Genomic DNA, 72,089 nt, shown 5'->3' with positions numbered 1-72,089 from the left:
GCCTCTTTTGCAGCCTCCGAAGCGGCCACATATTCGGCTTCCATGGTAGAGTCTGCAATGCATTTCTGCTTTACACTCTTCCAAATTACGGCTCCACCTACTAAGGTAAACACATAACCAGAAGTAGATTTTCTCGAGTTTTGATCAGCTTGAAAGTCTGAATCAGTATATCCCAAAGGACACAGCTTGCCTGCTTTGTAAACTAGAACATAGTCCTTAGTCCGTTTAAGGTACTTGAGTATGTTCTTTACTGCAGTCCAATGTCCTTGGCCCGGATTTGACTGATATCTTGCTACCATGCCAACAGCAAAGCAAATATCAGGCCTTGTACAAAGCATAGCATACATGAGACTACCAACTGCCGAAGCGTATGGTATCTGATAAGGCTAATTTCATGCATCGGTTATATGGTGAAAAGCGTTACAATTTGCTGGGTCTAACATGTTTCCTAAGCCAGATGTGTGATAAAATCGCTAGATCGAGGGAATGCTGAAGGGAGCAGTCTAGCGAAAGAATGAAGTGAAGTGAGCAGAATTCAAAGAAAAAGAAGGCGTGACGGAGGGAGTCAGTAGCTGAGGGCAACAAAGTCTATCTATACCTCGCTGGGCCCCACTCCAACACCTATAAATAGAAGAGCATGCAACGCACAAATCATCACCTTTTCACTCTCTTTAGCTCACACACATAACACACACTTGGAAATGGGAGATCTGGGGTAGTTTGGGTCACGAAGGGGTTCATTTCTTTAGAAAGTTTCAGTGCAATACCGTCCGCATGTGGGCGAAGATACAATCTCTTTAAATTTCAGTTTGTTTTTGCACTTTTGCGGTCGAACTTCACTTTTGGGAGTCGACTTGGCTGTAGATGCTACTTATTATCATTTCGCTTCTGTCAGTTTGCGTTTATTTGTGATATTTCAAGTTGATTTACGTAGATCTTGCTGCTGAGAGTTTATTTTAACAAGTTTTATGTCGATCTCTGTTTTATTTTGATGCTGTGGTACTCGATCTGGGAATTTGGTGATAGATCTGTGGTTTGTTGACTGATTGGAGGTTGTTGTTTAAATCTGAAGTGATGAAGTGTTTCTGTTGTTTGGAGTTTGTGTCGGACGCTTGGATCCGGAGTGGATTTAGCGTCTGAGGTTGGATCCAAAGTGAGAAAGGGGAGTTGTTGGATGGATTTGAGTTTTCCACTTGTTTCCTATTTTACTTCGTCTAGCATCTGTAGATCCGTTTAGTTCTTCGTTGTTATGCATCAAATTGATTTAGATTTAGTTTGTTCTGATCTGATTTCGTTCATGTTGTTTTTCTTATGAGTTTTACGCAATTTGGTTGAAGAAGATGATGTCGCTGTTAGTTAGTACCCGAGTTAGTTATTCTGTCAGCTTTTCGTTCGTACTCTGCTTTTTCAGTCATGGTCCCCACAGTCAGTTTGTTTCCCAGGTCTAGGCAATTAGAGTTGTTGGCTAACAATCAAGTAAAACTATGGATTGAGAAAGGAATTCACGAAGAAAATGTAGAACTCTTTTATTGAAATCAGATTCTTGATGAACAAACACAATCCCTAAATTTTGGGGATCTCAGCTCGATTCTAAAACTCTCTCTCTTTCTGTAAAACAACTAACACCTTTTAAACCAGCTGACTAGTCCAAGTGAATGGACGGTTGAGATTACATCATCTAATTACTCTACATCATACGGCTATTATTAATTCAGCCAAAAGTTGAATTAATATTTTCTCTTTGCTGAATCAGTAGGCACACTTCAACAATCCTCCACCTTGCCTGCTTGATTCAACTCATGTATTCCTTTTGCATAAGCCCACAAGTCTGCAGCAGAGGTCGAACTTCTCCTTAGGCAATGCCTTCGTTAGCATATCTGCAGGGTTCACTGCAGTATCAACTTTGAACACAATTACCTTCCCTTTCTCCACCTCTTCTCTCACAAAATGAAGCCGCACATCGATGTGCTTGCTTCTCTCATGAAATACCTGGTGTTTAGCTAGATGAATGGCGCTGTTATTATCACATCCAATGGCTACAGCCTCCTGCATAACACCAAAATCAGCCACCATACCTCTCAACCAAAAACTTTCCTTAACCGCAGCTGTTAGAGCCATATACTCAGCCTCGGTTGTGGACAAACCTACCACATCTTGCAGACTCGATTTCCAACTGACTGCTGCTCCATACATTGTGAATACGTATCCAGATTGTGACCTTCTACTATCCACATTTCCAGCATAGTCACTATCACAGAAACCCATCAATGCTTCCCCATTGCACTCCTTGCCTCCATCAAACAATATGCCATAATCTCCACTTCCCTTTAGGTATCTGAGAATCCATTTCAACGCTGCCCAGTGTTCCTTGCCAAAGTCTGTCATGAATCGGCTTGTTGCACTCATGGCCTGAGCCACATCTGGCCTTGTACTAATCATTGAGTACATTATGCTCCCCACAGTGTTTGCATAAGGTATTGACTGCATTTCCGTCCTTTCTGCCTCAGTGCTAGGCCTTTGTGTTACAGAAAGTTTAAAATGTTGGGCTAGAGGGGTTGATGTCACCTTTGAGTCCTGCATCTTAAACCTCTTAACAACTCTGGAGATATAATCAGTTTGGTTCAACCATATCTGCTTCCTTTTTCTATCCCTGGTTATGTTCATTCCCAATATCCTTGTTGCTCTTCCCAAATCCTTCATGTAAAAAACTGATCTCAGATCATCCTTGACTATCTGTATTTCCCTCTTGCAAGCTCCTGCCAACAAAATATCATCGACATATAGTAGTAAGTAGGCAACAGTGATTCCATTTCTTCTCTTTATATACACACACTCATCATATTTTGACCTCTTGAAACCACTGCTCAATATGTGATCATCAAATTTCTTCTGCCATTGCCTGCTTGCTTGCTTGAGTCCATACAAACTTTTTTTCAGTAAACACACTTTGCCTTCCTGCCCGACCTTGACAAAACCTTCGGGCTGTTGCATATATATCGTTTCCACCAAGTCTCCATGTAAGAAAGCGGTTTTTACATCTAGTTGATCCAATTCCCAATCCATTCTAGCAACCACTGCTAACAGTATTCTTATTGAAATATGTTTGACCACCGGAGAAAAAACTTCATTGAAATCCACTCCTTGTTCTTGAGTGAACCCCCTTGCCACCAACCTAGCTTTATATCTTATTTTCTCCCCATCTGCAGATTCTATCTTTCTCTTGTACAACCATTTACAACTGATCACTTTTCTGCCTTCAACTTTGTCAACTAAAATCCAAATTCCATTCTTGATGAGGGACTCAATCTCATCAATCATGGCCTTCATCCAGTAATCTCTTTCACTACACTCCATTGCTGCTTTATATGAACTAGGCTCAGTGTAGAAAATTTGCTCAGCCACACACAGAGCAAAATACAACATTTCTGAATCCATGTACCTGTCTGGGGGTCTGACATCTTTCCTTCTGACTCTATCCCGAGCCAGCTTGTAATCTCAAAGATCATTGTGGTTGTTAGTATCACCTCCAGGGGTATCACTACTCTCAGCTCCACCTTGAACTTCATCATTACTGATCAAGTCATCATCAGTTTCAGCACCATCCCCACTCTGGATTTCTGGTCCCAGCTCCACCTCAACTTCTGGACCAGAGTTGCCACCAGCATTGAAGCTTATATCCAGCTCCTTTTCAGATTTCTTAAAAGGCATCTCATTCTCAATGAACACAACATCTCGGCTTAACATCACCTTTTGTCTCCCTTGCTCTATACACCAGAGCCTATACCCTTTAACACCTGACTGATAGCCTAACATCACACATCTCACAGCTCTAGCATCAAGCTTGCTTTGCTTCAAATGAGCAAAGGCTTTACATCCAAAAGTTCTTAAATGAGAATAATCCCCATATCTGCCATACCACCTGTAGTTTGGAGTATCCCCATTTATGCTAGAAGATGGACACATATTGATCAACTTCACAGTAGTTGCAGCAGCTTGTGCCCAGAATTTTTTCTCCATTCCAGAGGCCAACAACATGCACCTAACTCTTTCAAGTATAGTTCTATTTGCTCTCTCTGCTACCCCATTTTGCTGTGGGTTGAGGGGAACTGTCCTATGCCTTTTTATGCCTCTCTCCGCACAAAAATTTTCAAACTCCTTGGACAAGAACTCAAGTCCATTGTCTGTTCTCAGACACTTTAACACACATCCCTTCTCCATTTCAGTCAACTTACACCATTCTCTAAATTTAGCAAATGCTTCAGACTTTTCCCTCAAAACATACAACCAAATCTTTCTAGAGAAATCATCTATAATAGTCATGTAGTATCTCCCACCCCCAACAGAGTTCACTGGGGCAGGACCCCATAAGTCACTATGTGCGTAATCTAAAGGGGCTGTGGATGTGTGTTTACCTCGTGGATAAGGCAATTTCTTTGATTTTGCCAATATGCACTCTTCACATGGCTCAAGACTTCCATCCTCTGACTTTGGAATTACTTCCTTTCTGATTAATTCTTTCACACTGCCATTTGCTGAGTGTGTCAGCCTCATATGCCATACTCTGAGGGAATTATCTCTGACATTATGTAGTTCACCTTTGCTTCTCAGAACCGAAGCACTTAGGTAGTACAAACTGCCCTTCCTCTCTGCTGTCAACATCACATTCGCACCCCTTCTCACCTTCATACTTCCCCCAGATGATTCGAACGAGCACCCTTTCTGTTCTAGCAGACCAAATGATAAAAGGATCCTCTTCACTTCAGGAATAAGCCTCACATCATTAAGGACTTTTACTGACCCATCAGATAAACGCAGCCTCACACTTCCAATTCCTTGAATATTGCAGACCTGGTTGTTGCCAAGAACCACAGACCCTGCTGACTCGGTTAAGGATTCAAACCATTCCACATTCGGACACATGTGGAAGCTACATCCCGAGTCTAGAATCCAAGAAACTGACTCGATTACTTCCATCACATTCAAAGCTTCAGCAACCTCATTTTCTTGCACACAATCTGAGTTGTTCTTTCCCTGTGCAGCACCTTCAGCTTGCTTCCTTTTCCAAGCGAAGCAGTCCCGTTTCAAATGACCGGGCTTCTTGCACCAATGGCACGATCGAGTCTCCTTCTGATCGGTTGTTGAATTCTTTGAATAATCAGCCTTCTTGAAATTCTTTTTTCCTTTGAATTTCTTGATATTCAAGCTCTCGGGCGCTTGATCTTGGACCTTAATCACACCCTTCTGCAACTCCTTCGCCCTAAGAGCTGACTGCACCTCCAGCAGTGTGATTGTGCCCTCTCTGCCATACATAATCGCATCCTTCAGATGATCATAAGATCTTGGCAAAGCATTCAAAAGAAGTATGGCTTTATCTTCGTCCTCCATTGTGACGTTGATGTTTTCGAGATCATCGATCACCTTATTGAAGTCCTCAAGTTGTTCAATGATCCCCTTTTCTTCCAAGAACCTGTACGAATACAATCGCTGCTTCATCCACAGCCTATTTGCAAGCGATTTGGCCATATACAGACCTTCAAGTTTTTCAAGAATCCCCGCTGCCGTTGTTTCCTTCGCTATCTCTCTGAGTACCTTATCTCCAAGGCATAGAACAACAACGCTGTGCGCTTTAGCCATAACGTCGGCCTTCTTTGCTGTAGCCTTCTCATCAAGAGCTTCTTTCTGAGTTCCATCATTCTTCCCAGTAGGTAGCGCGTCCGCCAACCCCTGTTGAATCAGCATCGCACGAATCTTCATGCGCCAAAGTCCGAAATCGTTCTTACCTGTGAATTTCTCCGCCTCTAACCTGGGCGCCATAGATCTGCCTGAATCAGCTCCTCGATTGCTCCCAACGATTGACAAATTGCTTCCCACAGACGGCGCCACTTGTTGGCTAACAATCAAGTAAAACTATGGATTGAGAAAGGAATTCACGAAGAAAATGTAGAACTCTTTTATTGAAATCAGATTCTTGATGAACAAACACAATCCCTAAATTTTGGGGATCTCAGCTCGATTCCGAAACTCTCTCTCTTTCTGTAAAACAACTAACACCTTTTAAACCAGCTGACTAGTCCAAGTGAATGGACGGTTGAGATTACATCATCTAATTACTCTACATCATACGGCTATTATTAATTCAGCCAAAAGTTGAATTAATATTTTCTCTTTGCTGAATCAGTAGGCACACTTCAACAAGAGTAGTTTCTTAGATCTGGCAATTGAGCGGTTAATTTTCTTTGCAACGTTCTCTTTGTTATTTCGCCTAGGTCTAGCTGTTAGCGTAGTAGTTTTAAAATTCCCAAGTTAAGTTTATTTTTTCTTTTCCTCAACCCCAAAAAAATGCGTGGCAGCAGCCAACCCCAAAACAAGTCCAAATCCTTGAACATGATTATTACGCATCCTTCTCTGTGGGATCGATCCCTACTTCCCTATACTAGGTTTAGTAAAGTGGTTGAGGGTTTTTGAAAGAGTGCTCTGTGTGTCCGACGACCAGGATTTCCTACGACCAAGGAGTTCCTAGACCGCGTGATCTAGTGGATTTGCTGGACCAAGGGAACCTGTTTATTTCCTTCTGTGCGCACCGAGATAACACACGACAAACGTAACTTTCAGTATCCTTCTCATCTCTGCTATCTCAGATGTTGTCTTGGGACACATCTCTTGAGATAAATGGATGTCATGTCTAAAAGGTAAGAAACCTTTCTTGGCATCTTGCATGCTAAAACAACTAAGTACAGTGTCGATGTAGGGTTCTTGGGATAAGCACAACATCCTTTTCTCACGATCCCTAAGGACCTTGATACCTAGGATGTGTCCCGCATCTCCCATATCCTTCATCTCGAACTGGTTTGACAACCAAGTTCGAACTGATGACAACATCTTTTTATTGTTTCCAATTAGAAGAATGTCATCTACATATAAAACTAAAAAAACCACATTCCCTTTTTCTACCTTCTTGTACACGCAGCTCTCGTTAGGGCATTTTTCGAATCCAAACTTATGAACAGTTTGATCGAAGCACTGATTCCATGATCTAGACGCTTGCTTGAGGCCATAAATGGCCTTCTTAAGCTTCCAAACCATGTGCTCTTTGCCCTTCACGGCATAACCCTCGGGTTGTTCCATGTAGATGGTCTCCTCAAGACTACCGTTCAAGAACGTAGTCTTAACGTCCATCTGCCATACATCCCAATCCATATAAGCTGCTATAGACAACAGTATCCGGATCGATTTGAGCATGGCTACCGGGGAGAAGGTCTCGTCGTAGTCGACACCTTACTTTTGGGTATACCCCTTAGCCACTAGTCTTGCCTTAAAGACTTTAACTCGTCCATCGGGTCCACGTTTACGTTTGTATATCCACTTACTCCCAATGGTAGTACAGCCTTCGGGTAGGACGGACAAATCGTAGACGTCTTTGTCTATCATAGATTGTAGTTCCGAATCCATTGCTTTCACCCATTCGCAATGATCGAAATCCGCCTGCGCCTCTGCAAAATTCCAGGGATCTAGTACATTGCTGTCCGAGGAGTGATCCATAGATTCTCCCAAACCAATGTACCTTTCGGGCTCATGAGAGACCCTCCCACTGCGGCGCGGCACTACAATATTAGGTGTAGAAGTTGAAGGTTCGGGAATTGGTTGTACTATAGGTACTTGTTCTTGGTTAATGGAACTTGCGACTGAAGTAAGCTCTTCAAGAGCTACCTCACTGCTGGGTTTATGATTCATAACAAAGTCTTCCTCTAAGAATGTCGCGTGAGTACTCACAATGACTTTCATGTCTCGGAGGCTATAGAATTCATAAGCTTTCGAACCTTTGGGGTACCCTATAAACAAACATACATCTGTCCTTGAGCCCAGCTTAGTTGGATCCTTTTCCAAAACATGAGCTGGACACCCCTATATCTTGAGATGTTCTAGATTGGGCTTACGCCCAGTCCACAACTCATATGGAGTAGCAGGAACAGATTTCGACGGTAAATTGTCTAAAATATGACTCGCGGAAAGCAAGGCATGTCCCCAAAACGAAATAGGCAGTCGTGCATAACTCATCATCGATCGGACCATGTTTAACAAGGTCCTATTCCTTCTTTCATCTACACCATTCTGCTGGGGTGTGCCCGGCGCAGTCGTTTGGGATTCAATTCCCTCTACTAATAAGTAGTCCAAAAACTCGGCACTGAGGTACTCGCCTCCGCGATCAGATCGCAGGCTCTTGATACGTTTTCCATGATGCGTCTCCGCATAAGCCTTAAACTCCTTGAACTTGTCAAAAGCTTCAGACTTAAAGATATCAAATAAACATATCCGACTTTCGAGTAATCATCAATGAAAGTGTTGAAATAGCGAAAGCCGCCTCTTGCCTCGGTTTACATTGGTCCACACACATCAGTATGAACGAGTTCTAGTGCTTCCTTGGCCCTATTACCTTTCACCCTAAAAGGTCTCTTAGTCATCTTGCCTTCCAAACAGGATTCACACGTGGAAAATGATTCGGTATCTAGGCCTTTAAGAAGGTCTTGATCCACGAGAGTTTGAATCCTTTTATGGTTGGCATGACCAAGTCTAAGGTGCCATAAGTACGTTTCGTTCATTGAACTTGAAGGTTCTTTTCTTTTATTTGAAATTTTCGATGCATTATTAAGTTCTAATTTGCGATTATTAAATTGTGTAGATATGATTGTGTACAGATTGTTTTCCATGATACCACGACAGATATAAGAACCATCTTTCTTAATAACACAACTGTCATTAAAAGAAATCGAATATCCATCAAAAACCAATTTAGAAACTGAAATTAAATTTCTTCTAAAAGAAGGTATCAAGAAAACATTCTTCATAACCAAAAATCTATCACTACTAAAACGCAAATAAACGTCTCCCACTGCTACGGCCGCTACTTTAGTAGCGTCACCCAGCTGGACTTCGATCTCTCCATCATATAGCCGTCTTGTCACTTGCATTAAGTCAGGATCAAAACAAATATGATCAGTAGCTCCAGTGTCAATAACCCAAGTATGAGATGAAGTCGAAGCCAAACATGACTCAACAACTAGAGCTTGGTGCATACCTGTAGCCTTGCTCCTTTTAGGGCAATCTGGCTTCCAATGCCCCTTCTCTCCACACTTGAAACACTTTTCGGTTTGCTTCTTTCCCGACCACCTCTTTTTCTTTCCCTTAGCTTCCTTAGGTGCGACCTGGTTCGTCACTTTCTTCTTTCCTGCGCCAAGCCTAGGGCCAGAGGAATGATGTGACGAACTAACCATCGCAGCCTTAGCTTGGTTCATGAGATCCTCTGCCGACTGAAGTTCAGTCAACAACTCTGCCAAGGTGTAATTCCTTTTGTTCATCTCAAAGTTGAGCTTGAACTGCTGGAAGCTAGGAGGCAAACTCTGAAGGATAATAGTAACTTGGGACTCGGCATCAATGACGCCTCCCAAAACCTCAATTTGATTGAGATGGCTCATCATCTCGAGGACATGGTTCCTCACAGACGAGCCTTCCTTCATAGACTTGCACATGATACTCCGAAAAGCTTGAGACTTAGCTGTTCGATTCTGAATACCAAAAATATTTGTGAGATTTTCCATAATCTCGGTGGCAGTAGCCATGGCGGCATGCTGATGTCTAAGCACTGTTGACATGGAGGCCAACATATAACACTTAGGCATCTCATTCGCCTTGTGCCACCGTCTATGGGCATCTCGCGCTGCCTGCGCGGCGTTAGCCGTCGGCACTGGGGGCCGTGGAGTAGTGAGCACAAACTTATACTCATCAGCCGTGAGAACGATGTCCAAATTTTGTTTCCATTCTATGTAATTTTGGCCCTCGAGTTTGTTTTCTTTAAGAATTGTAGAAAGAGGATTGAGTGACATGTTGACGATTTAGGTTGCACTACAAAACAGAATATTTACTATTTGTCATAAACTTATGTGAAGAAATTGAGTAGATTAAACCATAAAACTTTTCAAATTCTCACAACTGTAAAATTAAAATTTTATACCCTCAAGCAGAGGTCAATACGCATTAAAATTTTAACATTTTTACTGGTCACAACACCAACGAATAGTCCAGAGACCGCAGCACGACATGGCCGCCTAATGTTGCCTAAGCACGACCATCAGATTTAGCATTACAATATCTCGTTTCTACAACACACTCCCATAACAATGCTCATGCGTTGATAACAAGACCAAGCTATCTCGTAAATTCTGTTTAGACTTCTGAAACTTGTAATTTCTTAGGATTATTGTCCCCACAGCATGGGTGGCGATAATATTGGAAACTACTTTCTAGTCCATACTATTTACTATTGAGAAGTCCACCTATATGAACTCGCTATTTCTTAGGATTATTGTCCCCACAGCATGGGTGGCGATAAGATTCAGAAATTAGCTTCATAAGTTGTGGGCCAATCGATGGAGACCATATACAAACTTAGTTCGTAATTATCACTTAGATATTTAAGTTATGATTTTTCATTAATTATCCTTAGCCTTAGTGCAGATTAAAGGCTTAATTAAATTCTGTTGGTATTTAATTGACTGGATAATTAAATCTTTTATTATCTTTTATACATCTTATTAAAGGAAAATATATTAATTACTAAAGTTTAATCTATATTCATGTCTTCTATAAGATTTATCTAAAATAATTAATTATTTATATCTTTGACGGACATGAATAAATAAACTTAAATTAATTCCTTATTAAGATTGGGAAGAGAATAATATATTTTATTATTTAATGAAATCCTACATATCTATCCTTATAAAGATTCTAGATATATAATATAATTATAATTAGGAAACTATTAAATTATTCTTGTCCACATCATCTAGGATTAGAAGATATCCCTAGATATGGTCAATAATCTAAATATTCCTAAAATCTAGGAAAATCTTCCCAAAATATTTTATTTCAATTTAATAATAATATTTTAATGATATCTTTTAATTTAGGAATCAAATAATCATTAAAATAATATTTCATCGTTATCTCATCGTACGAGGTTCGCACGTACGACGAACGATAAAATACACCGGGGTTCATCCGCCGGAACGACGATTTTGCCGCCCAGAAACCGCCGGCAGTCCGCGCAACGGCGCGGCTGCTTCCGTTCTCCCACTCCGACGCGAATGCGCCGATAACTCCCTCCGTCGACGTCGCTTAGCCGCGCAGCCACCGCCACGCAGCTCCGGTGACTATCCTTCCGCCCCGGCGGTCTTGCGGGACGCAGCAGCCGCCGTGTAGGGCGTAGCTGCTCTCGGTCTCGCATCGCTAGGGTTAGATCCGACTAGGGTTAGGGTTTAGGCTAGGGTTAGGGTTACTTGGCGGTGGAACCGCCACTGCTCTCGGACGAGCAGCGGCTCCTGTCGACCGCCGCCATTGTCGATCGCCGTCTCAACCAGGGAGAAGGACCCGCGGTCTAGCCGGCGGCGCGGACGAGCCCACGCTCGTATTTGCGTCGCCGCTCGATCGCGCCCTAGCTCCCACTCGATCGGCACGTTTGACTGGAGTTCGCCGGTTCCGGTGGTCACGGCGGCGACGCACGGATCTCCAAAGAATCGAAGATAGCTAGCGCCTTCTCCACGTGAAGAATTTTAGTACAAAACCACGGATCTTCTGACCGGTTCCCGGACTGTGAACTGATATCAGGGTGGGCTGATCTCACCAGCGCACTAGGACTTAAATAGAGAAGACAGAAGTCATTTCCCACGGAGGAGAAAAATTCGACCTCTACTAAGAGTAGGGGGGGCCGAAAATTTTGAGAGAAAAACAAGTGTATTTTCTGTCTCCTTTATTCTCCTATTTATAATAAGTCACATATTGGGCCCAGTCAGGGATCTATGGAAGGCTTTGGATATGAGCTCCTCCAATTAGCTTTTTACTAATTAAATTAAACCCTAATTTAATATAAGCTTAAAATTGGAATATTACGAGCAGCCACTACAGAAGTAATACTGCACTCCCCATCCAAATCCGAAATTATAAGTACTTCGGGTTTCCAATACTTTATATTTATTTCCCGCGCTTAAGATAGAAACATCCATTAATTAATTATTGTCTGCTATGGACTTAATTAATTAATATCTTATTTATTCCAAGAGAGGACTCAACAAGAAAATCTTATTTATTATTCATAGAGTAATTAAACTCCAACTAGCTAGGTTCCGAATAATAAAACCTTATTTCAAGCTTCTCTTGAGTATGTTATCAAACGAGACTCACCTCGCGCACGATTCAACATAATAGCAATCCTAGCACCGCTAGATATTAATCACCACTACCCAATATACCAGGCTTATTGGGTTGCGAAAAACCCACACCATTTGGTAAGTCAAAGTAGTGCATAATCAATACCGTATGCTCAATGCTAACGTACATTGATTGAGAAATAATTTACGAGACCTCGTTTTTCAGTAGATAGCATAAAGACTGTCTCGCTGTTAGATCCATTCAGTGCTATACCACACCAACGTCATCTTATTTCAGTAAGACTTAGAAATAATCGGACTGGCATTGCAACCTTTCACGATAGGTAGTCTAAGCCTATCTAGGTTGTGAAATTATTCTTTTTCTTTGTTTAGAACTGACCGTGTTACCTTAAAGTGAACGACGCCCACAACCGGTCTACTAAAACAAAGACTTAGACTTTGTTAAGTTACTTATACATTTAAATATGCAATAAACATCCATTAAATGTAAAACATAATAACATTATGACAAAAATAATTTGTTTATTCATTTGAAAAATAAAATAAGAGTTTTAACAGTATTCAATCACTCGAAAGGTGATTTCTAGTATACAAACTCTAACACATCTTCCCCTGCTTCCAAATTCCCATCAATATCATTCTTCTCGGTAGAATCATCTAATCTTTCCTCAACTCGATCACAATTAACCATAAAATTCTCTTTCTGGGTACTCTCTAAAACACCCCAAGATGAATTCTTGCGCAACACATGAGAAGATGAAGCATAGGTAGATCGCGTCGTACAACGATGGTTCAAAGGCAGCATTGGGCAATGCTGGACTTGACTGTTGTGGCAGGCGATCTGATCGCGACATCGGTGGCGGCGGCTGGTAGCTTTGGTAGGGCTGATTTGCAGCGACGATTGTTGTTAAAGGAGGTTCCCAACAGGAAAGCTGGTGAGCCAGGGGCTGATCGTATTGCTGAAATCCAACTGGTTGTCGCTGAGTAGGCTGATCTCGGCAAGTGAGTTGTCTAAGCGTGGTGTGGAGTGGCCAGGCTGTTGTAGGTTCCTGATCATATGCTAAAAATTCGCACTGAATGTGTTGTTCAGGCAGATTGTGCAGCGGCTGAGGAGCACCAGGGAGCGAAAACGTCGAAGTCCCCCATTGCGGAGGTCCTAGAGGGTGGATTACAGGCTGATTCAGCGATTGACTTCCAAGAGGTGACGCCGGGTCAAGTTGCGGTTGTCCGGATGTTGAGGTTGCCAGATTTTGGTTGTGATACAACTGCTGGTTGTGATACATCTGCTGCCATACCAATGGATCAGGAGGTTGAGTGTGCGGCGGATGAAATCCCGTGTTCACTACGGGTGGGTCAGGCTCAGGAGGGGGCTGTGCTGGTGGTCGAATTGCTGCTGCCCAGCGGTCGCGTTCATCCAATCTGGCCTCGAATCATGTTAGCCTTACGCGGATGTGCTCTAGGGTTGCGGCGAACTGGTTCAACGGATTCCCTTCAAGCGGTTGCGAAATTGTTGGAACGCGCGCAGAAACCATCGTTGTCATGAGTTCCAATGAAAACGCTAATTGTTAAGAATGAAATTCCTTAACTCGGATAATTTGCGTCGAACGTCACGGGAGCTGTTGTCCGACGATCACTCCGGCATCAATTTTAAGGATAAAAGGTAGTCGCCGGAGCTTTGCCGGTCGATCAAACCAGGAATGATACGATATAAGCGTAAAGATAAAATAAAAGGATAACTGATATTTCTCAATGAAATAGAAGAATACAATATCTCTTATTTATAAGACTATTCTGACTTAGGGAACAAGAAATAAAGATACTAAGAATATATAGAAAGATATGCTAAATAATACTAAACTAAATAATAGAGATATGAGATATTTGTAGAGATATTCTCATATCAAAAGACTTATCTCACCGTTAGATCCGTCCTGTTGTTATACCACACTAGTGTCATTTATCTCCTCAAGGTAACAGAAACATGTTGACTGACACTGCAACTTATAAGTAAGGAATTTGACTCTGACTCGTGTGTGCATACTTCAGCTCGCTAGGAGGGTACCTAGATAGATGATCATTAGGTCTGTGTCTATCTTCCATATCAAAAACCTCAACCCACTTCTACTGGCTAGTATAGCAGAGTAAATGATCGATCTCACAGAGATGGATGTATACACTTGCAATGACATTCTAAAAGGGTTGGTTTGCTACACACTTTGGGGTTGAATTTTAACTAGGCGTAAAATAAAATGGGACCTATACCTACCTGGCCAGTAAGTAACTATCTGGATGCTTCATGTTCCGAGATATGCACGTGAAAGTGGATGCTGGACTACTAGTGTGCATGTGAAAAGTGAGGAACTTACTAAAAATGGATAGGCAAAAGCAAAAAGGAATATCAGACTGTCCTGGCTAACCACTTGCCTAAAATTGCATAAAGCTGAAAAGGGTGAAGGACAAAGTAGAAAAATAACAAAAAGCAACAAGGTGGTCCCAAACATAGATAGATGATCATATGTAGCAATCCCTTCCATCTTGTGCTCAAGCTCTAAGGCATGCATCCTTATCAGTATTGCACCCTTCATGCGTTCATTTCACCTGAATTTCTCCCGACCCTGTCCTTCCGACTTGTATCTTACCTTGCATACTTTAGCAACTTATTTTGCACACATTATCCAGTTAAGCATGTAATCCTGACCATTAACCAATGCCTAGAATGAGATTTATCAGCAACCTTTCGATAGGTAGCCAAGGCCTATCTAGGTTGTGAAAATCACGCTGTTAGGCTTGTAGTTCCTCTCATGATCTTCGTACGAGAATTTAGTGTTTGTGTAAACAAACACTTTCTATCTTTGAAGATTACAAAAATTGTAACCTTTTATCATTTGGGATAACCTTAAGACATACCTCAATACTCAACTCCAATTACTTGGATACCTTTCCAACAAGTGTTGGAACAACCCCATACATTGAGATATGCTAGACTAGACTCACTCTAGTCCACAACTTGTGTGTTGTAGAAGGTACTGATGTTGGTAGTTTCCTTAAAGTATATCTCATTGTTTCTAATGTGTATCCCATCAATGATAAGAAGTTAATGAATATAACTCATCACTAACCAAACTTGTCTTAGAAAGACTTTAATTCCTTATTTTATAATGATCCCATTCTTGAGTAGAATGCTTGGATTAGTCAATTGATATTTGACTCTCACTGCTAATCATAATCCATTGCTCGTCTTTTATGGTGTAAACCATTGAGACTCGCTCGTCTTCTTAAGTTGCACTTTTATAAGTATTTTGAAACTCTTGAACTGTCAAATTATTCTAACTTATAGTGCATCAAACAAACATTCATGACTTTCAAACTATTTAACAAACTACTCCCTCGGTCCGTCATTAGAGTCCCATTTATGGGCGGCACGGGTTTTAAGAAATGTTAAGAAAAGTGGATGGAAAAAAGTTAGTGGAATAAGGGTCCACTTGTACATATTAGTTTTAAATGAAATGTGAGTTGAATGAGTTAGTGGAAGGTGGGATCCTATTAACATTTACGGTAAAAGTGAACCGGGACTCCTATTCGCGGACGCACTAAAATGAAAAAACGGAACTCCTATTCGCGGATGGAGGGAGTATTTGTTAAAATCTTGATAGTTTAGCTCAGTTAGAATGATTGCTAAGTATTTTCTTGGCATTACGATTAAGAGTCATAAATAATTTATCATTCATTGTTTAAGAAATTGACTTGTTGCTCAATCCCCAATCTTGTTGCATTTATATTGTTTTGATACTATGATATATAACTTATTTTTTCTATGGTACATGAAAAATATGGTATCACTAAAACAAAGTCCTAAACATCAACCATAAAACAATAATTGAGCATGCTCCCACTACTACAAATTCCAAATTAGATTAAGATCTCTTAGTTAAAAGTTGCATTGTCATGTAAGTCATTGTCCTTCTTTAGAAGAGGTCAATCCAGCTTACAAAGCATCTTCACTTCGCTTTTATCTTATGTTGATGACAATTCAGGATCTCGCGAGTTTTATATCTAGTCTTTTGTCCAGATGAACTAGGATGTAGGAAAAGTGTTGCCCTTATAAATTCGTCATCTATCATATTATTATCCTCTAATAGTAAAATAACGACTATTATAGTGAAGGTTTTTTTACTTTCCAGTTAAATCTTCTTGTAGTCATTTCTTATTACTTTAGGCGATGAATTGAGTCAGAGACTCTTTGAGTGATCAAAGATTCCTCAAAACATTTTGTCTCTCTAGGATGTTCAATCGAATCATCTTGACAGATTCTATTGATATCCATCTTTCATCGTCATTAACCAAGACTTGTCTTGCTACTTTAAAGAAAATAGTTTGTCCTTATTCCTCAAAGAACTTGTTAAGTACATGCATAATGATTATCGAACATTCTTCGTGGAATTATGTCGAGGAAATAGAGGACATGAATCGGTGAGTTCAAACTCTAAGTTTTCATCGATGAGAATCTTATCCAATTACGTTTCCAGTCTACATAATTTTGGCTTTAGAGTTTATTTTCTTAAGGATCACAGACAAAATATTAAATGATATTTTGAAGATTTGGCTAATAAATTAGTTATCACATACTATGCTTAATGCATAATTGCAAATAACCACAAAAAAGTTATGTATCTTGCAACTGTAAAAATTGAAAATAGGTACCCTCCATAAGAGATTAATACTTATTTACAACTTAACATTTTTACTAGTTACAACATCGACGAATAGTCTAGAGACCACATAATAGTATGTCCGCCTAGTGTTGCCTAAGCACAACCATCAAATTTAAATATAATTAGAATCGGAATTAGGATAAGAATAAAGATTATCTTTCTAATTACTCCATTCATCTCATTTAAGTGAAATATTTGTGAGATATCAACTTAAAATATACTCCCTCCGTCCCAAGGAAGATGACCCCTTCCTTGGGTGTCATGAGATTTTATGCAACTTTATTTTATGTGCTAAGTGAAGATAATAAAGTAAGAGAGAGGGAATAAAGTAGACATAAAAGTGATTCCATTTTTAGTAAAAGGTCATTTTGGTTAGGATAAACCAAAAAAGAAAGTAGATCATCGTTAATGGGACGGGGGGAGTAGTTAAAATTAGAATTAGCATAAGAGGATTAGGATTTATTTTTGATCTATTAATACACGGTTGTTTTTGGTGTAGAAACTAGGAAGGCCCAAATTCCCAACTTAAAAAGATAAATGGTTACTCCGATACTAGATTAAAACTACGTCGTTTTACTTCTGCCGTTTTAGTGATGCATTATTTTTATTTACTTGAATCTTAAAAGATTTTTATTTTTTCTCCACTATTTTGTCAACACACCATATCTCCTTCTCATTTTCTTTCCCCAACTCAATTTAGCACAATGCAAAAGGTAAACATTTATCCTGTTAATTTCCTCTTGAATTCCAAGATAGGTATTAATCAAATCCAAATCCTAGCTGTTTCTATACTTGAATTGGTTGGAATAACTAAATGGACCGAGAATTTATCTATTTTGAGTTTTTGCCGGAATTGTTGTTTATATTTATTTATTATTGATACTTGGAATTATGAATGCATTTCGGAGAATAATGACTATGTTTCCCGTTTTTGTAATTTTTAGAAAACTCTAAATTTCAAAGATTTTTTGGCAGATTTATAGAAACCTAGGCCAACTGGCCAACCTATATGAGGGGCATTGGAAAAAACTAGGCAAAGGTAATATTACCTCAGTAAAAAAAATATAGACAAAGTTGTAAATGACACGAATTTTAATATGCATGCAATGGCTAAAATAAGAGAGTGACGGAGAGGGAAAATGTGGTGGAACTAATGCTAGTGTATTGTAGAGTCCACGTTTAGAATGATATGTAAAGTTAGTGTTAGTTTGAAATTTTTCATTTTTAGAATTAGTCTAATTTTAGTTGATAGGCTAATATAGTAGAATTAGTCTAACTTTTTTTGGATTGAGAGAGAAGATGTGCTGCACAACTTATTTAGGCGTGACGTGAGCGCCTACCGTCCAAGTCACCATTTCCCTTAATTATAGTGATTCATACATTAGCCCTTTAATTTCTCTTAATTTATCTTCTATTAATTTATTATATGTCAGCACTCTTATTATTTATTGATTTTATTCCATTTTACTTCTCTGTCTACAAATTTCCACCGCCCAATTTTGCAATTAATTCCCATTATGTTCTTGGTTATTTCTCTGCAGATCCCCATTGTCATGTCTAAAGCTCTTCCCAAATCGATTCTCTTTGCAATGCTTTTCCAACATTAATTTCTGTGTCATGTTTCTCAATTCTGGCAGACCCTTGTTTTTTAATCTTCTTTAAGTAGAAACTCCAATAATGACTACATATAATGTCGTGTACTCAGAAAAAAAAATTGTAGCAATCACTATCACTATATTTATCGAGTTTATGTTATCAGCAATAAATATTTTCATTAGCAACATTCTTATTAATTATCAAAATCACAAATTTTGTTATCTACTCCCTCCGTCCCACTCAAGATGGCCACATTCTTGAGTGGCACGGGATTTTAGGAGGTGTTGTTAGGTGAAATTTAATGAGAAGAGATGAGAGAGGAGGTTATATCCAAAATTGGAAAGCGGTCATCTTAATTGGGACAAACAAAAAAGGAAATGTGGTCATCTTGAAGGGGACGGAGGGAGTAGAACGCTTATATGGCAATGTGAAGAGTGAAATAAGTATTAGCTATCAACGGGTTACAAAGTTTTGACCATAAAAGAAACGAACAGATGCAGACATAAATATAGAGAGATCGAGAAAGATGACCAAATAACCTTTAATTAATTTATAAGAGAAAAGTTCTTGATGCAAACAGAGGCGGTTATATTGCCTATTGTAATTGTTACACAATATTTAGGTTATTGTATAGAAAAAGAAGATAAATTAAAAGATTGGCCCATAAAAATAGAGAGACGAGAATGAAAATTAATAATACCTAACGTGAATCACTATATTTAAAGGAAATGGTGACTTGGATTGTTGGCGCTCACATAACGCCTAAATAAGTTGTGCAGCAGATCTTCTCTCTGTATATTGAATCTTTAGATTAAGATGAATTCATTCCTCCACTCAATACATCTTTGATTAAGATTTAAGGATATTAAGAGCATCTCCAACTATTCCACTACACTCAAACTCATTTTAGTGTAAATCTCACACTAAATATTAATTTTACTCTAATCATTTAGACTAAAATCAAACTTAAAAGAATATTCTCTATATTATGCCTTTTTTACTCACAAAATTTGAAAAACTTTTAGGTTTTGGTTTAGTGTAAACCTAAAGATAGTATTTTTTTCTCAAAAACCAAAAATAAGATTGGTTTTTTAGTACTATTACACCATCTCCAACAGTACTGCAAAACCTAAAATGCAGTAGAATATTACCTACAACAGTACTGCAAAACCAATCTCATTATAGGTTTTTGAAGAAAAAATACCTATCTTTAGGTTTGCTCTCAAAGTATACCAAAAACACTTTTTATATTTTGAGTTATTGCATTCAAATCCAAATCAATTCATATTTATCAAAATAGAAGAAGTGGAGGAAGAGAAATTAAAATTCAGAGAATGAAAAACTTACAGAGAGAAGCAGCGGCGGCATGGAGAAGATGATATGATAATAACCTAATTTAATCTTATTAATATTTGATAGTTATTAAATAGTGGGCTGACCCATATTAGTATTATATTATTCAACATAATTGGAAAAAAAATAATTTATTACGGAGTTAACAAAGAGCCGTTCCAATATAGAGAAACAAAAAATAGTTACTTTATTCAAATTTATTCAAAATAGCCGTTACTTTATGCTATCAAATATAACAAAAAATAGTTAAACATTAGTAATTAATATGTGTACATAATATGGAAAGTCTAAAATAGGGAAACATAATTTTATGTGGGAACAATATGTGAAATTCGAACATTGAGTTTTAGTTATTTTATGTGTACGTCGTAGTATGTTTTATGTACTTGTGGTATTTTTCAATGAATTTTAATTTTGAGTTTTAGTTATTTTATTTGTATATTGTAATATTTTTTTATAATATTTTTATTGTATTTAAATTTTCTAAATTTTTAATTTATTATTTAATAAATAATAGAATTCATATTTAGTTATATTAATTAATAAAACTTATACTATATTATTTAATTTAATTTAATTTAAGATATTGACAAAGTGTCATGGGGTTGGTGTGTAATTTAGATAAAATATATAGGTATGATTGAAAAGTATAAAAAGTTAGTGGATGAAGAATATTCTTTTGCGTTTGAGTTTAATGTAAATGGTTGGAGCAAAATCAATATTTAGTGTGACATTTACACTAAAATGGGTTTGAGTATAGTGTAATGATTGGAGATGCCCTTAGAGCTAAATACTTATCCCATTTTAAGTTTTAATGTACTCTTGGAGATGGTCTAAGCTGTCATACCCGATCGATTAGTTAGACTACATGCATAAATAATTTCTAATTGGACATGCATTCATATCCATCCTCTTTTGAATCTCACCTCTCGCTTTTGATCCTTTGTTCTAAAATGCTCTATCCCTTTGCTTTTGATTTTTGTTATTATTGGTAAACAAAATTTGTCCATTGATATGCCTTAAGTGACTTAATATTATTGTAGATAGTGTAGCATAAGAGTCTCCAAATGGGTAGCGGGTAATAATGTGATACGTTTGTTCCTCCGGTCCGGGCAGAGCAACAACGTGCAGCAATGGAGGAAGAGGAGATAGAGGAGCAGCACGCTGAGGAGGTGAATTATGAAACGGTGGAACGTGGAAGACCTTCTCCAAGAGCGGCGATCAAGCAAGGGAAGCCGAGGAGAAGGACGAGGCCGCCGGTGAGATTTGGTGACTTTGTCTCCAAATAAGGTGGCAAGGAGAAGAGAATATTTTAGTATTATTTTTGGTTTACTTGTTTTGATTTTATTAATTATCATTTTGCTTTTATTATTATTTATGAACTTTTGAGTCGAGCAATTTATAAGCTCCGTTCCGGGTTTTCTTTGTTGGTTCTTTCCCGGTCCGTAAGTCGAACCAACCCTAGGGTCCTTAGATTATAAATAGGCGCTTAAATCAATAATAAGATCATCTGAGATTTCGCCTACTTTGTTTTTTTTACGTTTTCTTGCAAACCCTAGTTGTCGACGGGATTTCGCCTCCCGGGACTTCTACTTTACCAACTCCGGCATCACGTTGAGAGGAACACTCTTAACAAACTGGTGCTTTCACTGAACTCATGGAGGTTATCGCTGCTAATGTCGGACGTTCGGGTGGGTTGCCAGTGATTAGGTCAACCGTGGCGCCAAGTACTGGTGGCGTTTTGTCGACCTCTACTGTTCCATGTTCGAACTCTGTGGAAGCGATGTTTGAACATATTCTGGCTTCCATGGCACGCTTTGAGACTCGGATGGATGATTTTGATCGGCGGTTGGTACCACCACGATCGGCGGCGGCGTAGAGCTTGGGTCTACCGTCGCACTGGTTCACCGACGCGTTTCCCAATTCGCGGCCAACTCCGATTCCTACTCAATCGGTGTTGACAAGTATCCCTAATCTGCCCGGCTTTGGATCATTGACCGGGATGAGCGGGGGAAATAACGGCACGGGTACTACTTCGCCTCCGTTCTCCATACCAGGGCAGTTCGCTGGTTTTGGGAGTAGTTCGCAGGCTGCCTCTAGTGCGATGAATTCGTGGGAGCCGCCAGGGAACCGTCAAGGATTAGTTTTACCGCTGAATCGCCAACCAACATCGTGGGATAACCCGGCATGGCATAATTCAGGAGGCCAGCGGGCGTGGGAACAACCGCAGGATATGAAGATGAAGCCACCGCGTTTCAATGGTTCGGATGCAGTGAATTGGATTGCTCGGGTTCAATATTACTTTGATCATCTGCAGATGCCCGATGCTTGTCGCCTACATTATGTGGTCATGCTTTTTGAGCACCAAGCTGCAGAGTGGGTGTTTAATTATCGTGCCAGCAATCCAGTAGTGCTTTGGAATGATTTTTTGGAGGGCGTGCGTCGCGGTTTCGACCCGCAATGTTTTGAGGATTATCTGGGCTTGATAGCAAAATTGGTGCAAACTGGGTCTTTGTCTGAATACAACGCCTCTTTTGAGTCAATGCGGAACCGGATCCCAAACATTCCGGAATCCACATTCTTACCTATCTACGTGGCGGGTATCCAGCAACCGGTGAGGAGCCAAGTTAAACACCAACATCCGAGATCGGTGGCTGCTGCAATGGCTCTCGCGATCGAATTTGACAGCAACACTGAGATTACAGTCGCCCAATCGGGTTCCCAGAGGCAGAATTGGACACCCAGAGAGCAGCGGGGCCAACCGGCAGCTTCATCCCAAGAGAATCAACACTCCCAGCCGGCGACCAGACCAGTCTATGCCCGGGGTCCCGAGTATTCTAAGCTGCCAGTAATCCGTCTGACAGCAGCGCAGCGGGCTGATCGTACCCGATGTGGCGTGTGTTGCTACTGTGAGGAGAAGTGGGTGCAGGGTCATGCCTGCAAGCGTCCGTTTTTAGCTTATATGGGAGGCGTTGAAGATTCTGAATTGGAGGAGATGGATGCCACAGAGGAGCAGCCACAATCGGATTTAATCATAGCTGACCTCTCCCACATCTATGCGTTGGAGGGTAAACAGCGGCCGAAGGCAGTGGAGTTGATGGGTACAATCGGAGCGGATCCCGTGGTTATTTTGGTGGACACGGGCAGCTCCCATGACTTCCTGCATCCACGAGTCGCGCAGAAGTTGTCACTGCCGTTAACAACAGTTAAGCCGTTTCGAGTTTATGTGGGTAATGGTGCGTCGCTGGTGTGTTCGCACGCTAGCCTGCAGACGAGGGTGGTGATCCAATCTCATGTATTCTTAATTGATCTTCATATACTACAGATTCATGGGCCGGATGTGATTCTCGGCTTGGCTTGGCTGAAATCGTCGAAGCGTGTCACGAGTGATTTCGTGGAGGGGACGTTGGAGTTTGTGCGCAATGGGGTGCCGGTTTGTTTGAGAGTTTCCCCCTAGATCGCTCAGGAGGTTTCCCTCAAGACTGTCGCGAGTTTGATGTCATTGCGAGGGGAGGCGGAGATGTTTGAATTGGTCGCGGTTCCTAAGGATGACGGCCAGAGCGGCACCTTTGACCCACCTCAGTTTCCGACCGACCTTGACCCGATGGTGTTGGCGATTCTGGGTTCTCATGAGGCGGTGTTTCGCAACCCTACTGGTATGCCGCCGATCCGCCCCTTTGATTACCGCATTCAACTACTCCCGAATTCCAAACCGGTCAACGTCCGGCCGTACCGCTATCCCTACTTTCAGAAGAATGAGATTGAGCGGCAGGTGAAGGAGATGCTCGCTTCTGGCGTAATCCGGCCTAGCCAGAGCCCGTTCTCGTCGCCGGTCTTGCTCATTAGAAAGAAGGATGGCACGTTTCGGTTCTGCATCGACTATAGAGCCTTAAATACAGCCACGGTGCCCGATCAATTCCCTATACCCACGGCGGATGAATTGTTTGATGAATTGGGTTCGGCACGTTTTTTCACAAAGCTCGATTTGCGCTCCGAATACCATCAGATTCGGATGCACGCGGATGACGTCTTCAAGACGGCCTTTCGGACTCACGACGGCCATTTTGAGTTCTTAGTCATGCCGTTTGGATTAACAAATGCGCTTTCAACGTTCCAGGCAGCCATGAACACCATCTTTAGGCCTTTACTGCGGCTCTTTGTTATCGTCTTTTTTGATGATATTCTGGTTTACAGCCCAACACTGGAGTCCCATGTGCGTCACCTGCATGAGGTACTTACGATCCTTAAGGCTAATCAGTTTTTTGTAAAGATGTCCAAATGCGTTTTCTGCAGTACATCGGTGGAGTATTTGAGGTATTTGATTTCAGCGGGGGAGCTGAGGGCCGATCCGGAGAAGATTGCGGCAATGGTCGCGTGGGCTATCCCGACCTCTATAAAACAGTTGCGGGGGTTCTTGGGTCTTACAGGTTATTATAGGCGATTTATCGCCAATTATGCGTCCATTGCAGGTCCTTTAACTGAGTTGCTTAAGAAGGATGCCTTCGTATGGTCCACCGTGGCAGAGGACAGTTTTGTGGCGCTGAAAGCCGCGATGACGTCGGCTCCTATATTACGCCTGCCGGATTTTTCTAAATTTTTTAATCTCGAGACGGATGCATCTGATTTTGGTGTGGGCGCTGTTCTCCTTCAAGAAGGCCATCCTTTGGCGTACTTTAGCAAAAAATTGGGGCCGCGATGAAGGGTGTCGTCTACGTACCATAAAGAGTTGTACGCGATTGTGGAGGCGGTTCAGAAGTGGCGCCAATACTTGTTGGGGCATGAGTTTGTGATCCGAAGCGATCAAAAGAGTTTGAAGGAGTTTCTACAACAAATAATCCAAACTCCTGACCAGCAGTTCTATGCAAGAAAATTAATGGGCTACAAATTTCGCATTGAGTTCAAAACTGGGGCTTCCAACAGAGTGGCAGATGCGCTATCGCGCAGGGATATGGAGCCGGATGTGGGGCAGGCGGAACAAGCGCAGGCTGATACGGCGCTGCTTGAGCTCGTTGCTCACCCTGTGCCAGATATTCTTGAAATACTTATGGCAGAAACAGACTCGTTGGAAGAGCTGGCTGAGATTCGAGCGTTGATTGCAGATGGCAAAGCTGGGGATAACTTCTCCTTTGTGGGGGGTCTGGTTTATGTAGGTGAATTGTCCGCAGCCAAGCTGCCGTTGCTTTACGAGCATCATTCGACACCGCAAGCGTGGAACGAACGTTTCGTCGAATTGCGGCACAATTTTACTGGAAAAACCTGCGGCAAGATGTTATGAAGTATGTGGAAGCTTGCTTAGAGTGTCAGACGACGAAGTATTTGACACAAAAGCCTGCGGGGTTGCTGCAGCCTCTTCCTATTCCTTCTCAGGTTTGGGAGGATGTTTTGATGGACTTTGTGACGAGTCTTCCCCAGTCCAGGGGCTTCACGACTATTATGGTGGTGGTTGATAGGTTGACAAAGTATGCGCATTTCGCGCCCTTACCGCCACACTTCAATGCTTTGCGAGTGGCGAACCGTTTCATAGAGACCGTGGTAAAGCATCATGGTTTTCCAAAGACCTTGGTATCTGACATGGACTCGGTGTTCTTGAATGATGTATGGGAGGAAATACTGCGTTTGAGCGGCACCAAATTGCACTTCACAACTGCATACCATCCTCAGTCAGACGGACAAACAGAGGTGCGGAACAGGGGGCTCGAGCAATATTTGAGGGCGTTTGTAGCGGACAAACCAAATAAGTGGGTGAATTTCTTGCCTTGGGCTGAGTTGTCGTTGAATTGTTTTTATCACGAGGGGCTTGGAACTTCGCCGTTCAAGGCTTTGTATGGCCGTGACCCTCTCCCACTTGTGGCGGCAGAATCGTCGAAGTCGACCCCAGGGGGTGTGGCATCTCTGATCCGGCAGCGTGGTGAGCTGATTGTCACTCTGCGCGCAAATCTGGAGAAGGCGCAGCAGCGCATGCGGGCGTCTGCCAATAAGCATCGTCGCCATGTTGAATTTGGGATAGGCGATATGGTGTTGTTAAAGTTGCAACAATATCGGCAGTATTCGGTGGCAAAACCGCTTTCATCTAAGTTAGCGCGGCGTTTCTTCGGGCCGTACGAGGTGTTGGAGCGTATTGGTCAGGTGGCTTATCGTCTCCGCTTGCCGGAGGGTAGTCGAGTGCATGATATGTTTCATGTCAGTTTGCTTCGACCGTTTGTGCAAGGGATATCACCGAGTGCCACGACGCTACCTCCCCTGTTCGCGTGGGGCCGTCCAATCTCAAGGCCGTTGAAATGGGTAGATAATCGCACGGTTTGGCGGGATGGTGAGCCAATGGAGGAGGCTTTATTGCAGTGGGATGATGACAGTGGCGAGACTCCGACGTGGGAGCCGTTGTCGGTGGTTCGGCGTCGATTTCCGACCTTGATCCTTGAGGACAAGAATCATCTTATCCGGGGGGAGTTGATGCGTTTGTTCCTCCGGTCCGGGCAGTGCAACAACATGCAGCAATGGAGGAAGAGGAGATAGATGAGCAGCATGCTGAGGAGGTGAATTATGAAACGGTGGAACGTGGAAGACCTTCGCCAAGAGCGGCGATCAAGCAAGGGAAGCCGAGGAGAAGGACGAGGCCGCCGGTGAGATTTGGTGACTTTGTCTCCAAATAAGGCGGCAAGGAGAAGAGAATATTTTAGTATTATTTTTTGTTTACTTGTTTTGATTTTATTAATTATCATTTTTCTTTTATTATTATTTATGAACTTTTGAGTCGAGCAATTTATAAGCTCCGTTCCGGGTTTTCTTTGTTGGTTCTTTCCCGGGCCGTAAGTCGAACAAACCCTAGGTTCCTTAGATTATAAATAGGCGCTTAAATCAATAATAAGATCATCTGAGATTTCGCCTACTTTGTTTTTTTTACGTTTTCTTGCAAACCCTAGTTGTCGACGGGATTTCACCTCCCGGGACTTCTACTTTACCAACTCCGGCATCACGTTGAGAGGAACACTCTTAACATTCTGTGAACCCCACCCAATACCCACCATGTATTGGATACCCATTACCTAAAAAAATTGGGAACAGGTTTGGGAACGGGTACTCTATGCACGAAAATATCGGGTGTCAAGTATAGGTGTATAACCGTTACCCGAGCAAGAATACCGAATAGACTAGCAATACCCATTAATAACCTTTTCATTACCCAATACGGAGTAATAATCTATCATTCATTCACCCTATATTTCTTACACAAACTCAACCATTCATCCATTCCACCTTCGATGTGGGACAACTAAAATTTCATGCAAGAATATTGAAACATGTTTTGAAGAGATGATCTACAACTGAAATTTCATGCAAGAATGAAACATCAATGTTTCTAAGAGAAATTGATGGTTGAACTTTTTTAATCACAAACATTGTTCACTTCTGTGACTTTGCATAAATGCTTATATATATACGTCTATACATTGGTCCCGTCAGTGCGGAACCAGGATTTATGTTAAGTCGGGCTGAATTTTTTTTAAAAAAAATATTAACATATTTAATCTTATATGGAATGTTTGTACAATTTTTACTGACTCACTAGATGATAGGAGTAAATATTTTCCAACAGGTAGCCATGTTTTGAAATTGCCAAAATATAGTCTCGTTTCCAATTTTTTTTAAAATTCTCTTTCGACGTATACAACTAATCATTTATCCATTGTCTCATTTACTATTTTGCAACAAATCTGTTTTAATAAGTTTCATTAGAAGAAAATATTCTCTCAAGAGAAGTTGTTGGAACTCTACTCTAGGCGATATTATTGATTTGAAAATTGGGCTAATTAAGCCAAGAGCACCATTAGTTAATTTAGTTTATTATAACCCAAAATGCCAAAAATATAGCAGTCCAACAACAATATAGATGGCCCAAAACAAATAAAGCCCTATTCTTTATCTTTTCCTTCCTAATTCAATTTCGATTTCAGTGAACAGCGGCTGCGGCGGCAACGCTGGATTCTTGAAACTACGGTTGGAGTTCAGGGCTTGCTCTGGGGCGGAGACTGGTCGGAGTTGGGCAGTATAAGGAGGGGTCGGGGTTTGGTGTCGGTCAAGTGGGTCCCGTTTCTAAACTCTTTGCAAGATCAGCAGAGTTAAAATTTGTCACTGCAATTTAGTGGCACATAAATTTATTCTAATATAATGTCCAAAAAATAAAAATCAAACCACAAAAACGAAAAATTAGGAAATCATTGCTAAGTACTACTCCACGCTTAATATAAATTGGGCATATAGATTATGTTATCTTTCAATTCAAAATGCACAAATATTTCACAAACATTTCTTTGCAAATTCACACTAAATAAAAATGATGGTTAATATAAGTATACACTAGGAGTAATATACTTATAACTTATAAGGATAAAAAGAAGGCATTTACAATTACATGAACAAGAATTTGGTATCAACGGGCAGCATTTTAGCCACAAATTATTTTAATAATTAAATATATAATTTTAATTTATATAATTAATATATTTAAGAATTTCATACTTCTTTTTATTTTTATTTTATACTTTCTACAAGTTTTAGAGAAGGCCAGAGAAAGAATGTATGATAAAAAGTGATTGAAAAAGGGAAGTGAATAATATCATTTTAGGTACTCAAACTATAATAAAATATCATATTTAGTACTAGAGAGATAAAGAAAATATCAAATCTAGTACATAGATATGAAAGTCTAAAAATGCTCTTCATGCCTTGGAGGCATTTTGAGTGTGATGTATAGTGAAAAAGTACCATAAATTTGATTACACCTTAGTTTAAGGATTGTCCACTGTATTTTTAAATTTTAGATAAAGGCATGCAAAACGCATAATTTAAGTATATTTTTATTACATCTCTCGAAATTCATGGAAGGTGAAATGGTATAAAAATTATAAACGACAAAGGAAGTATTATATCATTATGATATCATATCACGTCATATCTAAAGAAGGGGGCTTATTAGGAATATAATTTATGTTTGTCTAGAAAAACGAATAATCAATAGTAAATGATATCTTGTGCAATGGATGGTGTAGCTCCTCATGTGGTGATCCTTCCGTTCCCAGCTGTGGGCCACATCAAGCCGATGCTGATGTTAGCCGAGCATCTGAGCCGAGCCGGCTTCACCATCTCCTTGGTAAACAATGAGCAGACCCACCAGCAGCTCCTTCTCCGCCGCCGCAGCCCTGGGGCTGGGATCAATTTTCTCTCCATCCCCGACGGACTGCCGCCGGATCATCCACGAAGCGGTCTTTCTATTCTGGATCTATTGATCTCCACCAGCACCGCCTGCAAACCGATTTTCAAAGACTTGATCGCGTCTATGACTCACGCGCCGACCTGTATTATTGCCGATGGGATCATGTCGTTTGCCATCGACGTGGCGGTGGAGCTCGGGATTCCGGCGATTGCTTTTAGGACTTACAGTGCTACTTCGACTTGGACTTACTTTCACCTCGAGAACCTCATCCAAGAGGGTGAAATTCCTGTTGTTTCAGGTAATTTTAAATTCACATTGTTCTTTCCTTTTCACATCATTTGAATCTATTTTGTCTCCTATTATTGCACTAATTGGATTTAGTTTATTTTTTCTTAGCAAATCAATCACAGTATACATCAAAATGCTTAGTTTGGTTTATGTTGAAATACTCCTTTGTCCGATAAAATATAGACTATTAAAATGACACAATTTTAATGTATAATTTACAAAATAATAGAGAAATAGAAAGACAAAATAATTGGAGTATTATTAATGGAGAAATATGTCTACCTCATTAGGCAAAAAGAAATCACCAAAAATAAAACTAGATTATTTTTATGGAACAGATTAAAATAAAAAGTCTATATCTATATTTTTATAGGAATGAGGTTATATGATATACTTCCAGTTTTCAAGTTTAATTTTCTTTCTTAATGGTTCGAAGAGTTGATGTATTCTTTTGGGTTCATTAGTGTTTGAAGTTGCAAATGCTACCTTCATTTAGCATAATAATTTGTTCACATACACCCTGATTCATACATGGAAGATGTGCTCCGATGATGACAAGTGAATTTTAGTAATTAAATTGTGGATTGACTGGTGTGAGTCCACTATTAATAACAACTAGTATCACCCACGTGCGATGTACGACCCATTTTCTTTTATTTCAACTTATTTTATAATGTAAAATAATTTTTAAATTAATAAAAATATCATTATATGAAATCTGAAATCATAAATATATAAAATAAAAAATAATTATTAAAAATATATAAAATTAAACAAAGAAAAAAAAAACACACAAATATATTGATTCGTGATTTTGGCAAAAATATACATACATATTATTACTAACATTATGATAGTTTAATTAAATTATTTATATCTATTTTATGATTAGTCAATTAAATCATAATTTCTTAATTGATTTTTGGTTCATCTCATAAGTTATAAAAGTAGGTAATTAAATCACCACTTTTATACATTTCTCAATCCCATTACATGTTTCACCAATTTGTTGTGATAAAATTTTGATGAAATTTTATATTTAATTTATTATTTCGCTAATATTATACACGTATTTGTTAGTATATTGAATTTGCATATTAATAATTTTACGTTGTCCTCCAAATTCCAAAACAACGATTGATCAATTAATCAACATTCAATAACGAAAACTAAAACACAAACTCACCAGAAAAACAAAATCCACACAATAATCAAAATCATTATATCCAAATTTCCAGCTCTCCATCCCACAATCATGTATATGTTCTTCCATTCTCTAAAAAAAATCAACACAAACCTCCCACTATCTCTCATAACAAAACCAACAACACACCATGGCAAAGAAGCCTAGCATGGGGAACAAAAACCACCACCAAGTCAGCTTCTTCAAGCAGGCCAGCGAGCTCTGCACCCATTGTGGAGTGGAGATCGGTGTCACCATCTTCTCCCTGGCTGAGAAGGTCGTCACCTTCGGCCACCCCTAATGTCGAGCCCATCATCGATCGCAACCTCACCACCTGCAACATTGAACCTCTCCAGTTGCCTCATCTGATCTGCCTTTTTGCGTGTCTGGGGTGATTCTTCTCAAGGAAGAGACATCCTCGTCTGCATACATTTTAGCATTCCATGGTGGTCTGGATAAGACATTTTTGCATTAAACCGGGCACAATCAAAGGACAACAAAACAAATTTAGATGACAGAACAAATCATACCTTTGAGGAATACGAAGACTGTTGGCGTGCAAAGCTTCCTCCCTTTTCTGTTGCTCTTTTCTTTCTTCTGGTGTCATATCAATTGTGCTGGAAGTAGAATCCTTGAAAGAAAACACATACATAATTAAAAAGCACAGACATATAAGAGAAGAAAAGAAAAAACACAAAGAAAATGACCAAACACAATTAGTGACTGAAAGGCATGAAAATTAGTGACCGAAAGGCATGAAAATTAACGCAACCAACAATGCAACTACTAATTAATTCACTTTGAAGTTTTTGTCAAAATTCAACTAATTAATTCACTTTGAAGTTTTTGTCAAAATTCAACAGCAGTAATTTTGATTACCTATCATGGAAAATGAAGAATGAACAACTCGACAAAGTTAACAATTGAAACAAACTAAATCAAATTATAGTCCCTTTTATGGACAAGTGTTTAACCGTCCTACCATATTCCATGACTAATTAACAGACACTACTCCTACTAAAATAAAAGGTCCACTTCCAATTGTAATCAATAGCCACCACTCCAAATAAAACTCCTATAATCCACTTCCGTCAATTACTACATGAATTAAAAATGCCATTATTCATAATGGCATTTTTGTTATTTTTACCAAAACTCCACTTTTATATTTTTATAGATAATGGCATTTTTGTTATTTTTACCAAAACTCCACTTTTATATATTTATAGTACTCCCACTAAAATAAAAGGTCCACTTCCAATTGTAATCAATAGCCACTACTCCAAATAAAACTCCTATAATCCACTTCCGTCAATTATTACATGAATTAAAAATGTCATTATTCATAATGGCATTTTTGTTATTTTTACCAAAACTCCACTTTTATATATTTACTAGTATCACACCCGTGCGATGTGCGACTCGACTAATTTCATCATTGTGAATTCATATTTTGAATTAATTACTTAAAAGCAGATATTATTAAATTATTTAAGGATTAAAAATCACAAATATATAAACCAATTTAAATGTACAATTCCAAAAACCTAATAACGCAACTTTAGAAATCAACCAAACACAATTTAAATTCAATTCCAAAAACATAAATAAAGTAACTTTAGAAATCTATACACATATTTAATTAAGATGTCAAAAGGTTCGAACCGCTTATGATAAATTATTGCTGAATGAGAAATTGCATAAAAAATGTACTACTTCTTCTGTCTCACAAGAATATACACTTTTTAATTTTAAATTTCTTCTAATAAGATGAGACTCATTCTCCACTAATAATACTTTATTAACTTTTTCTTTTTATCACTCTCTTACTTGATCAATTGTGGATTAAAACTCATATCTAACCAAAAGTGCATATTTTTGTTGAACGGAGGGAGTAATAAATATTAACTTTATAACACATTTGAATTTCTTGACTTTAATTTAATAATATCCAAAAAACATATACATAAAGCATCACCAATATTCTAAAATAGGATCCTAACAAATATGAGTAATCTCGAAATCAGTCTAAAGATCTCATGATACCTAACTCAAAGAGTGTGTACAATTTTCAAATTAAAATAGGTATGAACAACAAATTCAATCACGCATAAAATATTCTACTAAAAACGTTTTAAGTTTCATCGTTTCTCCTATATACGCTGGCAACATCCCGACAATATTGAACTTCTTAATATCCTGCGTTATAGCAAGATCCATCAGAATCATATAAAAGAATGAAATACACTGTGATATAACAAAACAAAGTTAGAAACTGATAAGATAAGAAGTGACAAAACACCTACCATGCGGTCCTGGAAAATGCATTCCAAGCTGGCGACATTTGACTTGTCTCCGAGTTTGGTCATTTCAAAACAAAAAACACATAGAACTTTGATGATTGATGAAGTTATGCTAGATTGCAGATTACAAATTACAAATTGTACTGAGAAGTTTAACGGGAGAAGCAATGAGAATGTGAGTAATAAGGGTCCAAAATATATAAAGAATCTATTCAATAATTTTTAGTACGTTTCTAATGATGCGGCGGTTACAAATTAGTGTAACGCTAATTCCATTAATTATGTAATACTAATAATTTGTGGACTAAACAATGTTTGACTTTATTCCATTAATAATTAATAATTAATAAAATATACTATTATTATACTATACAACTCTTCTAATCAGCTAACAGTAACGGCTGATTTGTGGAGTATATATTTATTATATTATTTAATATTAATTGTAACCGTTCAACTGTTTTTTTATTGTGATGAAATTATATTAGCACTTATAATATTACTCCTTAATTAGTGTAACCATTTATAAATTGCTTATAATGATAATAAATATAAATATAAATATAAATATAAATATAAATATGATAATGGGGGCATGTTAGGGTGCCACCACCCCTTAAAATAACACCATACCACCATTCCTAGCTAATCATTTGTACATGTGGACGAATAATAAGCTGTCACGTGGCAAAAAAAAAAAAATCTGAAAAAGACGGCTAGCAATTCGTTGCTCTTTATCCAGCAATATCCGATGCACTATACAACAATCTATATTGCTGTGTAGTGTTTGTAATATTGCTTTGTAGCGTTTATAATATTGTTGTATAAGTGGTGTCACGGTGTCATTTTAAGAGGAGTTGTCATTTTAACACAAACCTATGATAATGTTAATAAATATTATATTACTCCTTAATTAGTGTAACCATTTATATGATGATAATAAATATAAATATAAATATAATATAATATGATAGTAAAGTCAAACATTAATTAGTGTAACCATTTATATGATGATAATAAATATAAATATAAATATAATATAATATGATAGTAAAGTCAAACATATGAAGAAACCATATTGCGTATAACATTCACAAATTTATTTTAAAACTCGCACGCCATATTGTTTAGCCAAAATCATTTAAGCAATACATAAAAATAATGACAAATACATAAATTAAATGGGTTCAAAATGAAAGACCATTTAATAATTTTTCTTAATTGCATTTACATCCTTTGCATAAAATAATTATTCAAAACATCCTAAAACTCGTCTTTTATATATGTATAGATAGATAGATAGTCCGTTCGAATTTATCATGATTCAATCTATAAAATTGTATCCATTTGCTAATAGAAAAAAGTTAATTAGTTCAAAATAATAATACTGAGAATGATTAAAGCATAAAGTAGAAAACAGAGGGAATACTAATTTGGTAGAAAAATTGGTTGCAGGAACAGAAAGTGAAGAGCTGGAGAGACAAGTGTGTTGCATTCCCGGTCTGGAGAAAATCCTGCGACGCCGCGATCTTCCCAGCATATGCAGATTAGAACCGCACCACCAAATTCTCCAATTCTTCATCAATCAAGCCTCCAAAATGCGCAACGCCTCCGCTCTCATTCTCAACACCTTCGACTCCCTCGAAGCGCCATTCATCTCCCGCCTCCACTCCATCTTCCCCACAGTTTACACAATCGGCCCCCTCCGCTCTCCCGCGCAGCACGACTCTCCCACTCCGCTCCAGTTCGACAAATCATGCATCCAGTGGCTCGATTCCCAGCCGTCCAGATCGGTCTTATACGTCAGCTTCGGCAGCGTTGCATCGCTGTCCCGTGACGAATTGGTGGAGTTTTGGCACGGATTGGTGAATAGTGAGATTCCTTTCCTGTGGGCCATACGTCCTGATTTAATACGGGATGAAAACGGGCCGGGTACAGTTCCTGATGATTTGAGATCAGAGCGGGGCCGGATTGTAGGCTGGGCCCCGCAGGAGGAGATTCTGGCCCATGATGCGGTGGGAGGGTTTCTGACGCACTGTGGGTGGAACTCGATTCTGGAGAGTGTTTGGGCAGGGAAGCCGATGATTTGTCGGCCCTTGGTGGCGGAGCAACAAGTGAATGGGAGGTGTGTGAGTGAGGTGTGGGGGTTGGGGTTGGATATGAACCGCTTGTGTGATCGGTCGGTTGTGGAGAAGGTGGCGAGGGATTTGATGGAGGGTGAAAAGGAGAGGATATCGAGATCAACTGCTCAGATAGCTCGTGATGCCAGGGATAGCATTTCCGAGGGAGGGGCGTCATATAAGAATTTGCACAAGTTGATTTCAGATATCAACATATTGCACTCAAAATAGAACCTTGTATGTTTGGTTATAAATTTCTCCCAAATACTACTACACAGGGTTGTGATATAAAACCAGGGTCAAATATGATCAATTGGGTCCATAAAATAAACGCCCCAAAATCTATCAACCATATAGCATTATAATTACATTTGTGGATATTGATCCCTAAAATAATGAACATTGATCAAATTTTTGTAATTTATTACAAACTTTAAATAAAACTTTATATTTATTACTTCCAACCCAGACCAAATAAGATATCATCGGCAAAAATCTTATTATACGTGGACAACCGTGAAATGTTTATAATATTTTAGTTATTTTTTAAGTTCGTTACATTGATTTAGTAGTGCTAAGTAGGATAAAAAATGCACTAAAATTGGTCGGATATGGTGATTGATCTGCCATGGTAAATAGCAAATAAAAGGTAAAATTTGTGATATTTTAGATCATTATTAAAGTTCGTAAAAAATACCAAATTTTGGAAGTTAATGATTTGAGAGACCAATATCTCTTTCATTTTGGGTCATTGTACGGGTAATTTGGGAGGCGATTTTTGTGATATCCTACGAGCATGAATACCTAAAATTTACTCCTAAGAATGGTGGGATCTAAAAAATCTACTACAAAAATATTCTTCATATCCCACCTATTTTGAATGTGTGAGAGAGTTGGGAGATTAAAGAGGACGATTCATTACTAGAAAAAAAATCCAGAAACTCCAAAAACATTCTATCGTTATCCGCTTCGACTGCCATCTATCGTTATCCGCTTCGACTGCCATCTATACTGAGCAACAATGGTGAATACTCGTTCATCTAACACCAGAAAACAACCGTCTAAAGCTATGTGGAAGTTTGGGTTAGTTCATTTAGCAAATTTTTTTTTCAAAAACCATTTACTCGCTTCCCGTCTCTAATCTCTCTCGTTAAACTTGATTTTCAGTTGGGGAACAGACTCGGCCCTCGAGAGCACAGAACCCACGGCCTGAGGTTCCTCCTCCACCGGCTCATCCTCCTCCATCTCCTTTATATCTGGATCGTCATCTCCCTCAGATCCTCTGTTAAGGGCTTAAATCCCTAACGATCCGTTAAAACGGAAAATAACAAGATAAGATAATCCGGCACCCGTGAGGGTCGGCGGAGATAAGGATCTGGGCGGCTGTGCGCGGGTTCCAACTCATCGGGCAACGACTACGGATCAGATATACGTTCCGGCTGTGCGCAGAGGGATTCCGTCGGGCAGCAGATAACGTAGGGAATTATGGATTCAAAGCACAACGCGAGGCATTTGGCCAAAATAATATATCATTGATTCATTGTTGGATGATTAAATATGATAACAAGCTCTCCTATTTATAATACTAGACTTCTACCCTAACTTATTGAATAAGAAAACAAAGATATGGAAAAGATATGGTGAAATAAAAGATACTAAATAATTAGGAGATATGATCGTATCAACTCCCCCACAGTTAAAATCCGCCTTGTCCTCAAGGTGGAAACAACAAACCAACAACGATAGTTGAAAGCAAAAGCTTTGGCGAGGCGTCTCTTCCTGGATCAAACACACACCGAACAGTTGAACGTCTCCCTTTATCACCTCCATAAAAAATCAACAAAGGAGACCCAATGTTGTCGGCAAAATTCCATGCCAAAACGAAAAGCTTGTCCATGCCTCTCAGAATGCTCAAACATGACGTGTCATCGCGTGGAGGGATCAACCTTGCATCGGTGTTGAGCGATGTTGATTGAAGATTCAGACTTGAGACATCACTGACATTCAAATCCACATAGACACAAGCAAGTGCATGCGAACCGGAGTGAGCATCCCCTGTCTTACCCAACTCTTCCGCTTTTAATTTAAGCTCATCCTCAAACCTTCGCTTCTCTTCCATTTCCTCTTGATTGTCTTGTTTTTTCATATCAAATCTAGCCTGGATGTCATTAACAAGGCTCTGATTCTCCATGCTCTCTCCCTCACTCGGATTCTCCGTCAACACACTAAAATCTTTCTCTTTCGGCTCTAAACTAGATCGAAGGGCTTCGACTTTATTTTCTTTCTCCAGCAAAGTCTCTGTATCTTCTCTCATCTCCAATTCCTTATGTGTTGGAATACTAAGATCATCAATCTTCTCATCATATGCCCCGACGAGCACATGCAGCTGCGTATTGTCGGTCTTGACGATCTCTTCGAGGGACTCGTCATTTGGTATAACAAGATTAGCACCCTCATTGTGAGCGGCATTGTTAGGAACATCCCCAACTAGATTTTCGTCAACAATATTCTCCTCAAACAACGCATTCAACTCAGCGAGAAGGGCAGCTTGCTCCAACCTATAAATGCGCAATTTCTTGTTGTAATCACTTATGCTAGCTAGTTGGGCCGAGCAAGGCGAACGAACCTTGAGACTAGGAGCAACAACAGGCAACAGCGTTGTGCGGTGACACAACGATCGGTCGCACTGCGGTGGCTGGTACATAGGCTGCGCGTGCAGCACTTCCCGAGTGTTCCAATAGGTTGGTGAGCGCAGAGGCTGGTCCGAAGTTTGACTGGTCACACGCGCGAGCTGACTGGTCCCGCGGTGGCTGTTCGGCGGAGTAGCGGGGCAAGTGGGATGCGGCCTGGACTCGCATCGCTCTCACCTCCTCCTGAGGGTGAAGTAGGTCCCAGCACGTCTCCGAGCACCGGGGCCGGTCAAAGGTCGGGTAGCTGCGGTCCTGCTGTCGCGCTGGTGAATCCCAGCACATCGTCAGCCTGTCCATGTTCTCTATGCGATCCCGATCATCAACGCGACGATCGCGCGGTCCATAGCTAAGGTTTCTGGGGCAAGACCACCTCTCCCAATTACGTCTTCGCCTTGCCCCGTCACCATCAGAATCGTCGTCATCGTCATACCCTATTCGCTGATCATGCCTACGGTTGGGGTTTGGTTCAAGATTATCGAACCGGCGATCCGTTTCATCCTTCCAAGAATCAAATTTATCCAGTCTATACAACAATTGATCCAGTTTGCCGCTAATGGAGTCGTCGTTGTTGCCGTCATCCAGAGGCCAAGTAGACGGCTCCTCGTCCAAGGGTGGTCGCTGAAGTCCCAGGTAGTCACGACGGACACCGAAGTTGTTGCGGCGGGGAGGAGCCGTTCGGAAAAGTGTCCGGGCGGTGGCTCGCCCAAGTTCCATTCCCGTTATTATGAAAGCGGGACATGAGTAAACCGATGAAAGCACCAGTTGTTAAGGACCTAAATCCCTAACGATCCGATAAAACGGAAAATAACAAGATAAGATAATCCGGCGCCCGTGAGGGTCGGTGGAGATAAGGATCTGGGCGGCTGTGCGCGGGTTCCAACCCGTCGGGCAACGGCTACGGATCAGATATACGTTTCGGCTGTGCGCGGAGGGATTCCGTCGGGTAGCAGGTAGCTTAGGGAATTATGGATTCAAAGCATAATGCGAGGCATTTGGCCAAAATAATATATTCATTGATTCATTGTTGGATGATTAAATATGATAACAAGCTCTCCTATTTATAATACTAGACTTCTACCCTAACTTATTGAATAAGAAAACAAAGATATGGTGAAATAAAAGATACTAAATAATTAGGAGATATGATCGTATCATCCTCATTATCGGAGCCTTCTGCCTCGGAGTCCTCCTTGTCAGAGTTAACATCTAAGGACAGATTGGTTTGTGCAATATGTTTTTCCTCGAAAGGAATACAGTATAACATATTTTCGTCAAAACAAAAGGTTAATGTCTTAGTTCCCTCTCGAACTCACTCGCGTTCAGTGGCGGACGCAAAGGTCCACTATGCAGAAAAATGATACACTAATTGTAATTATTTTATGTGGATACCTTATATGAGCATCATCCTCATTTGATGTACGTTTCCTTTGTTTTTGTTTATATATTAAATATTACTAGTATATTAAAAAATCACCTAAACCCTAAATCCTAAAAATATATGTTACTACTAAAATTTTTAGTTTTACGGAACTTATAAAAATCGATGTTTCATTTGTTCGTTTTTTCTATAACTTCAAATAAATGAATAAAAATAAATTTGAACATATCGAGCTTCGATTTATAAATTTTATAAAATTAAAAATACTAATACTAACTTTTAATGTATTATAACCAAACTATAGTATACGGAACAAAACAAACAATTGAAATGTGGGTCAAACGTTCATTACAAATACTTTAAAATTTTCTAATCCTTTGTTAATAAATACTAGTATCAAAATCCTATATAAATTAAATTACATATTCATTGCATAATTACTTTTTGCATATTTTTATCAACAATTTTTCCTAATAAAATCATTATGAAAAATTTTAGAAAGTAAAAGTTAAAATTGAAAAGGAAAAATTTAAAAGAAAAACTATAAATTGCATATTTGAATAGTAATAGTTTGAAAAAGCTATGTCCCCTACGCTTCAAAGAGTAATATTTTAATATTTAATGGGCCAAAAAAGACGTTATATAAAATACTCCTTGTAACCAGCTGCTCTTGTTGTTTCTTCTGTAAGTTCAAAACTCTACTCAGCCCCTTCCGATATTCAACCTATAACAATTTTGTCTTCAGAGCCATTGGATTTGTGAGAACTGAAGAAGATGATACTCCAAAATTTTCAAAATATTACAAGCAAAAAACAAGGAAAAAAATACTTTGGGTAGCCCCTTCCTTATCCTTACTCTGTCCACTAGTATTCGCGTTTATTCTCTCGTATTCCGTTAAAATTAGGGGTTCGCCCTAACTTGCATGTTATCGTTTGTTTCGTCGCTCGAGAAAGCGATAGAGGAGTTGTCATCCTACAACTACTTGTTCAAGTGTGTTTCAACCTAACGCATATTCTTAGGCGCTCTAGGTTCGCATACACTAGTCATAATCCCGAATACTATCGTCAATAACAATTACCGTGAACACTGTTCAAAATTCACATAATTGAACATGCATAACACATAATACCCTAGTATCAAATTGCATGTCATAATGCTTCATGAAATACACAAATTTTTTTCTTTACAAAAAAAAGTAATAAGGTCTTGATTTTTGCACGACCAAACAAATTTTTCCTTAGAACTTTCAAGAAACATATGTATTTACCTCTTTGTTGTGGTTGAACGTGATGAGTCAGGGTGTTAAACTTTCGACATTTAACATTTTAGTCTAGTGATACTATTCTAGACTAAGGCTGAAAGAAAACTCTTGAGTCAAAAGCGGAAGAACATTGCTCTGATACCACTCTATCACAACCGCACTTATTAGTAAAAGTAAGTTTGGCTTATCGCGACTATATGTAAAGGCAAAGGGAAAAAACATGGGTGTAAGTATAATAAATAAAACTAAACATGGTTCTTAATACGAACATAAGTGGTTCATGCTAAAAAATATCAGAGTATCGACATTTAAGGTACGAAATCCTAGTACAAAAGAACTGCATGGGAAAAGTTCAAGACAATATATTATGTGTGAAGACAATAAATTATGTTCGTACTGAAACCATGTTCAGTTTTACATATTATTTTTTCTATGCTTATACATATAGTCACTCTAAGCTAAATTTACTTTAACTAGTAAGTGCGGTCGTGACATGTGAACCTCACAATCTACTAACACAAATTTCATCATATTTTTGCTCACTTTTTACTGTACCGATTGCGTATTAAAACTCGTGTCATCTACAACTTTACCTATTTTGTGTGGACGAATATAGTATATATACTAATTAAACTACAAGCTTTAGTCTATGAGCCTGCTTCCTTTTGTCCAGATTAATTAATTAAAGCTTAAAAAATGCCATTAATCATAAGTGAATAAGTGATTGTCTGATAAGGATAAACTCCTTATCACAGATCGTTGCTGAAATCTAAGAGACACTAGAAAATATTTAAGGATTCTTATAATTGCTTAATGAATTAAGATAACAAGATTCCTATTTATATTAACTAAGGACCCTAGGGTTGGTTCGACTCTCTTTTGCATATCGGGTTCCCGGACCAACAAAGAAAACCCGACATGGAGCTTATAAGTACACTCGACTCTCTAATCCTATTACATTAGATAACTGATTAACTAACTAAATATATAACTAACGACCTACATAGTCGAGAAAACGTGTTGTTGGGCGTCTTGTGCGCTGAGGTCTGGTTGTGTCTTGATTATCATCACTCTTGGTGTCTTCCTCTTGGTTCTGATGATCTTCTTGGTCTGTTAATGGTTGAGCAGGTACCAGATCCGTATCAACTCACCCCCGGATAGAATCATCCTTGTCCTCAAGGAGAAGTGAAGGAAACTGTCGGAGTAAGGAAGTAATCGGTTCCCAAGTAGGGATTGAATGAGCATCATCGGACCATTGTACTAATCCCTATTCCACGGGCTTGCCTTGCTGTATCACAACGCGTCTATCCAGCAACTTCTCTGGTACATTGATTGGGTGCGACATAAAGAACTCATCAGGTAGAGTAGCAGGCACACAAACAGAGTCTCCCACAACAAATGGACGTAGAAGGCCGACATGAAAAACATTATGAATTCTACAGCCCTGTGGCAAATCAAGGCGATACGCCACTGACCCCACCTTAGCCACAACCTTAAAGGGCCCATAGTAACGCCGAGAGAGCTTTGCGGGTAGCGGACGAGCAACTGAATGTTGCCTATACTGTTGTAATTTTAGGAGAACCATGTCACCCACATCAAAATGCACGTCACGGCGATGTTTATTAGCAACATCACGCATCCGCTGCTGCGCAGACTCTAAGTTGGACCGTAATTTGATTAGCAACTCACCACGTTGACGGATAAGGTCTGCAATTGCTGGAGGTGTGGCCAAGGAAGGCGGGGCTGCAACTAAGGATGGCGGTTCTCGACCATACAAGGCATGAAATGGGGAAGTGCCCAAACCCGAATGATGAAAACAATTAAGAGCCAACTCAGCCCATGGTAAAAATTCTGTCCACTTCGACGGCTTGTCGGCCGTGAAAGCACGCAAATATTGCTCAAGACCTCTATTTCGTACCTCTATTTGCCCACCAGATTGAGGATGGTAGGCCGTGGTGAAATGGAGCCTCGTGCCACTCAAACGAAGCATGTGTTCCCAAGTTGTACTTAGAAAAATCGGATCACGATCAGAGACAAGAGTACTTGGGAAGCCATTATGTTTAACGACCGTTTCAATGAACAACCGAGCAACACGCAAAGCATCAAATTTAGTGGGAAATACTGCGAAGTGCGCATATTTTGACAACCTGTCAACGACCACCATAATCACAGTGTATCCGCGAGAAGGAGGGAGCCCTGTAATGAAGTCCATTGATACATCGTCCCACACTTGGGATGGAACAGGTAAAGGCTCTGGGCGTTGAGTAGAATACTTGGTCGTCTGACAGTCAACACATGAAGCAACATACTGTCTTACCTCCCGACGCATCCTTGGCCAGTAGAAGAATGCTGCCAATCGTTTAAATGTTCTATCCACACATGGGTGACCTGCAGCTAGAGTATTATGGTGTTCAAATAATAACTGGGCTCTGGCTGGAGAGTTAGGATCCACATATATGCGCCTCTTGAAATAAACCAAACCATCACAATAAGTAAAATGTGGAGCTGCTGACCCGTCAGTAATGGATTGGCGGATTGCAGTCAACACATCCGAAGAGGCCGTCTCAGCTCGCAAGTCGTCCAGCAAGTTAGGCAAAGGGTGAGCCATGGCCATGAAGAGGTCCCCATCGTTGTCCGCGTCTGGGTCTCGACGTGAGAGAGCATCCGCGACTTTGTTGGAAGCACCGGATTTTACTCTATTCGAAACTTAAAACCCATTAATTTTTGAACATAGAGTTGTTGATCAGGAGTTTGAATAATTTGTTGAAGCAAGTCCTTAAGACTCTTTTGATCGGAGCGAATGATGAACTCTCTTCCCAATAAATATTGTCTTCATTTCTGAATGGCTTCAACAATAGCATACAATTCTTTGTGATAGGTGGAAGCCGTGCACCGCCGAGGGCCAAGCTTTTTACTGAAAAAGCTAACGGATGACCATCTTGTAATAATACCGCTCCAATACCAAAATCTGAGGCATCCGTCTCAACACAAAAAGTGCGACTGAAATCTGGTAGCTGCAGAACATGTGCTGAAATCATAGCAGCTTTGAGAGCTGTGAAACTATCATCCGCCACCGATGTCCATGTGAAAGAATCCTTTTTGAGTAACTCGGTGAGTGGTGCGGCAATCATCGCGTAGTGAGCAATGAAACGTCGATAATAGCCCGTCAAGCCTAGAAATCCCCTCAATTGTTTAACTGTCGACGGAGTAGGCCAAGCGACCATAGCTTCCAATTTGGATGGATCTGCTTGAAGTCTCCCATTAACAATTATGTGTCCCAAATAATCCACGGACTCACTACAAAAAATGCACTTTGAAAGCTTGACATAAAATTGATTAGCCGCCAAAATAGAGAGGACCTCCGTTAAATGGCTGCAATGCACCTCAAGAGTAGGACTATAAACGAGGATATCATCAAAGAACACAATGACAAACTTACGCAACAAGGGTCGAAAAACGGAGTTCATGGCCGCTGGAAATGTTGAAGGAGCATTGGTGAGACCGAATGGCATCACAAGGAACTCAAAATGACCATCATGTGTTCGAAAAGATGTATTAAATATATCTTCTCTGTGCATCCGAATCTGATGATAACCCGAACGAAGGTCAAGCTTCGTGAAAAACTTTGCTGCACCCAATTCATCGAATAGCTCATCCGTAGTCGGAATAGGGAAATGGTCGGGAACGGTTGCTTTGTTGAGAGCACGGTAATCGATGCAAAATCGAAACGTGCCATCTTTCTTTCGAACCAATAAGACCGGTGACGAAAAAGGACTTTGACTAGGTTGAATGATGCTTGTTCGAGCATAGCCCCGACTTGTTTCTCAGTCTCCTGTTTTTGAAAATAAGGATACCGATAAGGCCGGACGTTGACAGGCTTTGAATCAGTAAGTAAGTGAATTCGATGATCGAACTGACGAGAAGGAGGCATTCCTTCTGGCTGCCCGAAAACAGCCGCAAAATCTGACAGTACGCGCAAAATTTGTTGTGGCAAATCAGCTTGAAAAATAGGTTGTTCTGTGACTGTCGGTTGGGGAGGCGGTGGAACAGCTACAATTTCAAATAAATCCAGAAGTGTAGCTAAAGCATTGACAGAAATCTGATGAGGTAAAGATAATCCGCCCCGTAGAATAACCAGAGAATCGTCTTTGTAAAATTCCATGGTTCGGGCCACATAATCGTGTGTGACACGACCCAATGATTCTAACCACTCCATGCCTAGAATTATGTCGGGACCGTGGAAAGCCAAAATGTGTAGATCAACATGGAAAATATGACCTTGTAGATCGAGCACCGTCTCCTTGCTGACATGAGAACAAAGTAAGGACTCACCATTACCAACATAAACACGAAAAGGTTTAATTTTAGTCAACGAAAGACTTAGCTTTTCGGCGAGGCGTGGATGTATAAAATCATGGGAGCTTTCGGTATCAACAAGGATATTCACTGCAGTTGCATGGAGTGTGCCCACCATATTAATTGACTTCGCACGCCTTCGAATGTCGATAGCATTCAAATGGGACAGATCTGCTGTAATCACATTGTCCTCGGGTAGACTACTATCATATTCTGGATCATCAACATCTCCATCATCAACTCCCATGTAAGCAAGAAAATTTTGTTTGCAAACATGGCTGGGAACCCATTTTTCATCACAATACCAACATAGCCCACGACGCAAGCGATCGGCCTTTTCTGCCCCTGATAGCCGCACGACAGGAAGTTTCCCCAAATCGTTCGTACGATATCGTGCAGATGATGGGCGAGGCGTTTGTGATGACTGCGCTGTTGTGGTGTTTGTACCGGCCGAAGGAGTGTATGGAGTTCGGGACTCTCTTGGAATCCACGGTTTTCGCTGATAAGCAGAGGTGGATGGAAGCAAATCAGAACGACAAGCTGATAATTCTTTAGCTAAGGCGAAAGCCGCAACAAGTGTAGAAGGCCGGTGAAGCTTAACCTCACGCTGAAGTGGTTGTTTGAGACCTGCAATGTATATTGGTAAGAGAATATAGTCCGGAACACCCGATAGCTTATTTTGCAAACGCTCGAACTCAAGTTGATACTCCGAAACTGTAACGACCCGCCATTCTAGGGTATAATAATAATGGCGATCGCTATCTAGGAAGACTTAAATGCAACAAAGATCATAGGCTAGGGTCTCATTTAAAGGTAATTTACCAGAGCATTAAATGAACAATTAAATGGGAAAAGAATAATGTCTTAGCAATGAAATCCAACAAAAGGCTATCACAATAAATGCTCCGAAATAGCAAAGGTTCCAAAATAATCTCATCTGTTTCATATCCAAAATATTCCCACGAAATAAAAGAATTTAACCCAACCAAAAGATCACAAGTTTTCATAATATAGCGGAAGCGACCAAGAGAGAAGTGAAGCTATGTATGGAGACACAACGACACTTAAAGTTTCAACAGATCATGTTATTATTTCTTACTCAACACCGCCGCCCGCTCGTCACCGCTCAACCTGCACATAGGGAAAACACATGCAGGGCTGAGTACTATAATCATACTCAGTGGACTCATTCCAAAAACAGTTTTATCACAAAAATAGTTATCATGCCATTTTCAGTGTCCATCGGGGTTTTATCTTTAGAAAGGCCCGAGGCACCAAAATATATTCTTTATCAAATATCACGGTCGCGCAACCATTTTTCACATCGACGTTTACCATATCCTCATTCTACATGACAAGGAATGCGGCCGCAATCCAGGTCACTAGACCGGCCAACCCGTACGCTGACACTCGGTCTTCCATTGGTGTACACTAACCCAAGTAGAGTTTGCGGCTCTACGAGGATCCGAATTCGATTAAATCAATAGTGGCATAGCCACGAGGGATAGGCACGATAAAACAAATCAAGGCATGATAACACATATCTCATTCTCATCAATATCAGTTTAGGACAATGTCCTTAATTTTAAAAGAAAGCCCACCTTATCGGCTTAGCTCGAAAGTATTCTCTTCTCCTCGTTTATCACGCTGAGAGCGCGAAGTATCACCTTTAAATTAGGCGTATCACAAATCAGTTTCGAACATTGATTCAAAATCATGCATGTTCCCACGTTTTCCCTTTTCCCTTTTCCCATCGATAAATCTTTAATATCATCATCCGAAATCAAAGTACGATTATCATATCATTTTTATTCAAATAACAACTCCAAATTTGTCCTCAAAATATGTCACGCATGAGTGTTTCACCACGCACATCACACGCACACACCGCACACATGCACGCACGCCGAGGCGTGCACGCACACACACACACTCGGTCACACACACACACTTATCACACGCATCCCAAATTCATCAATTTAATTCCCCTTCACTCAATCTAAATGCATGTGGACTCAAGAACACCGATTGATCGGTAGAAGAAGAAAGATTAGTATAGAAAATACCTTTTCCAAAAGAACGAACGGTAGAAACAAGTTATAGCCTTGATTCTTCAATAAATTCTTGAATTTCAACTTGGATTCTTCTCAATTGATGAAGAAATCTTGAAGAAAGTAGAAGAAATTTTTGGAGAGAGTGGGAGAGTGATTTTCAAAAATTTTGGGAGTGGGGAGGCGTGATTTATGTTGCTAGGGTTTAGGATCTCCCATGTATTTATAGAGTGCCAAAAATAATATCTCTAATTAAATAAATTAAAGATTTGAGAAGATATGGAAAGATTTGAATATAGTAGTTGGCGTGTATTTTGGGAGGAATAAGGGGGATTTTCGAAAATTATAGGCTATTTAATTAGCCTATGATTTAATTCAAATATTTCACGGAGTAGAATAATATATCACGAAGCAAAATAAAATAATTAAATCCTCTCCAATTAAAAGGAAGTAGGCGATTTTTATGCCTCTCTCATAAGGGATTTAATTTCAAATCCTAATTTAATTAGGATATGACAAGATCTTCTTAGATTTGGCAAGATATGGTAAGATATTCTAGCATATTTATATTTATTCATGGAAGAGAATAAATAAGGGATCAAATAATATAATAAAAATTCCCTTCTCCCAAATTAAGGATTTTCGAAAAATCCCTCTAGGAACAACTTAGAGATTTTCGAAAATTCATAAAATATAAGGAATAATCGGAATTTGGATTTAATTCGGATAATTATCCCAAACAAATAATTAAATCCAAGAAAAAAAATATAATTCCTTCTCCATATAAAATAGGAGAGATCGAAAATTCCACATGATTAAATAATGCTCCTATTTAATTCTCACTCATCCCTTAGGAAAATAATTCACCACAATTATATTACTCCGCATCAAATATTCACATATTCGAATTTCACTTCCACTTCACATTTTCCACGACTTTGACCATTCCGCGGCCATGTCATATATTCCACATCTTTGACTTTTCAACGCCACGTCATATTATCAACAAGTTGACTATTCAACTCAATCTCAACTCCCATACGCAATTAGGTCACAAAGACATCATGTAATTAATCACTCATCAATTAATCCACATATCATAGCATTTAAGGCATTTAATGCAAAAATTTTATAACCCGAAAACTGGGGTTTGAAAAAGTGGGGCGTTACAGAAACTGTACCATTTTGACATAATTTCGCGATCAAACCAATATAGCTCTCATAACAATCCGGGTCAAATCTATATCGAACTTCATTTAAGAACTCCTGCCAAGTCATAAAATCATTGTTCGAACAATAATGTTTGATCCATTCGGCAGCTGGGGATTCAAACAAAGGAACGACATAGTGTAGTCTATTTGCATCGGGCATCATCATATGATCAAAGTAGTATTGGATTTTGAAACTGACACTCTGTAACCGTCGGTTGAAACTGCTGCTGCAGGTTAGAGGCACGAACTGATGATGAAATCGGGACAGCATACGGTGGATCGGAATCAGGACGCGACGGAAAACGGTGTTCCATGGCTTGACAATCAGATGTCGCCAAACGTGACTCCAAATTTGCAATTGTAGACATCATCCACTCCAATTGACCGTTGGAAATAACACCTGGGGCAGGAATGGCGACGGTCGGAATGTCATGCTCATGGCGAACATCATCAATTTGAGGCATGCCCAATTGTTCCCGGTTGGGAACTACTGGTATGGTGTTTGGATTTGTAGACATGAGATCGACAATGAAGGCACCAGATGATAAGGATAAACTCCTTATCACAGATCGTTGCTGAAATCTAAGAGAGATTAGAAAATATTTAAGGATTCTTATTATTGCTTAATGAATTAAGATAACAAGATTCCTATTTATATTATCTAAGGACCCTAGGGTTGGTTCGACTCTCTTTTGCATATCGGGAAAGAACCAACAAAGAAAACCCGACATGGAGCTTATAAGTACGCTTGACTCTCTAATCTTATTACATTAGATAACTGATTAACTAACTACATGAGTATATAACTAACGACCTACATAGTCGAGAAAACGTGCCGGTGGGCGTCTTGTGCGCTGAGGTCTGGTTGTGTCTTGATTATCATCACTCTTGATGTCTTCCTCTTGGTTCTGATGATCTTCTTGGTCTGTTAATGGTTGAGCAGGTACCAAATCCGTATCATTGTCCTATTTCTCTATGAAAACAACGCCATATATCCTCTTCGGTAATGCATCTTTTCTGCACTAACAGTAAAAAAAAAAACTCTTTATCACAAGATATGCGATACTAAAATAAAATACTCTCTCAATTTCTTAAAAATAAAAATTCTTTCTTTTATAGTCCGTTTCGTAAAAATATAAACTCTTCATTTTAGGAAATGGACCCTACAATCTATTAACATTAATTCCATTATTTTTCTCTTCTTCTCTTTTATTTTACCCATTTTTTCTCTGAGTAAAGGTCCAAAATGGTCCTCGACATATGACGATTTTATGATTTTGATCCATAACATTATCTTTTGAATTATTTGGTCCAACACAAATGAAAACGGACCAAATTTAGTCCTTTTTGGACGGTGCCATTTAAAACTAACGGTCAATGGCTGTTTAAGTCAATTTAGACCAAATTAAATTAATAATTATGTTTTATTAGAGCCTAAATTATAACCTAATTTTTTTTCTGAAAATTTTAAATGTAAAATACTTTTAACTACAAAAAATGCAAAAAATACAAAACAAAAAAATTTCTCTTTTCTCAATATAGAGTTACGATGAGTAAATCAAACTAGTACTACAATTTAGGAGTAGTATTTATAAATTTCAACTTAATCATAAATAAATTTAAATTGCATCCATAGCTCTACTACGCAACCTACAACCAATTTACACGAACTGAAACCAAATTCCACGAAAACAAAAATAGATCAGCACAGATTCACACTGCCGCATTTGGTGGGATTGTAGAAGCTTGAAGGCGGTGAGATTTTAGAAAGAGAAGGAGGAAAACAAGCCGAGAGGTGTGAGTTCGCCGTGGAGAAAAAAAGCAGGAGGAGATGGCCTCTACGTGTCGTCGCACGGCAGCTACGACGGCCGCACGGACGGCAGAGTGGGGAAGAAGAAGGAGGCGCCCCCTCTCCTTTACCAAATTTTTTGTTAGGGTTAAGTTTATTTTCAGCTTTTTTAAATGACATCATCTTCTTTCAATTTGTTTTTTTGGAATAATAGGAGTACTATATTATTTTTAAAAAATTAAAAAATTCTAATCGAAAATAAATTCGGTCAAAATCAACTAAACAGTAGTTGACTGTTAGTTTTAAACGGCGCCGTCCAAAAAGGACCAAATGTGGCCCGTTTTCAATTGTGTTGGACCAAATAATTCAAAAGATAATGTTTTGGACTAAAATCGTAAAATCGTCATATGTTGTGGACCATTTTGGGCCTTTACTCTTTTTCTCTTCACCTCTCTTATTTTATCAAGTTTGCATTAAAAACTTATGTCGTTTCCCAAGTTTTCATTTTTTAGGAAACGGAGAGAGTACAAAATATCATCATGATTAAAAACACAATATTACTTTTGTAGAATATGTTGGTCGAACATTGCTGCTAAGATTGCTTGCAGCATAGCAACATGCAATATTCCCTGAAAATACCTGAAAAGAAAATGTTCCAACTTTTGCTTTTTTCACAAACAAGTTAGAATAAAATCTTAAGACAATGCAGTTTCCCATCACTTATTTAAGTCCAATTTCATATCACCAAAAACCATATATTTTATCATTTAATCTTTTAGTATGGAGCTAAAACCTCTACCTCTCCATCATAACATCATGCAATCCGCCCCACCGCCACTGCCGCCGGCCGCCCACATCCATCGCTACCACCCGTTTCACATGGCCTTTTACTGGGGCAAAGAAGCACAGTTCTTGTTTCCGGGTTGGCCCGATAACAAACCCGGCATGTATGCGGTGTCTCTGGTTTTTGTGTTCGCCCTGGCCATTTTCGCCGAGTTTTTGTCGAACCTCAATTTGGTCAAACCGGGTTCGAACCGGGCAGCGGCGGTTTTCTTTCCAGCCGGGTTCCATGCTGTTCGGGCCGGTTTTTCGTATTTAGTGATGTTGGCCGTGATGTCGTATAACGGTGGTGTGTTTATTGCGGCTGTTTTGGGCCATGCGATTGGATATGTTTTGTTTGGAAGTGGGCTTCGTAAAGGATCAAAGCCCAATTGAGTGATATAACGGGCCTAAGCTTGGGCTGCGGTTACTGGATACATGAATTAAGGATACAAAATAACTTTCACGCTGGACACATATTTTTATAAATAAATTCTTTTGCCACGTGGCAGTCTATGAGCCATCCATTTCCAAGATCTAATGGTGCATTTTGGTGGTATGTTGTAAATGTAGTTTCATCAATTCGATTACATGGTTTGTTTATTAAGATTGTGATTTCTCAGCATGAGATGCCTTTACAATAAATGAAGCGAAATGAATTCAATTAAGGTGAAATGATTTACATAAAACGCGGAGATGATAGTTGAAAACAAATCCCTGACTATATCAATAAAATTTATTTAATGCCACTGGTTTTATACTGTTTAAGATGGCACTTATTAATAATTTTATTTTATGAAGTTGAAAACCATGATAATGTTTGCATCAGCAAGATCCACTACGGGCTTGAGTTATATTTAATTTTGTAAACTATTGTAGACCGATTGATTTGAGATTTGAGATTTGAGATTTGAAATTTGAAATTTGAAATTTGAAATTTGAAATTTGAAAATCTGGAATTTATAGGATTAGATATAGAGAATATAATAGGATTAGATATATGAATAGAGTTGGAATGTTGTAATAGGAATGACATATGATCAGATTTGCTTGAATGACATTAATTAGTTGAAAGCATATCCTTGCATATTTAACATAGGACAAAGAATCTTCAGAACTAAAGCATACAACAAAATTCTTGTTTAGCTAAGTGTTAAGCTCAATTGGGACTAATTCAAAAGAAAATTATTTTCCTTTTAATCTAGATGCATTCCGCCATTAAATATATAATATTTTATTTTTCACCAGTCACCGTTACATTCACCATTCATATCAAAAGTTAGTGGACAATGTGCCCTATAAATAGTAAAGTAAAAAAAATAAGAAAAAAGTTGTCACAAGAGCATTCACAATGGTTGGCCGGTGGAGAGGCCTTCTCGATCAGCCCCATCAGCCAACAATTGCAGGGAAAGGGCCTAAGAAAGGCCATTGCTTCTCTCTCCCTTTTGGCCAATGTATCGGCCATGGCCTATTTATGTATATGAGTGATGGCCGATGACCTTCCATTGTAGAAAGAAGGACCTACATCGGCGCTTGCACATATTTATTTTTATTCCATAATTTATACACTATATATACTCCTTAATATTTTTATTTAAATTTGCATATCGTTGTATTCTTTTTTCAATATTGTACTACAACGAAGATTTGCGTATTAATATTTTTGTATTTAAATTTATTTAATTTGATAACATATTAAATATAGAAATGCTAAAAAATTAAAACAAAATAGTGATTATGTGAAAATGAAATAGAAAATAATAGGCTCTCTGGGAGGACCCTTCCATTGTGGGGAGATAGGCTAGGCCATTTTATAAAATGATGATGTGGAAATAAATAATAAAAAAAGGGCCTTCTGAAAGGGCCAACCATTGTTAATGCTCTAAATGAATAAGGATTATTATTATGTGATGGACTAAAAACAATATGACCGCTTTATATAACACGAATATCATATTCCAATTTTATTAGTTTTTTGATATACTACTCAATCAATCATTCAAGCAAAGTCAAATTTACTAGTATAAACTATTTTACTTCTCAAACTACAAATAATTGATAGTATTTCTACTTTTGATATCCAAATATAAATGATTAATTTTTATTTTTAATAAAAAATAATATATTTACTTTTTTTACTCCCTTCGTCCCAAGGTATTAGACCAACTTTCCTTTTTGGGATGTCCCAACATATTAGACTCATTTCCTTTTTTAGCAAAAAGTATTTATCTTATTTTATTCTCCACCTACTTTTTTCTCTCTTCTCTCCTCTACTTTTTCCCTCTCTCATACTTTACTCTCTCCACTTTAACTATTTAAATATCAATTCCTTAAATCATGTGCCCAAAAGAAGTGAGTCTAATACTCCGGGACGGAGGGAGTACTACTTTATTCTATCTTACTTACTTTTTATATTTAATTCAGTAAATACCATTTTCATAAATCTCGTGCTCAAAATAAATCTGTCACTTATAATGGAACTGTCACTTATAATGGAACGAAGGAAGGAACTGCACGATCAAGTAAATCATAAAAATATATAATTCAATCACATACACTATATGAACAGTGGCCAAATGTCCAATGACTTAAGATCTACGGTTTCTTGCCGTAATCAACGCCTGGAGTTCTTTATACCCACCATTATTAATAATCCATCTCTTAAACTATAACATTAAAGTTGTTTTATTTTTCTACCTTGTTCTATCTATCATAACTAATCTTACTTTTATTAACAGAAACTTCTCACAATTTTTTTTCTCTTTTTTTCACTTTACTCATTTTTTCCCTTCATTTGTCATACTTAACCAATCACGCTTTAAAACCGCATTCTACAAATTACACTATAATTATTCATAGACTATTTGTTTAAAATGTTTTCGTGGTTTTCTAAAAATTTCTCATTTTTAACAGTTTTGTGTTGTATATTGTGTTTGGTGTATTATATATGGTGCTAAATCCAATATTTTTCGGAAGTGTGACATCATAAGATTAACGAAAATATCGACTAAAAAGTAGATAAACCAATATAATAAAAATTCGAACTAACTCCAACTAGAAGATGGAGTGCCTTTGTTAGTGATGATGTTCATATACAAGTGTCCTTACCTTTGATTTGTGAGATAGCGTTTGAACGTTTCTAACACTAAAATTAGAACTAAATACAACTCATATCGTATAATAGTAAATGATCCTTTTCGAAGATCAGCACAAAATTATTTTATTCCTTAATATAATTGTATACAAACATGGTGACAAGAAAATAAAGCACAGCACGTCTTAATGACAATTTGAGCTTGAAATCTGGGTCAAAAACTTTAAATTTGTTTTAAAAAAACATATATGAAGAGTGCTTAAGAATTAAGATCGATAATTGCGTGACAGCCTAAAATACTGGTTTTGATTCTGATAGTTGGTAAGCAACCGTTGAAAATGAGAAGCTTACATCTTACTACTTGATTAGTGGATGTAATAAAATAGAGGCAAAGCCACTCTCTCTACATGTTGGCAGATGTCAGATTATTATGCTCGTAAAAACCAGCAAATAATACTAAATATTGGGGGGTTGGCCGTTCTAACTCGATTATTACAATGGTTGAAAGCTCCGCCTTTGATTATTTTCCAAAACCTCACTCACCTAAACTTGAAAAAAAACTTACTCCCTCCTTCCACAAATAAAATGACAAGTTTGAAAAAAAAAACTTAACGAATCACACTAATCAGTCAATAATTACAGAAATCGAAGTCGAAGATATAGTACTGTTAGATCTAATTATTTCGTTGGTTGTGTACTTGTGTTTCCTTAAAAAGCTTCAAGTGGAGAGATTTTTAGTACAGAAAGTCAAGTAATGCATATTAAATTAGCAAGTTGATGGACGGCAAAATTAAACAAGTTGTGCAAGTGATACATATTGAGGCACAACACTAAGTCAATCATGTCACACACAATTATACTCTTTCCTCCATCACCATCGGATTTCCGTTTAATCTCGTGACTCTCTCTCTCTCTCAACCTCAATTTATTCCATCATGATTCAAATATTCACCGATATTTAAATTTTAAAAAGGGACGTGTAGAAGTCATTGCTTATTTAGGATTAGATGATCTTTTTGTATGGGTTGGGATATAATTTGCTTTCAACAAATTAGTTGGATGGAGATAAGGCATATCACATGACCACAAGAAATGCACATGGAGTGGGCATAACAATTCTCATCAACACATCAAATCAATTATATTAACACTATAATATTTAGGAGAAAGTAGCCAAAGGGATGGAGTTCAAATTAATATATTAATAAGTAGAGATATAATCAAATTTAAACTTTATATATATTTTTGCAAACTCCAAACTATAATTTGGACCGTTAGATTTCAAGATTTGATATCTAACAGAAGACAAATAACATCAATGAAAAATATGAACATAACGTCATCGAATATCGAAAATTTTACTTGTATAAATAATCTATTCAAAGTGCAATACGACCTCGGAAGCATGTCCTAGATAAATAATAAGTATCTCGACACTTTAATTATATAGTCCCATAGACAAACTGGAAACAAGCACCACTACACATTGTCGAGAGCTTTTGCAATACAAAAAAACATTCAATTCAAATTTCGAACTGATAAAAACAGTCTAGTGTAAAGCGATAACCGACTTTAGATTAAAACGACAGTCAAAAGGAGAAACCAAAGCATGTGCCGTAAGATGCAAAGCAAAGCAAACACACTACTGTAGTACTGTGCAATAGGCTTTCCCTTCTCCCCATGCTTTGACCATAAATAAAAACTGAAATTCCAAAAACAAAACAAATGCAAATGGGCATTCACTAATAAACAAACCATCATTAATTTAAAACAAAAATACAATAGAATTTAAAAAAAAAAAACAGGCCGGAGTTTCACCCAAAACGAAACTCCAACTCCACAGATCAAAAACCCTCCACAATTTTAGAGGCATTCACTACTATAATTAAAATAATTAATTAATAACCTACTGGTACATCCCTTCCTTTATTATTAATCATAATCTTCTAATCTCAAACAAAAGCAACAACCAAAAGAAGCTGTCATCTTCAACTTTCTTGTACCTCGAGCCCAACAAAAGAAAACCCTCTCTTCTTCTGACGAGTTTATTTCTTCTTCCCTTGTGTAGCTTTATAACCTAAAATAGAATTAAATAAACAACATTTCCTGCTAATCCCTTTAATCATAAGTAATAATTCACTATCCTATAACACTAGCCACTAATCCATCTGTCACAAAAAACACTAGTATACCCATATTCCTTGTCCTAGCAAACTTGGAAAAATTCAATCAAATCACTTCAAAATTAAAGATGCAAGCTTTAATATGTCCACTCTTGTGGAAGCCTGAGTTCTTGACTCCTCGTTGGGGCGGCGGCGGGCGGGCTTCTCCTCTGCTGTGAGAAGAGAGCATTGTTGTTTCTTTCCTTCAAACCGCCATCCAGATTCAAGTTTAATGCGTGAACAACTCTGTCTGGTAACAATACAGTCGAGCAAACTGCACAAAATTAACAAAAATGGTTCAGATCTCTACTATAATAAATGGATACGTTGAATAATTAAATCGTTCACAAATTATGACCTGGTTTATTGCGATTTTCGGCGGGGGCAGTTCCAAATCTCCGGGGCAAAAAAACTCCGGTTCCGGTTCGTTCCTTTTTAGCGCCGGTTTCTCCGAGAAAAACCGCCCTCATTCCTGAACCGGGTTGCTGCTGCTGAGACTGCTGCAGAGTAGGCCAACACGCCATCGATAAACGTTGGGGTGGATTTATCCCCAATTCTCCGTCGATTTTTCCGTTTTTGTTCTGAAATTGATGGTATTCCACTTTCCCCTGCTGTTGCTGGCCCCACACGCCATTTTTAAACATGTGCTGCTGCTTCATCCGTTGAAACTGTAAACAAAACAAAACTGTGAGATTAAGTTTGGAAATTCGAAATAAAAGTAGAAATCGTGAGAAAGAGAGACTGACATGAGACGCCTGCAACTGGAGGAAAGCGATATGAGCCTGGCTGGGGTAGTAAGCAGGTGCCGGAGGCGTTTTGACAGGGACGGTGGCGGCGAAGGGTTTGTTGGAGTGGAACGGCGCCGTTTCTTCAGTCATCCGCATCCTCTGAACTTCCCCTGCAGCAGCACACAGCAAATCCCAGCCAATGTTTTCCTTCGGCACCGGCGGCGAAGAAACCCTCGACGCGCTATTCGGACTGCTCTGGCTTGACCCGGGTTTGAACCCGCAGAGAGTGGATTGCGGCGACCCGGACAGCTTCCAGCCCTAGAAAATAAAAATTAGGAAATTAATTTGAAGCCAGTAAGAAATAGTAATAGAGAAAGATGAGTGGGAGATTTAAAAACCTTGGAAGCGTGGTCGGTGGAGAAATTGGGGGTGTGAGCTATCTTACGAGCTAACCCGGGGGCGAAATCGTCTTCGTCGCTCTCGGAGCCGGGTGAACTCAGATCCGAGTTGCAAAACGCGTCGCCTCTCTTCTCAGTCTTGAAGTCCATGAGCAAATCATCGTCCGTTAGAAACTCGGAGGGAAGCCAGAACTCAGCATCGTCGAGCTGTTGCGCCATTATACCGAATTTTGGATATGGAGAAAAAAATCAAGGTTTGGTCGTAAAGAAATAAATATGGAAGAGCGGTGTGGGCAGTTGCTGCTTGTTGAAGGCTTAATTATAGATGGTGGGAAAAATGAAAAAGGGGCCCAAGGAAATATTCAGAGAGAAAAAGGGGGGGAAGTGGGAGTGGGTTATATAAGGGGTGGAGGAGTGGGAACCCTAGGAAATAAAGCGCGGCGGTGGAGATTGGAGGCCACGCGCGGCGGCAGAAAAGTTTGAAAAACAGTTGGAAAGAGTTGTAGCCAGGTAAGATGGTGGTGGGGCAGCCGCTGGTGGTGGGGTCCGTGTCTGACACCGCTCACTCGGTTCGCATGTGATCCACCATTTCGACCCCACTTATATTCACTTGCTCCTTTTATCCTTATGTTTCATTTATTTCTGCATTTATATCTCTATTGTTTGTAGATACGGAGTATTATACTTATTGACGTTTTTTTAATACTTTAGTTAGTGAAATAAGTGTGACAGTGTCACATTTGAACTCGGTGGATTGGTTTAAATGGTAAGCAAGTAAGCAACGCGATATTACTATGAGCTGTTTATTATGGAGAAAAGGTGATTTACATTAAATATATTGTGCCATACTTAAAAGATTTCATTCCGTCTTTGATACTGCTGATGTTTGATTCTTTAAAGCGATATACAGAATAAGTTGAATAATCAGTCAAATTCATTTTAAAGTACTACTTATAAAGATTTCTTCAAATAAATTAAAATATATGGAGTACTAATGTTTAAGAGTATTAAAATTATTTTATTTATGATTTTCCATATGTGAGTATAATTTTCTTAATATACTAGTATACTCCCCTATGAAATTTCACATTTTTTTATTTTTGTTCATCCCACAAAATTTGTCACATTTCACTTTTTAATAGTACTATTTTTGGTATTAGACCTCACATTTCACTAATTTATTCTCACTCACATTTTATTATAAAAATAATACTTTAAAAGTAGGATCTATATCCTATCAACTTTTTCAAGTCATATTTCATTACATATCTTAAAACTCGTGCTCGATCAAACTGTGATAAAATTTGGAAGACGGAGGGAGTATCTTTTTTAGACTAAACAATGTCGATGTGATGATGAGCAAAAGAAAAATGTGACATCAAAAAGGAAAATGTTCGTAGTAGTACGATAGAAAGAGAAAAGGTGATCTTTTTATTTTTGGAAACGTATTATTTGGGTTTAGGGTTTAGCGTGACCTCTTAAAAAGAAAAATAATTCATTTGGAATGGAGGATGTATCATTTAGTACTACACTAGTAACAGTGGAGTAGTGCATTTAAGCCAAATCTCGCCCACTACATTATCTCTAAGAAATTGAACTTATAAGATCATCCATAGTGGATGCCCTAGTGGAAGTCCTAGTGAGAGTCCTAGGGGTTGCCACGTCAGCATACCTTATTTCTGCAATGATGGAGCCCTAGTGCATGCCCTATCTCTTATCCACTTTTTATTTCAATTTTAAATCATTGTATTTTAATTTTATTTTTAATTACTATAAAATATCAAAATATATTATTTTAAACACCACAAATGCAAAAAAAAAAAAAAAACTACATTACTTAATTTAAAAGTGGAACTACATCATACTTAGCTAAAAAAACTACATTAAAACTAAAATACTAAAAAAAAGAAAAAACCAAACTAGTCATCTAAATTCAACCTCTGGGCCAAATTCTTGATCATAATCTTAGTCCTCTATCGGGCTTCCGGATCGGTTTCTTGACGAAGGCTGTTTTGAGCGTCTAGTAAGTCAAGTATAAACCTATACTCAACCACCTTGCGATAACCTCCGACCTCCTTGATCGCCCTGTCCATGAGCTGAGCAGATGGAGGAGGCGCAGCCTGCGGGGGGGCTGCCGATCTAGACGCGCCCGCCTTCGCCTTCCCTTTGGCCTGGGCTTTGGCAGCCTTGGTACCAATGGGACATCTAAAAGTAGACGTAGGCGTGCCGGAACTCCCTTCCGGCTCAGCGTTCAGATCCACAGGAGATGGGCCATTGCTCGTGTAACCGCCAGTGGCGGTGGTCTTCGTCCGCTTCGCAGCCGAGGATCCAGCCGGCATCCCTCCGTTGAATTTCGCCTTGTCCTTCAAGATCAGCCAAACATTGTACAACTTGAATTGCCCGAACTACCGTTGGTACTCGGACAACGACTTGTTGAGGACATCCTCCATGCTCTCACCGCTAGCCCTTCCGTCCCTATTCCTGTTGTAGATATAGCAGAAGTTATTAACGTGGAGCTTGATCCGATCCCAACACTTGCGCAGCTGAACCTTGGTCAGCTTGAACGTCCACTTCGGTTTCACCTCGTTGTAGCGTTCCTCAACGCGATCCCATATCCTGGCTGAAGTCTGGTTGTTGGAGGATATCGAATCCTCCGATACATCGACCCAACACTGAGCCACCTTCAGGTACTCATCCAACTCGTAGTCTCGTTCGGCTCGTTGGGTGGGAGTGTGACTGGAACCGATGGCGCCTTTTCTTTCCGCGCCATCTTCTTCTTCCCTTTCTTCGGCGGCGGCCGCGCAGGGACATGATGTTGCCCACAACTAGGCTCCATCTCCTCAACCTCCTTGGTGCCGAAGAACGGATCGAACTCAGAGTCGGAGACGAAAGTGGATCCTACAGATCCGGGCGTCTCAACACGGTAGTCTTCGTGGCCGGGCCACTGGGCGCCGCCGCCTCCTCCAAACATGGGCATATCGTCGTCGACATTATAGGGGTTTGGGTATTGACTCGTATCCATTGTTGAAAGTGTGGATATTGAGAGAATATAGAAGAGAAAGTGAAAGGTTTGGTGTGTGATAAGTGAAGAAAATGAAATATTTATAGTGGTTTAAATTAGGGTTAAATAATTTAAAATAAAAAAAAAATAGAAAACATCGAGCTCGGGCTCGGGCGCGCTCCTGCAATGGGCGACCGATCTCACGCCCAATGGATCGGTCGCGACCGAACTCTCGGTCGTCCTCGGGCGTGACCGACGCCTGCAATGGATGCCCGATCATTCCTGAGCCCAAATCTCGGGCGATAGGGCGTGAGATCGGGCATCCATTATGGATGCTCTAAGTTTTATGCAGCAATTAAGTGTGTGTCCACCCCCAATAAAAATAGGGCTACTGAAATTAGATATCAATTCAAATTTAATATGGGAATACATGATTTTTTTCTTTATCGTGATTTTTATCATTGTGAATTTTTTCGACGACAATTTTTTTGACTTAAGAGCATCCGCCATTGTGGATGTCCCAGCGAACGTCGGACTGGCGTGTCGGGCATCCGCGCGGGACGTCCGCCATTGGGTCGGGAGAGGTGGATGTGGACGTCCCCAACGGATGTGAGGCTTCCGCGGCCTTCCGGCGACGTCCGTCGTGACGTCCGCTGCGGTACCACGACGGACGTCCCGATTTTTTATTTTTGATTTTTTTGACTCTATATATACGGCTCGCGTCGAAATTTTAATTCCGTAAGTTGTATATTTGTGGATTTATGAATTTTTATTATTGTTGATGTCCGCAGGGATGTCCTTGGGGATGTCCGCTATTGTGCAATGAGATGTCCTTATGATGTGGCAGTGCAGTAATAATATAGGGAAGAGAAAGAGAGATAATACGTAGAGAAAAGTCTTACTATTTATATTACATTACATTTCTTACTTTACTCTCTTTCTATTTTCAATGCTTATTAAATCCTTTATTACTTCTTTCATCTCTGAATAGGAGTCACATTTGGTGTGAGCACGTGTTTTAAGAAATAGTATAAAGAATAATGAATTGGAAAAGTTAGTAGAATATGATGCCCACTTTTTATATTGATTTTTTAATAAAATGTGAGTGGAGTGAGTTAGTGGAATGTGTGACCTACTTATCATTTATGGTAAAAGTGAAATGTGACTCTTATTATGGGACGGATTGAAACGGCAAAATGTGTCTCTTATTGTGGGATGGAGTATAAATTTTTTTAAAACGTAACGCCTATACTACAGTGCGACGGAGATCAATTTCTCATAACTCAGCCATAACACATTAAGTCAAATAGGTGCATGGTCGCTAGCTTAGAAAGATACATATAGAACGATCTAAGCTTTAATATTGTAGGTCTTCATGTATCGGGACTTTGAGAGTGTTGAAAAATAGTGAAACTTACCGTTGGAATGGTCAAACTTTTGTTCCATTTTATTTATGTCTTCAGTTACAACATTTAGTGGTATTTAGGAGAGGTCAAAGTTTCTTCCATTTTATTTAAGTTTTCCGTTTCCTAATTTGGTGGTATTTAGGAGACTTAATTTTCAATAAGTTGAGATAGTAGAGGTTTTCTTTTGCCTTTAAATATCTTGAAATTTTTGTTATTTTATTCATCTTCAAATTTACAAAGTAATAAGATTTGTGTTCTCTGTTATCTCTCTTGTTCCTCCATATTTGTTGCTTTTATATTTCTTTACATGGTATCACAGCCTGGTTGCATATCAGGTACTCCCTCCGTCCGCGATTAGGAGTCCCGATCACTTTTGAGCACTCATTTTATAAAAATGATAAAAAAATAGTTAAAGTAGAGAAATAGTAAAGTAAAAAAGAGAATAATGTTGTGAAGACTCTTGTCAACATTATTCTCTCTCTTACTTTACCATTTCTCCACTTTAACTATTTTTAATTATTTTTATAAAACGGGTGTGCAAAAGTGACCGGGACTCCTAATCGCGGACAGAGGGAGTATTTGATATTATTACTCTAAGAAAGATGAATGGTGGAAGCAGTACCTTTGTAGAAAAGCTTGTTGCCAACAACTACAGTTATTGGAAGTTATGTATGGAAGCTTACCTACAAGGACATGATTTGTGGGATCTTATATCTGGTGAAGATGAACTACCGGAAGATACACTACAAAATGGAGAAGCGAGGAGAAAGTGGAAGATTAAGTACGGCAAAGCTTTATTTGCTTTGCGAACGTCGATCAACAAGGATTACATTGAGCATGTTCGTATTGTGCAATCGCCCAAAGAAGTGTGGGACACACTTGAAAGATTGTTCGATCAAAAGAACACGATGAGGCTCCAGGTTCTGGATCATTCAGAATAAGCTAACGATTTCAGAGTATTTTCTGAAAGTCAAAAGCTTATGTTCTGAAATTTCAAAATTGGATGTAGAGGGAGCTGTCAATGAAGCTCGATTGCGACGCTATCTTATTCGAGGATTACGTGAAGAGTTTATGCCATTTATCTCTTCAATACAAGGGTGGGTAAATCAACCTTATATCATAGAGTTGGAAAATTTGCTATCTAACCAAGAAGCATTGGTAAAGCAAATAATTGGTGGTAACAACCAGTCTTCGTCTCGTGTCGAAGAGGTTCTCTATGCAAAAGACAAAGGAAAGAGCAGGTTTACATCAAAATCTCCATCAACTGGTGGTAATTATTCCAAAGGTGAAGGATATTCAAAGAAATCTTCTCCAGAATGTTATAGATGTGGAAAGCTTGGACATATCAAGCGCAATTGTCGAGTGAAGGTGAAGTGTGAACGATGTGGGAAAGCTAACCATATTCGACGCAATTGCCGCACAGATCTTACTAAAGAAGGAGCAAATGTGGCTTATGAAAACGATGAGCATGAACAACTAAAATGGGATCACAATTATGAATGCTGATATCTGCCAAGCTAAGGCTCCAAATCCAGTTGCAGATGCTGATACAAGTGTTAATACCTCCATGGATTACAATTATGAATGGATCGTTGATTCGGGATTATCTCACCATGCAACTGGGAATGATTCGTTACTCTCGTGCGTTCGCCACAACAATCAAAAGAAGGTTATTGTGACTGCGGATAATTCGCTACACCCTGTAGTAAATGAAGGCCAATTTTGCGTTGAAAAGGATGTATGTCTTGAGGATGTCTATCATGTTCTAGGCTTGAAGAAGAATCTTGCATCGGTTTCTCAAATTGCGGATTCTGGGAGGTATGTTCTTTTTGGTCTAAATGATGTAAAAATTATTTCCAAAATAAAACACCTTGATGCTGATGTCATATTTACCGGAAAGAGAAAAGATTCACTCTATGTATTGTCTGCAAATGAAGCTTATACTGAGAAAACAAGTCAATATGATAGTGCCACACTTTGGCATGCTCGATTAGGCCATGTTGGTTTTCAGTTATTGAAGAAAATTTCTGAGAAGAAGCTTCTTGAAGGTATTCCTGTGTTCAAGAAAATTTATCCAAATGTGGTTTGTTCCGGCTGCCAATACGGAAAATCACATCAACTCCCTTTCTCAAAATCCAAGAGTAAAGCTTCTACCGTTAAGTCGTTAAGTCTAGGTTTTGTTTGCGTCGCATGAGCTGGTGAATATAATATGGCATGATCTCCTTAGTGAAAGTAATTGAAGATAGGATGTATTTCAACTTAGAAGTCTTTTCCTTTAATAAGCCAAGTCAATCTGGACGAAGTGAGAACGATAGAGGATGTCTTAGCTTACTTAGTTGTGAAGCCCCACTATAAGAGTGAGTTATAAGCCTTAAATAACTTTGAGCTAACACATGTAAAGGGGCCACCACTGAATGCTTAGGGAAAAGAGTCATGACGGAGAAAAAAAGAGGCGAATTGGGTTATGAAGGTATAAGCTGGACGAAATCCAGGTAAATGAGTTATAAGCTGGACGAAGTCCAGAGAAAAAAAATGCTGAAAAAAGAAAAAAATAAAAAGGAGGTATAAGCTGGACGAAGTCCAGAGGGAATATGTCTAAGGGCAGGGAACAATAGTAACCTGACCCAGTAAAAAAAAAGGGGAGAAAGAAGTATAAAAGGAGAAATCTCTCATAACCCGACGCTTCAGTGGTATGGCAATAACTTATGAGAGAATCGATCCTAACATCCCTGGTGAGGAATGAGTGATCGAGTGAATCCAACAATTGGGAAAGTAAAAGGCTATCTTGACGAACTGTCAGATTGATTAGGTAGAAGAAGGGAAGGGCCAATTTGGAGAAGTGCAGCCTATTGAATTGACCTTGATCTTGTGGGGACGGTTGCCTAAAAGTTGAAGCTAGTTCATGCATATGTGTCTATGTATTTTTATTTTTTATTGTTTGTTATCTGTGCATTAGTTGTGTCTAGGTCTAGGAGTCTGTTTAGAGTCTAAGGAGTCGGTCAGGGGATAACCGTGCTTTGAAATTCGCCTTATTCTTTTTCTTATCTTTATACTTGAGGACAAGTATGGTTTAAGTGTGAGCAGTTTGATAAGGCTAATTTCATACATTGGTTATGTGGTGAGAAAACACTTTATTTTGCTGGGTCTAACGCAATTTTTAAGCCAGGTGTGTGAAGGAGACGCTAGATCCAGGAGGAGCTGGAGGAAATGGACTAGTAAAGGAAAATGAAGGAAAATGAGCAGAACTGAAGGGAAAAGAATGGCTAGAAGAAGGAAGTCAATAGCTGAGGGCAACAAAGACTATTCATACCTCGCTGGATCCACTTCAACGCCTATAAATAAGGGAGCACGCAGCACACGCGATATATATGATTTTTTCTCTTAGCTCACACACTCACACACACACTTGGAAAATGAGAATTTGGGATAGTTTAGGGTTTCTAAGGGGTTCATCTTCGGCGAAGTCAGTGTAACACCGTCCTCTCGGAGGGCGAAGAAACAATCTGCTTTTAATTCGGTTTTCGCACTTTTATTCCGTCGAACTTCATTATTTTGGAAGTCGACTTGGTTGTTGCTATTATTCGGTTAACTATGCATTTGGTTTATGCCATGTTGGTGTTATCTTGTGTTGATTTATGATTCTGTTTGTTTGAAGTTTTATTTCGGCAGTTAAATGTTAATCTCTGTTTTGGATAATTCTGTGCTTGATCTGGGGAAGACGTGGTGGATCTGAATTGTTGTTGTTGATCGGTGGTTGTTTGTTGAATCTGAAGCTATGGATATACTTTTGGTCGGAGTTTGTGTCGGATGCTTGGATCCGGAGTGGATTTAGCATCCGAGGTTGGATCTGAACAGGGGAATCAAGTTGTGCATGGATTTCAAACTCTTTTGCTCTCTTTTCAATTTACTCTGTCTAGTAGCCGTAGATCTGCTTAGTTTTAATTGTTCTTCGTTAAATTGCTTTAAGTCCAGCCTGCTTCGTTTCCGATTTACGTTCCATCTCTGTTTTTACTGAATTTTATGCAAATCGATTGAAGAAGATGATGTCGCTGTTAGTTAGTACTTTAGTTTGTTGTTTTCCAGCTTTTCGTCCGTACTTTACCTTTTCAGCAAATGGTCCCCACCGTCAGTTTATTTCCCAGGTCTAGGTAATTTAGAAATAGTTTCTTAGATCTAGTGAATGTCTCAGTTTACATGCATGATTTCTGTTCTGCCTAGATCTAGCTGTTAGCGTAGCAGATTTCACTCAAGTTAGTTTAATTTCCTCAACAAAAAAAAAATGCGTGGCAGCAGCCAACCCAAAAATAGTCCCGAATCTTTGAGCATGCTTAATTACGCACCCATCTCTGTGGATCGATCCCTACTTCCCTGTGCTAATTTTAGTATAAGTGGTTGAGGGTTTTTGAAGCGATATTCTGTGTGTCCGACGACCGAGGTCTTCCAACGATCCGTGAGTTCCTAGACCTTGTGATCTAGTGGATTCGCTGGACCTAGGAGACTTGTTATTCCTTTCTGTGCACACATTATTAACACACACACACTCGCAAGACCGTGAGAGCTTCACTGAGCGTAAATTGGCACATCTTACATCCATTTGCTTGTCATGGATACATGCAAAGAACCTCCCAAGAGAGTCGTGGGCAGCAGCAATTCAATCAGCAAGCTTTGTCGTGAACCGCTTACCTTCGTGGCCAGGTACGGAATCATGTCCATATGAGTTATTATACCATCATATGCTGAATGTGAGTCTATTTCGAGTTTTTGGTTCGATTTGCTACGTCCATGTCTCAAAGTCTAATAGGACTAAGCTTGATCCGAAGGCAAAGCGTTGCATTTTTGTTGGCTATGACACTCATAGGAAAGGATGGAGATGTATGGATCCGGAAACGAAGAAAGTTGTTGTCTCTCGTGATGTGGTGTTTGATGAAATTTCATCTGATCAAATTGATGCAAATGACAGTAGTGTCACAACTGATCTTTTGCCTATTCTTGATGATACTGAATCAAGTGAAAGCAGGAGTGTTGCTACTTCTCCTGAAGAGAATTTTCAGCAAAATGAGACGACAGAAGCTGGAACTCGAAGGTCTAACAGACAAAGAAGACCGCCTGCTCATTTAGCTGACTATGATGTGGAGGTAAATCTTGCATCAGTGATTTATGCATTTCTAATGGGAGAGTCATGCGATGATGAACCAAAGTCTTATGATGATGCTAAAGGCGATCCTAAATGGGTCACAACAATGAAAGAGGAAATTTTGGCTCTAATCAAGAAATACGCATGAGAACTTGTTAAGAGGCCAAAAGATATTCAACCTATTACTTGTAAATGGGTTTTCAAATTGAAGAAAAAGATTGATGGAACAATTGATCGTTATAAAGCTCGTCTCGTTGCTCGTGGTTTTTCTCAAGAATATGGTCTGGATTATGATCAGACTTTCAGCTCCGTTGCTAAAATGGCAACAAATCGAACCATTATTTCGTTGGCTGCTTGTAAAGGATGGAGGCTTTGGCAACTAGATGTGAAGAATGCATTTCTCTACGGAGACTTGGATAGAGATATCTTTATGGAACAACCAGATGGATTCGTTTCGGAAGAGTTTCCAGACTATGTGTGTCATCTTAAGAAGTCATTGTACGGTCTCAAGCAAGCTTCGCGTGCTTGGTATGGTAAAATTGCTCAATATCTTAAATTTTGTGGTTATAACTCTTCTAAAACTGATTTCAGTTTATTTATCAAGAAAACATCTTCATCTTGTATAATGGTTCTTCTCTACGTGGATGATATGATTATTACGATTAATGATGATGCTGAAATTATTCGTCTTCAAGAGGCCTTGTCTGTTCGTTTTGATATGAAAAGTTTGGGAGAAGTTAATTGTTTTCTTGGCCTAGAAGTAACAAAGTCAGATGGATATTTTGTCTCGCAACGAGGATATGCTTCAAACTTATTAGATCGTTTTCGTATGCAGGATTCAAAACCAATGACTACTCCTATGGAGTCATACTTGAAGTTAGCTAAAGATGAAGGAAAGCTGCTAGCGGATGCAACACTTTTTCGTCAACTTGTTGGTAGTCTATTCTATTTATCTATCACAACGCCTGGCATTTCTTTCTCTGTTGGAGTCATATCTCAGTTTATGGGAAAGCCACGAGAGCCTAATTTGGTTGCAGCAAAGCGAATTCTTTGCTACATCAAGAATACTCTGCATTTCTGATGGCATTATAAGCAGGGAACTTTATTCTCATTGAGTGGTTTTATAGATGCGGATTGGGCCGGTGATATAAATGATAGACGCTCAACAACGGGCTATTGTTTCGATACGGGATCAGCAGCAATCTCGTGGTGCAGCAAAAAGCAAAACACAGTTGCCCTCTCAAGTTGTGAGGCTGAATATGTGGCAACTTCAATGGCTATTCAAGAGTATGTTTGGCTCAAGAGGCTCGTCCAAGAAATTTTTTGTGACTTGAAGTATTCAGTTTAGATTCGTTGTGATAACGAAAGTGCTATTAAGCTTGCTGAAAATCCAGTGTTCTATGCTTGAACAGAACACATCGAAGTGCATCACCATTTTGTTCGAGAAAAGGTTTTGAATCAAGAGATCGATTTGCAGAAGATAAGAAGTGAAGATCAAGTTGCTGACATATTTACAAAGGCACTTGGCAGAGCTAAACTTGAACAATTTCGAGCTGCTCTTGGTGTTGTTGACAGTAAGTTTTCACTAAGGGGGAGTGTTGAAAAATAGTGAAACTTACCGTTGGAATGGTCAAACTTTTGTTCCATTTTATTTATGTCTTCAGTTACAATATTTAGTGGTATTTAGGAGAGGTCAAAGTTTCTTCCATTTTATTTAAGTTTTCCGTTTCCTAATTTGGTGGTATTTAGGAGTAGGGATGTCAATCTAGTCCGAAACCCGCGGGCCGACCCAAATAACCCGGTAAAATCATAGGGTTAGGGCCGGAAAATTGTAACCCAAATACATAACCGGGCTACACGGGCTTACCCGTTTGGGTCGGCGGATTATGCGGGTTGGCCCGGGTGGGTTGTGGGTTAGCCCATGGGTTGAGCATTTAAAAAAAATATTATCAAATTTTGGGTTTATATACTTATATATATGAAATATATATGGCATATGAACCTATATATGGTAATTATGTCTTCTTTCTCAAATTAAAAGTTAGGGTTAAATGAAATATAGACTGTAATAATATCGTAATATGTACTCATATAATCACATGAAACTCCATAGAATTTATTATTTGACATACTATTATCTATACTATATTTTTTAACTTCTTAGAATTTATTTTTCGGGTAAATAATTAAGAACGTTATTTAACTCCTTTTGAAATGCATGATTTCCATTTAGTTGTCATTTAATTGTATTCAGATTCACACGTGCTACTAATTGAGTGATATGTTTATGTATTTTGTTTCAACTTTCAATAGCTATTATTTTCCTTCTCTTGATCATTTTGATAATACTTCACTTTACGACAATCTGTTTTTTTTACAAGTTAGAATATTGAATTGGATAGAAAGTAACAAATAAGATCACTTCTGACCCGAATAGCCCGTGGGTTAGCTCGAAACCCGAAGAGTTAGGGTTAGGACCAAAAATGTAAAATCCGAAAAATCCACAGCCCGAATAACCCGCACCCAAATAGCCCGACAATCCGAGTGGATTGGCCCGAACCCGAGCGGGTTAGCCCAATTGACATCCCTATTTAGGAGACTTAATTTTCAATAAGTTGAGATAGTAGAGGTTTTCTTTTGCCTTTAAATATCTTGTAATTTTTGTTATTTTATTCATCTTCAAATTTACAGAGTAATAAGATTTGTGTTCTCTGTTATCTCTCTTGTTCCTCCATATTTGTTGCTTTTATATTTATTTACAGAGAGTTTTTGTATTTCAAACAGAAATCCTAGAATAGGAATTGAGTCATTATATAGTTTTCCGAATGGAGATAGTTTTAGTCATTAGGATAGATTCGGAATGGAAGTTAGGCCATCCAGAAAATGATATAGAATGAAGGCTAAGTTTTCCATTAGAAATGTTTGGCATTTCATATGCCAAAGTGCTTATGATACAACACAATCTCTTTTCAAAAGGCTATTTAATAACAGTGCCATATAATTTCTTTTAAAAACTTAGTTTATCTGTTCAAATAAGTGCATGTCATTTGAACCTGATGTTATGCACTCTAACTATAGAGTGACAATAACAATTTAGTAACCTCAAAAGGATTAATTTATAAGTAATTCAACTATATACGAAATAAATCAAGGATTTCATAGCTTTTCAAAATTGACATATCTTAAAGAGGGTCATCATGATTCATGGTGAAACTTACAACACCAAGAGGTTAATCTGCATAGACATAGTGAAAATTATATGAATTAAATTGTACTCTCTATGTTCTAGCTAAGATGACACATTTCTTTTTCGTACTTATTCTGCAAAAATGATATAAAAAAATAGTTAAAGCGAAAAGAAAGTGAAATAAGAGAGAGAATAATATAGAAGAAACTCTCTATATTATTTTCTCTCTTAGTTGACTTTCTTCCCACTTCAATTATTTATTTATTTTTCCGAAAAACATGCGAAAAAGAATTGTGTCATGTTGGGACTGACGGTGTAATATAATTTTTGCACTTTAATAAGTGATTTTGAGACTCAATATGATTATGGTGCAAGTTTGGCATTGTGAGTATAAATAAGCACTTTACTTACATTATATTTTTCATTCTAATTTATTGTTTTTTATTTTATTTCATTTAACAATCAATTCAACTTATTTTTTTGTAACATATGCGCACAGAGTACATATTATATGCTTAATTTCTGCAACCCAAATACACAGAGTGCATACAATGTGTGTATCTGAATTAGCCAAGTAATAGAGAAACTAATGCAGAAGTCAAAGATTTCAAATTCGAACATGACCTTTAAATTTAAATTCATTTATCCTTTTAAAAAAGTGCATACACATTGATTGCACACTTACTTAAATGTAAGCACTTAGCATTATTCTTATGCAATATATGAACATATAGTACGCACTCGAAGTGTAGACCACAAAACAGTTATGATTTCTACTAATACTTTCTTAATGGAACAATACAAACACCGTAACGCCCCACTTTTTCAAACCCTAATTTTCGGGTTATAAAATTTTTGCATTAAATGCCTTAAATGCTATGATATGTGGATTATTTAATGAGTAATTAATTGCATGGTGTCTTTGTGACCTAATTGCGTATGAGAATTGAGATTGAGTTGAATAGTCAACTTGTTGAAATTATGACGTGGCTATTGAATAGTCAAAGATGTGGAAAATATGACGTGGCCGTTGAAAGGTCAGTGCGTAGAGAAAATGAAGTGAAAGTGAAGAAATGATTGATTGGTGAATATTTGATGCAGAGTAATATAATTGTGGTGAATTATTTTCCTAAGGGATGAGTGAGAATTAAATAGGGGCATTATTTAAACATGTGGAATTTTCGGTCTCTCCTATTTTTATTTGGAGAAGAAATCCTATTTTTCTTGGATTTAATTATTTGTTTGGGATGATTATCCAAATTAAATCTAAAGTCCAATTATACGTTAATTCCATCATGGAATTTTCGAAAACACCACCTTTGATATCCATGAGATTTTCAAAAATCTCATCTAGAAGGGAGGGAGAAATTATTTATTATACTATTTGATCTCTTATTTATTATATTCCATGAATAAATATAAATATGCTAGAATATCCTACCATATCTTGCCATATCTAAGAAGATATTGCCATATCCTAATTTAATTAGGATTTATATTAAATCCCTTTTGAGAATGAAACTACACGCCACTTTTGATATATATTGGGGAGATTTAATTATTTATTCTTGCTCCGTGAAATATTCAAATTAAATCATAGGCTAATTAAATAGCCTAGGAATTTCGAATTCCCCATTCTTCTCAACCTAATTAACGCCACTTCCCCTATTATCTCTCCCAAATATTTTTATTTATTTATTTGTGGGATATTATTCTTAACTCTATAAATACATGAAAGATCCTAAACCCTAGCATTCACAAAACCGGCGCCCCACTCCCCCATAATTTCGAAAATCTCTCTCCCCACTCTCTCTAAATTTTCTTCATCTTTTCTTCAAGAATTCTTCATCAATTGAGAAGAATCCAAGTTGAAATCCAAGAGTTTATTGTATAATCAAGGCTATAATTTGTTTCTACCGATTGTTCTTTTGGAAAAGGTACTTTAATTTTGATCTTTTCTTCTTCTACCGATCAATCGGTGTTCTTGAGTCCACATGCATTTAGATTGAGAGTAGGGGAATTAAATTGATGAATTTGGGATGTATGGATGTGTGTGTGTGTGTATGTGGCCGTGTGTGTGTGGCCATGTGTGTGTGTGCGCGCACGCCTCGGCTTGCGTGTGCACATGTGTGGTGTGCGTGTGCGTGTGTTGTGTGTGTAGAACACTCATGCGTGACACGATTTAATGGTGAATTTGGAGTTGTTATTTGAATAAAAATGATATGATAATCATACTTTGATTTTGATTGATGGTTTTGAAAATAATCGATGGGAAAAAGGGAAATATGGGAGACATGCATGATTTGAGATCAATGATTGAAACTGATTTGTGATACGCCTAATTTAAAGGTGATACTTCGCGCTCTCAGCGTGATAAACGAGGAGAAGAGAATACTCTCGAGCTAAGCCGACGAGGTGGGTTTTCTTTTAAAATAAG

General features: G+C 38.8%; 4 protein-coding genes and 1 pseudogene across 5 annotated transcripts; 3 read left to right on the top strand and 2 right to left on the bottom strand.

Annotated features, from left to right (window-relative positions):
- The first annotated feature begins 22,121 nt into the window (after positions 1–22,121).
- LOC148933450 (uncharacterized) lies at positions 22,122–23,325 on the top strand (annotated as a pseudogene).
- A 5,558-nt stretch (positions 23,326–28,883) lies between these two features.
- LOC125219368 (7-deoxyloganetic acid glucosyltransferase-like) lies at positions 28,884–35,336 on the top strand. Of its 2 annotated transcripts, none has more exons than XM_089067085.1 (2): positions 28,884–29,391; positions 34,329–35,336. In XM_089067085.1, the coding sequence occupies exons 1-2, from the start codon at positions 28,902–28,904 to the stop codon at positions 35,216–35,218; spliced, it is 1,380 nt and encodes a 459-aa protein (XP_088923211.1). In that variant the 5' UTR covers positions 28,884–28,901; the 3' UTR covers positions 35,219–35,336. The 2 variants fall into 2 exon arrangements, with proteins under 2 accessions (XP_088923211.1, XP_047977289.1); XM_048121332.2 differs by having other exon boundaries at positions 34,323–35,336.
- A 1,365-nt stretch (positions 35,337–36,701) lies between these two features.
- LOC148933449 (uncharacterized) lies at positions 36,702–37,691 on the bottom strand. The gene has a single exon (XM_089062424.1). It carries the CDS (start codon positions 37,689–37,691, stop codon positions 36,702–36,704), a length of 990 nt encoding a protein of 329 aa, XP_088918550.1.
- A 12,783-nt stretch (positions 37,692–50,474) lies between these two features.
- COPT4 (copper transporter 4) lies at positions 50,475–51,058 on the top strand. Its single transcript, XM_048123148.2, has one exon. It carries the CDS (start codon positions 50,504–50,506, stop codon positions 50,936–50,938), a length of 435 nt encoding a protein of 144 aa, XP_047979105.1. The 5' UTR covers positions 50,475–50,503; the 3' UTR covers positions 50,939–51,058.
- Positions 51,059–55,374: 4,316 nt separating this feature from the next.
- LOC125223820 (uncharacterized) lies at positions 55,375–57,295 on the bottom strand. Its single transcript, XM_048127115.2, has 4 exons — positions 56,925–57,295; positions 56,545–56,844; positions 56,157–56,466; positions 55,375–56,072 (listed from the first exon to the last, which is right to left on the bottom strand). Exons 1-4 carry the CDS (start codon positions 57,141–57,143, stop codon positions 55,897–55,899), a joined length of 1,005 nt encoding a protein of 334 aa, XP_047983072.1. The 5' UTR covers positions 57,144–57,295; the 3' UTR covers positions 55,375–55,896.
- Positions 57,296–72,089: the final 14,794 nt, after the last annotated feature.

This window comes from Salvia hispanica, chromosome 1, assembly GCF_029641045.1.
Source record: "Salvia hispanica isolate PSC_SH4W2 chromosome 1, Shi_PSC_v1, whole genome shotgun sequence".
In the NCBI taxonomy this organism is placed as follows: Eukaryota; Viridiplantae; Streptophyta; class Magnoliopsida; order Lamiales; family Lamiaceae; genus Salvia; species Salvia hispanica.
Note: the sequence above shows the minus strand (reverse complement) of the source record. Positions and strands in the feature narration are given on the sequence as shown.

What these genes read in the sequence shown, in the direction of transcription:
- LOC148933449 (XM_089062424.1), bottom strand. Translation starts at nt 37,691, where the DNA reads ATGTACCAGCCACCGCAGTGCGACCGATCGTTGTGTCACCGCACAACG.
- LOC125219368 (XM_048121332.2), top strand. Translation starts at nt 28,902, where the DNA reads ATGATATCTTGTGCAATGGATGGTGTAGCTCCTCATGTGGTGATCCTT. An exon ending in TGAAATTCCTGTTGTTTCAG is followed by an intron (nt 29,392 to 34,322) that starts GTAATTTTAAAT and finishes AATTGGTTGCAG; the next exon opens with GAACAGAAAGTGAAGAGCTG.
- COPT4 (XM_048123148.2), top strand. Translation starts at nt 50,504, where the DNA reads ATGGAGCTAAAACCTCTACCTCTCCATCATAACATCATGCAATCCGCC.
- LOC125223820 (XM_048127115.2), bottom strand. Translation starts at nt 57,143, where the DNA reads ATGGCGCAACAGCTCGACGATGCTGAGTTCTGGCTTCCCTCCGAGTTT. An exon ending in TCCAGTTGCAGGCGTCTCAT is followed by an intron (nt 56,467 to 56,544) that starts GTCAGTCTCTCT and finishes TTTTGTTTACAG; the next exon opens with TTTCAACGGATGAAGCAGCA. An exon ending in CGAAAATCGCAATAAACCAG is followed by an intron (nt 56,073 to 56,156) that starts GTCATAATTTGT and finishes AATTTTGTGCAG; the next exon opens with TTTGCTCGACTGTATTGTTA.